Source organism: Amaranthus tricolor, chromosome 9 (genome assembly GCF_026212465.1).
Source record: "Amaranthus tricolor cultivar Red isolate AtriRed21 chromosome 9, ASM2621246v1, whole genome shotgun sequence".
Taxonomy (NCBI): Eukaryota; Viridiplantae; Streptophyta; class Magnoliopsida; order Caryophyllales; family Amaranthaceae; genus Amaranthus; species Amaranthus tricolor.
The window spans coordinates 2,469,706-2,523,407 of record NC_080055.1 but is presented as its reverse complement, the minus strand read 5'-3'; the positions used below and the strand labels follow the sequence as shown (position 1 = coordinate 2,523,407).

The 53,702-nt window shown below is 30.7% G+C and overlaps 1 protein-coding gene across 1 annotated transcript; it reads left to right on the top strand.

Annotated features, from left to right (window-relative positions):
* The first annotated feature begins 43,094 nt into the window (after positions 1-43,094).
* LOC130824007 (probable WRKY transcription factor 15) lies at positions 43,095-50,339 on the top strand. Its single transcript, XM_057688870.1, has 3 exons — positions 43,095-44,060; positions 44,735-44,860; positions 49,987-50,339. The coding sequence occupies exons 1-3, from the start codon at positions 43,312-43,314 to the stop codon at positions 50,144-50,146; spliced, it is 1,035 nt and encodes a 344-aa protein (XP_057544853.1). The 5' UTR covers positions 43,095-43,311; the 3' UTR covers positions 50,147-50,339.
* The last annotated feature ends 3,363 nt before the right edge of the window (positions 50,340-53,702 follow it).

The following is a 53,702-nucleotide window of genomic DNA, read 5'->3' as shown; positions in this document are numbered from 1 at the left end:
TTACAAAACAATCTACAATGGAATATATAACTAATGGGACAGTCTGTTGTTGCCTTCAAAACGTGGTTCTACTCCGTTGATCACTCGAGCCATTTGCTGATTTTCCTTTCTGGAGCTTTGTGGTGCAGTGCTAGGTATCGTGCTCTAAAATCTACCCTTACATTGGCGAGTAGCTGATGATGAGGTCTAACAAAGTTATTCCACACTGCGTCATTCTTATGTTGCCATATGTAGTATACAGTGGATGTAAAATTTGCTCGAGCTAGTTGTGGTTGTGGCCTAGTTAGCTTTTGTTTCATAAGTCCATTTGTGAGATGGGCTTGAGCTTTAATCTCGTCTAGTTTTTGATTTCAGGAACACATTGCATGCTAAAGGGGCAATTGAAGAACAGGTGGCTGGTTGTTTCTGGTTGTGATCCATAGAGGGGGCACAGGTCACTGTCTACTATTCCTCTTCTCCTCAAGTATTCCTTTGTTTTGAGACTGTGCTTTGCAACTAGGCAACTGATAAACCTAACCATGGGGATTGACATTCTGTTCCACACTAGGTTCCTCCACGTTACCTTGTTTTGACCTTCGAATTCCTCCATGTATTTCTCCTTGATTGAGTATTTGTCCTTAGTTATCCAATGTCTCATAGTATCCTTCACCGCACATATCCTTCACCAGCCGAGATAGGGGTATTAAAGATCTCCCAATTCCCTCCTTTAGCATAAACTCCATGAACCCATTTTACCCACAAAAATTCTCTCATGTGGTGAATGTGCCAGACGTTTTTCCCAATTGTGGCCATGTTCTAACTATGAAGATTCCGAACTCCTAAGCCCTCCACTTTCTTGGGCTTACAGACCTCTTCCCAATAAACATTACGAGGTTTTTGGGACTCTGCAACCTACCATAACAATGCTCGACATATGGAATTCACGATATTGATAAGTCTCTTTAGGATAATGAAAATTTGGCGCCAATAGGAGGAAATACCCATTAGGACTGAATTGAAAATTTGTAGTCTAGCCGCATAGGTCATATGCTTAGCTTGCCAAGCTCTAATTAAAGTGGTCATCTTGTCGGCCAGTTGCTCACAGTCTCCTATACTTAGGCGTCTTGAAGATAGAAGAACACCCAAATAATTGAAAGGAAAGTTAGCATGGACAAATTGGGTAATATCCCTTATTTCCTCTCGAGTTGTAATGTCCATTTCAGCTGTTTAGATTGCTGACTTCTCTGTGTTTGCTTGCAGCCCCGATGTCTGAGAGGAGGCCTTAATACAATTGCACAAGACTTTAACTGAGGAGGTTTCCCCTTTACAAAAGAGCATCAGATCATCCGCACAGCATACATGAGTTAGCTTGATTTTTTTGCATCTAGGGTGGAAGTTGAATGAACCTTGAAGGGCTTTCACGGACCTAGAAAAGTACTCCATGCCAATGACAAAGAGCAGTGGGAAAAGAAGGTCACTTTGTTGAAGATCTCTTTTTGCTGATATCATATTGGTAGGGTCCCATTGATCATTATTATTATTATTATTATTATTATTATTATTATTATTATTATTATTATTATTATTATTATTAAGTGCTAATTATAGTCTTAATGTTTGATGATTTTGCGAATTATAGTCTTGATGTTTTTTTTTTTTTGCGAATTACACCCTTTAAAGTAGCCTTTTGACCAGTATTCAAGCCAAGTGACCGATTCCATACAATTTTACCGATTGAGCACGCTTTTTACCTTTGACTTTTTTAATTTTTTCTTTCCTGGTTTTAATTTTTTTCCTCATTCAATTCCTTTTTCACAATCTTCTTCAACCTATTGAACTAGATTCAAGCTCTTCAAATCCTGCATTAATACAGAAGGTAAACTTTTTTTTTTTTTTCCTCTATCTTGTTTATCCATCTTCATCAATTTGAGTTTTAACTTTTTTTTCCTCATACAATTTTTGTTTGATAAATTTCAATTTAAATGTTGTAACCCTTAATTCATGAAATCAATCACCATGACCCCTGTGTTGAAGTTAAGGCAACGAAAGCTCAATTCGAATTCCATTATCATATTCAAGACCCTTTTCCTTCATTAAACCTTCCCATGGTGGTTTCTCTCTAGTCCGTAAATTAAGGGGGTGTTTGGTATGTCAAAAATTAGGGTAGGAAATGGATTCAAAAAACATAATCTATTACATTGTGTTTGTTTACTCAAAAAGGTAACAATATCCGTTAAATAGAGGTAACCATTACCTTTACTTTTGTTACCAACCCTCTACCACCGGTAACGTTAAATAGAGGAAATTTTAGGAAAAAAATGAAAAAAAAAGCTAATTGAATTGATTTATGGTGAAGGATTGCAGTGGCTTATGTAGTTTAGGAATGGTGGAGGTTCAGGAAAATATGGTATTGAGAAAATGATAGGGATGATGCATTTCAGCATTTACCTTCCTTTTTATTTTTATTCCCTTACATCTCTTTGTACCAAACAAAAATTAACAATAACACTTAACAATACCTTACTCCTCGTAACACATTCCATTTCCATTACATTTCCACTTCTTATACCAAACACCACCTAAGAGTACTTTCTACCCAAATTGAGGGACAATAAAATTCAAAGTACTTGTAAAGTTGTAAGTCTTTTCACTTGGATATTTAAATCAAAAACACACTCCGTAAAACTCGCTAAGTTTGATAAATTTCTTGATCATTACTGCAAATCAGATGATTATTTCTCATCAATTCGTTTCATTTTACCTTCTTTGGATCGCGAACGAGGTTCATACAGTCATAAAGAATCAGTTCTTGCCATTTCTCTCCTTGACGCACTCGGAATATTTCGCGATTCTGAAGATGCAAAAAAAACTCATCAATTGGCCAAAAGGTGGTACAAAAATTGCGGATAATATTGTCGGAAAGTTCCGTCTTTGGTGACCTAAATATTCGTGAACCAATGAACTTCTTGACCGTCTGGCGAATGCCGAGAATCGCAACTCAAAGACAGAGATTTCAGGTGAAATTATACGAATGACGAATTAAAAAAATGAAAAATTAAAAGAACCCATTAAGAAAAAGTTTGATTCCAATTGAAGATTACCCATGGCTTCCCTAAACCACTCCAATGAAGTAATGAGATTGGTCCTGGATGTAAATCTCTGGAACTTCCTGTAACATTATCTCCTCCTAATCCATGTTGATTCCATTTATGTTCAATTGATGCGACATGGCCAGCAAATACTAGTAAAAATGGCGACAATGAACCCAATTTATAGATCCTTTCTTTTCTCTGTATTTCCATCCATCTTTCGATTCTTTTTGTGTATCCTCTTGCGCTCTCCATTTTCCTAGATCAATCACCATGACCCCTGTGTTGAATTAGCATGGTTTTCTGTTTCCAAATGTCCTGGAAAAACGCTTTTCTGGCCAGAATGTTAGGGTTTAGTATTTTGTGAAGGTTATTATTAAACTTTGTCGCCCTTTTTATTTTGTTGTCGCTCTTAAATTAATGAAATGACGAAAATATCTCTGGATTAAAAATTTATATAACACACTTTAATATCACTCAATAACACCTTATCACTCTAAAAGCACTAAAATAAAGCGTAAAAATTGTGTAGCTAAAGCTTAGGAAATGAAATCCCGAACAACAATTCGATATAATTTCATTTTATTGCCACTTCTTATATAATGAATTTGCATTGTTGCTCCTGCATAATGTACGAGCTAAAAAATTGTAACATCTCTCTAAAAACTCAGTAAAAACACTCTCTAAAATAACGGAAGCTAAAACTTTATATTGCTTCACAATGGCGAACCTTAATGAACATCAATATGATTCGGTAAGTAGTTCAATCGATTCGAATTTTTTTTAAAAAAAATGATGAACAACAATCCCGTGCGGCTGCTAATTATTTTATTTTATTTTTTTCCTTTTTTGTTTAAATTATTTTTTATTTTATTATTATTTAATATATGTTTTTGTCAATTATTTTATTTATAATTTATATTATTATTTTGTAAAATTATTTTATAATTTTTATGTAAATTATTGTAGTAACTTATAATTTATGTTGTACTAATTTATTTAATTTATGATTTAAGGTTTAGTAACTTATAATGTATGTTGTAGTAATTTATTTAATTTATAATGTATGTTGTACTTATTTATTTAAAATATTTTATATTTTATTATTATTTAAATTATTTTTTTATGTATATTTTAATTTAGTTCAAATTTTAAAGTGAATTATTGTTTATTTAATATTGAATTTTTTTATTATTAATGTTTATTCGTACAATATTTTATTAACCTAATCTTTGTTTTATTTAATGTTTTAAATAATATTTATCACTGATTAAAAAAAATTATTTTTCAATTTATACGTGCTTCTTATAAACAAAAACAAGGACGTTTTAGAGTTAGTTTGTATTTAAGAAGTCATTGATATGGTAATATTAGAGGTGTTGCATAACTTAGATAATGTTACCTGACTTGGTTCTAAAAGTAGAACATGTAAATGTAAATTTATGATTGTATGTAGTACACTATTGGAAAAAACGTTTTTTGCTGCGTATCATTTTCTGCGGTTTTTCTATATACGCAGCAATAAATAGGAAAAAGAATTAGAAAAAAAAAGTCTGCAAATGCTGCGGTTTCCCTGATGCCCACAGCAAATAATGCTTATTTGCTGCGGTTTTAGTATGCTCGCAACAAATAAGTGCATATTAAACGGAAATATATATATATATATATATATATATATATATATATATATATATACATATATATATATATATATATATATATATATATATATATATATATATATATATATATATATATACATATATATATGTATATATATATATATATGTATATATGTATATATATATATATATATATATATATATATATATATATATATATATATATATATATATATACATATATATATGTATATATATATATATATATATATATGTATATATATATATATGTATATATATATATATGTATATATATATATATATGTATATATATATATATATATGTATATATATATATATATATATATATATATATATATGTATATATATATATATATGTATATATATATATATGTATATATATATATATGTATATATATATATATATGTATATATATATATATGTATATATATATATATATGTATATATATATATATATATATATATATATATATATATATATATATATATATATATATATATATATATATATATATATATATATATATATATATATATATATATATATATATATATATATATAATAGCATTATTTGCTGCGGTTATTGAATGACCGTAGCAAATAGACAAAGGCGTTTCTCAATTGCTGCGGTTTTTAGCTGACCGCAGCAAATACTCCCTCTCAATTGCTGCGAATTTTGTGTGTGACCGCAGCAAATAACCTCTACACAATGATAAAATTAAAACCCGCCAATGCAATGTTTCATTTCCCATCTTCACAAATACGTAAACTGGTACTGTTGTATTCTCAAACCCACCATTTTCGCCATTCAACGTTTCATTCTTCATCTTCATCTTCTTCTAAAAACCATAAATTCTTCATCATCTGCAGCTTTCTTCGCAAACTAATTCTTAAACCCATTGAAAAGCATTCGAAAAACACTATTGTACGTAACTGTTTCTTCAACCTGTTCTTCATCTTCTTGGTTCATAAACCCACGAAATTTGGTCCTGTTCATCTTCAAACCCACGACATTAAGGTATTTTTTCTCTTTTTAATTTGTTAAGCATTTAAGTTTTGCAAGATATTCATGAAAACACTCAAAAATTACGGCAACAGGTTGTATACTAGTTTTATTTTACTGTTTTTCGTTGTATATATTAAACATCAAATGTAGTAGTATAATTTCAAAAGTAGTAGTATACTTATATTCTACTCAAAAATAAATTTCTCTGTTTATATACTTGAACTTTCTGATATTGAAATTTAGTTACAATTTAATAATTATCTTGAATCATGAAATTTATTTTTGAGAAGAAAAAAAATAAATTGGTTATTTAGACAAATTTACGTGTTAAGTTGCGATTTTAAGGGTTTTAAGCGTTTTTGGCACTTTTGCGCATGAAGTAGCTCAAACTTGGTTTGTTTTGCACGAAACTTGGCACACAACACTATTTGGTATATATTATTGTGTTGAAGTGGTCAGAATTGAAAATCATAGTCATATGCTAGAAATTACGTGTTAAGTTGCATTTTTAAGGGTTTTTAAGCGTTTTTGGCACATTTGCGCATAAACTAGCTTAAACTTGGTTTGTTTTGCACGAAACATGGCACACCACACCATTTGGTATATGTTATTGTGTTGAAGTGGTTAGAATTGAAAATCATAGTCATATGCTAGAAAATACGTGTTAAGTTGCGATTTTAAAGGTTTTTAAGCGTTTTTAGCACTTTTGCGCATAAAGTAGCTAAAACTTGGTTTGTTTTGCACGAAAATTGGCACACAACAATATTTGGTATATATTATTGTGCTGAAGTGGTTAAAATTGAAAATCATAGTCATATGCTAGAAATTACGTGTTAAGTTGCGATTTTAAGGGTTTTCAAGCGTTTTTGGCACTTTTGCGCATAAAGTAGCTCAAACTGTGTTTATTTTGCATGAAACTTGGAACACAATACTATTTTGGCATATATTATTGTGTTGAACTGGTTAGAATTGAAAATCATAGTCATATGCTAGAAATTACGTGTTAATTTGCGATTTTAAGGGTTTTTAAGCGTTTTTGGCAATTTTGCGCATAAAGTAGCTCAAACTTGGTTTGTTTTGCACTAAACATGGCGCACAACACTATTTGGTATATATTATTGTGTGGAAGTGGTTAGAATTGAAAATCATAGTCCTATGCTAGAAATTATGTATTAAGTTGCGATTTTAAGGGTTTTGAAGCGTTTTTGGCACTTTTGCGCATAAAGTAGCTCAAACTTGGTTTGTTTTGCACGAAACTTGGCACACAACAGTATTTGTTATATATTATTGTGTTGAAGTGGTTAGAATTGAAAATCATATTCATATGCTCGAAATTACGTGTTAAGTTTCGATTTTAAGGGTTTTTAAGCGTTTTTTGCACTTTTGCGCATAAAGTAGCTCAAACTTGGTTTGTTTTGCACGAAACTTGGCACACTACACTAATTGGTATATGTTATTGTGTTGAAGTGGTTAGAATTTAAAATCATAGTCATATGTGTTGAAATATGAAGAGATGGTTGAACGCTACAAGAGGGGGGGTGAATTGTTGTATTACAAGTTTAAGAATTTTGGACCTGCTTTTGCGGAATTTAACAAGAAAATAAAACTTAAACTTGAAATGAAAAAGATATAAGGAGACAACGATTTTACGTGGAAACCTTCTTGGCCTAATAAGAAGGAAAAACCACGACCCCCCGGGATTTCAATATTCTCCAATATGTTTTAGGCAATTCGTTATAATTACATGAAACAATTTGCTTCACTTGAAGCTTCTCTATTTTCTAGGTGCTTCACTCGAAGCTTTCTCTTTGCTTTACTCAAAGCTATTCTCTTCTCTAGCTTCACTAGAAGCTTCCTAATTCTCCTCTAGACTTTCCCAAGTCTAGTTACAACAATTCTCTCCATTACCTTTTCTTATTTTGATCTCACCTTAAGGACACTCTAAGATGGATATTCAGTTAAGCAAAGATCACTCTTATTTATATGGTAACAACCGTACCAAAAATAGGCAAAGTAACTTCTAATTTTCCTTGTTCCTAAAATAAAGGAGAAGTTATCGGAACCCTTGAATATGGAGCCATGGTACAGCACCCTAAAAGTAGATACCCGGTCTCCTTAAATTAAAAATAGTATAGGAGGTAATAGTGAGATCCTAATTTAGTGGAGACTTTTTCTAATCAAAGAATAAGTCTTACGTTATTTTTAGATGACTAAAAATAGCTTTGCCAACCAACTTATTAATTAATTAAGCAACTAATATAACTCTTAACTGTTACATCAACTTAAAAACAGAAAATAAATTATTTGCAGTTTTTCAGCCGATGTCTTCTCCAGACTTGCAACGTAGGAACAGTGTACTGTCTCCATCTACAACTTCCGTCAGATTGTCAACTTTGGGAACAGTAGACCGCCTGTCTACTTTTAACATCCTAAGCATTTATCTAACTTCTTGAATATTTAAGACACGTACAACTTCCACGAACCAATTCATAGGCTTCATCAACGATTTTAACAAAATCGGACATTTACCTACAAGAAAATCTCCAAAACATGTTTGTTTATTTAAAAGTGAAGTCATCATGAAAACCTAAGAGGCCAACAATATGCTAGAAATTACGTGTTAAGTTGCGATTTTAAGGGTTTTTAAACGTTTTTGGCACTTTTGCGCATAAAGTAGCTCAAACTTTGTTTGATTTGCACGAAACTTGGCACACAACATTATTTGGTATATATTATGTGTTGAAATGGTTAGAATTGAAAATCATTGTCATATGCTTGAAGTTACATGTTAAGTTGCGACTTTAAGGGTTTTTAAGCGTTTTTGGATACTTTTGAGCATAAAGTAGCTCAAACTTGGTTTGATTTGCACGAAACATGGCACACAACATTATTTGGTATATATTATTGTGTTGAAGTGGTTAGAATTTAAAATCATCGTCATATGCTAGAAATTACGTGTTAAGTTGCAATTTTATGGGTTTTTAAGCCTTTTTGGCACTTTTGTGCATAAAAAAGTAGCTCAAACTTGGTTTGATTCGCACGAAACCAGGGACACAACACTATTTGGTATATATTTTTGTGCTGAAGTGGATGGAATTGAAAATCATAGTCATATGCTAGACATTACATGTTAAATTGCGATTTTAAGGGTTTTTAAGCGTTTTTGGCACATTTGTGCATAAAGTAGCTCAAACATGGTTTGATTTGCACAAAACTTGGCACACAACATTATTTGGTATATATTATTGTGTTGAAGTGGTGAGAAATCAAAATCATTGTTTGATGCTAGAAATTACGTGTTAAGTTTCGATTTTAAGGGTTTTTAAGCGTTTTTGGCACTTTTGCGCATAAAGTAGCTCAAACTTGTTTTGATTTGCACGAAACTTGGCACACAACATTATTTGGTATATATTATTGTGTTGAAGTGGTTAGAATTGAAAATCATTGTCATATGCTAGAAATTACGTGTTAAGTTGCAATTTTATGGGTTTTTTAAGCATTTTTGGCACTTTTGCGCATAAAGTAGCTCAAACTTGGTTTGATTCGCACGAAACATGGCACACAACACTATTTGGTATATATTATTGTGTTGAAATGGTTAGAATTGAAAATCATTGTCATATGCTAGAAATTACGTGTTAAGAGTCGATTTTATGGGTTTTTATCGTTTTTGGCACTTTTGCGCATAAAGTAACTCAAACTTGGTTTGATTTGCACGAAACTTGGCAGACAACATTATTTGGTATATATTATTGTTTTGAAGTGGTTAGCATTGAAAATCATTGGCATATGCTAGAATTTACGTATTAAGTTGCGATTTTAAGGGTTTTTAAGCGTTTTTGTCACTTTTGCGGACAAAGTAGCTCAAACTTGGTTTGTTTTGCACGAAACGTGGCACACAACTCTATTCGGTATATATTATTGTGTTGAAGTGGTTAGAATTGAAAATCATAGTCATATGCTAGAAAATACGTGTTAAGTTGCGATTTTAAGGGTTTTTAAGCGTTTTTAGCACTTTTGCGCATAAAGTAGCTTGAACTTGGTTTATTTTGCACGAAACTTGGCACACAACACTATTTTGTATATATTATTCTGCTGAAGTGGTTAGAATTGAAAATTATAGTCATATGCTAGAAATTACGTGTTAAGTTGCGAATTTAAGGGTTTTTAAGCGTTTTTGGCACTTTTGCACATAAAGTAGCTCAAACTTGATTTATTTTGCCTGAAACTTGGCACACAATACGATTTTGGCATATATTATTGTGTTGAACTGGTTAGAATTGAAAATCATAGTGATATGCTAGAAATTACGTGTTAAGTTGCAATTTTATTGGTTTTTAAGCGTTTTTGGCACTTTTGCGCAGAAAGTAGCTCAAACTTGGTTTGGTTTGCACGAAACTTAGCTCACAACATTATTTGGTATATATTATTGTGTTGAAGTGGTTAGAATTGAAAATCATTTTCATATGCTAGAAATTACGTGTTAAGTTGCAATTTTATTGGTTTTTAAGCATTTTTGGCACTTTTGCGCATAAAGTAGCTCAAACTTGGTTTGATTCGCACGAAACTTGGCACACAACACTATTTGGTATATATTATTGTGTTGAAGTGGTTAGAATTGAAAATCATTGTCATATGCTAAAAATTACGTGTTAAGTTGCGATTTTAAGGGTTTTTATCGTTTTTGGCACTTTTGCGCATAAAGTAACTCAAATTTGGTTTGATTTGCACGAAACTTGGCAGACAACATTATTTGGTATATATTATTGTGTTTAAGTGGTTAGAATTTAAAATCATTGGCATATGCTAGAATTTACGTGTTAAGTTGCGATTTTAAGGGTTTTTAAGCGTTTTTGGCACTTTTGCGTATAAAGTAGCTCAAACTTGGTTTGTTTTGCACGAAACATGGCACACAACCCTATTTGGTATATATTATTGTGTTGAAGTGGCTAGAATTTTAAATCATAGTCATATGCAAGAAATTACGTGCTAAGTTGCAAATTTAAGGGTTTTTAAACGTTTTTCACACTTTTGCGCATAAAGTATCTCAAACTTGGTTTGTTTTGCAAGAAACTTGGCAAACAAAAATATTTGGTATATATTATTGTGTTGAAGTGGTTAGAATTGAAAATCATAGTCATATGCTAGAAATTACGTGTTAAGTTGTGATTTTAAGGGTTTTTAAGCGTTTTTAGCACTTTTGCGCATAAAGTAGCTCAAACTTGGTTTGTTTTACAACACTATTTTGTATATAATATTGTGTTGAAGTGGTTAGAATTGAAAATCATTGTCATATGCTAGAAATTACGTGTTAAGTTGCGATTTTAAGAGTTTTTTAACCGTTTTTGGTACTTTTGCTTATAAAGTGAGAATTCTTATTAATCACAAAACTGAATCCAAATACATGAGAGACAATCTCTATTTATAGGATTGCAGTTAGCTAACGGCTATAAACATCACGTGCTATTATGCCTCTTAAAAATAAAATTAAAAACCAGAACACTTGGGCACTAATCAACACTGATCAGTGACTGGCCCACCTTACGCTCGTATCCTAGTGAGCTTTGTGCACCACAATCATAGTTCTTGGGCTTTGATGGCTTGGTTCATGTATGGAGATCACGTTTCCATGTTTGTTTTGCTCCAGGTATCTTTGGTTAAGGCTCAAACCATGCGGCAAGGTAGGCTGGTCAGCAGGTAGGCTGCTGTCCTTAACTGCCCTCTTTGTTGTTTCTTGGTTTGGTATTGTTAGCTCAAACATGGTTTGTTTTGCACGAAACTTGGCACAAAACACTATTTGATATATATTAATGTGTTGAAGTGGTTAGAATTGAATATCATAATCAAATGCTAGAAATTACGTGTTAAGTAACGATTTTAAGAGTTTTTAAGCGTTTTTGGCACTTTTGCGCATAAAGAAGCTTAAACTTGCTTTATTTTGCACGAAACTTGGCACACAATACTATTTGGCATATATTAAAATGTTGAAGTCGTTAGAATCGAAAATCATAGTCATATGTTAGAAATTACATGTTAAGTAGCGATTTTAAGGGTTTTTAAGCATTTTTGGCACTTTTGCGCATAAAGTAGCTCAAACTTTGTTTGTTTTGCACGAAACTTGGCACACAACTCTATTTGGTATATATTATTGTGTGGAAGTGGTTAGAATTGAAAATCATAGTCATATGCTAGAAATTACGTGTTAAGTAGCGATTTTAAGGGTTTTTAAGCGTTTTTGGCACTTTTGCGTATAAAGTATCTCAAACTTGGTTTGTTTTGCAAGAAACTTGGCACACAACACTATTTGGTATATATTATTGTGTTGAAGTGGTTAGAATTGAAAATCATAGTCATATGCTAGAAATTACGTGTTAAGTTGTGATTTTAAGGGTTTTTAAGCGTTTTTAGTACTTTTGCGCATAAAGTAGCTCAAACTTGGTTTGTTTTGCACGAAACTAGGCACACAACACTATTTTGTATATATTATTGTGTTGAAGTGGTTACAATTGAAAATCAAAGTCATATGCTAGAAATTACGTGTTAAGTTGCGATTTTAAGAGTTTTTTAAAGCGTTTTTGGTACCTTTGCTTATAAAGTGAGAATTCTTATTAATCACAAAACTGAATCCAAATACATGAGAGACAACCTCTATTTATAGGATTGCAGTTAGCTAACGGCTATAAACATCACGTGCTATAAAATATGCCTCTTAAAATAAAATTAAAAACCAGAACACTTGGGCACTAATCAGCACTGATCAGTGACTAGCCCACCTTACGCTCGTATCCTAGTGAGCTTTGTGCACCACAATCATAGTTCTTGGTCTTTGATGGCTTGGTCCATGTATGGAGATCACGTTTCCATGTTTTTTTGGCTCCAGGTATCTTTGGTTAAGGCTCAAACCATGCGGCAAGGTAGGCTGGTCAGCGGGTAGGCTGCTGTCCTTAACTACCCTCTTTGTTGTTTCTTGGTTTGGTATTGTTAGCTCAAACATGGTTTGTTTTGCACGAAACTTGGCACAAAACACTATTTGATATATATTAATGTGTTGAAGTGGTTAGAATTGAATATCATAATCAAATGCTAGAAATTACGTGTTAAGTAACGATTTTAAGAGTTTTTAAGCGTTTTTGGCACTTTTGCGCATAAAGAAGCTTAAACTTGCTTTATTTTGCACGAAACTTGGCACACAATACTATTTGGCATATATTAAAATGTTGAAGTCGTTAGAATTGAAAATCATAGTCATATGCTAGAAATTACATGTTAAGTAGCGATTTTAAGGGTTATTAAGCATTTTTGGCACTTTTGCGCATAAAGTAGCTCAAACTTTGTTTGTTTTGCACGAAACTTGGCACACAACACTATTTGGTATATATTATTGTGTTGAAGTGGTTATAATTGAAAATCATAGTCATATACTAGAAGTTACGTGTTAAGTTGCGATTTTAAGGGTTTTAAAACGTTTTTGGCACTTTTGCGCATAAAGTATCTCAAACTTGGTTTGTTTTGCAAGAAAATTGGCACACAACACTATTTGGTATATATTATGGTGTTGAAGTGGTTAGAATTGAAAATCATAGTCATATGCTAGAAATTACGTGTTAAGTTGTGATTTTAAGGGTTTTTAAGCGTTTTTAACACTTTTGCGCATAAAGTCGCTCAAACTTGGTTTGATTTGCACGAAACTAGGCACACAACACTATTTTTTATATATTATTGTGTTGAAATAGTTAGAATTGAAAATCATTGACATATGCTAGAAATTACGTGTTAAGTTGCAATTCTATGGGTTTTTAAGCATTTTTAGCACTTTTGCGCATAAAGTAGCTCAAACTTGGTTTGTTTTGCACGAAACTTGGCACACAATACTATTTGGCATATATTTTTGTTTTGAAGTAGTTAGAATTGAAAATCATAGTCATATGCTAGAAAACACGTGTTAAGTTGCGATTTTATGGGTTTTTAAGCATTTTTGGCATTTTTGCGCATAAAGTAGCTCAAACTTTGTTTGATTTGCACGAAACTTGGCACACAACATTATTTGGTATATATTATTGTGTTGAAATGGTTAGAATGAAAAATCATTGTCATATGCTAGAAGTTACGTCTTATGTTGCGATTTAAAGTGTTTTTAAGCGTTTTTGGCACCTTTTGAGCATAAAGTAGCTCAAACTTGGTTTGATTTGCACGAAACATGGCACACAACATTATTTGGTATATATTATTGTGTTGAAGTGGTTAGAATTGAAAATCATTATCATATGCTAGAAATTACGTGTTAAGTTGCAATTTTATGGGTTTTTAAGACTTTTTGGCACTTTTGCGCATAAAGTAGCTCAAACTTGGTTTGTTTTGCACGAAACTAGGCACACAATACTATTTGGCATATATTTTTGTTTTGAAGTAGTTAGAATTGAATATCATAGTCATATGCTAGAAAACACGTGTTAAGTTGCGATTTTATGGGTTTTTAAGCATTTTTGGCATTTTTGCGCATAAAGTAGCTCAAACTTTGTTTGATTTGCACGAAACTTGGCACACAACATTATTTGGTATATATTATTGTGTTGAAATGGTTAGAATGAAAAATTATTGTCATATGCTAGAAGTTACGTCTTATGTTGCGATTTAAAGTGTTTTTAAGCGTTTTTGTCACCTTTTGAGCATAAAGTAGCTCAAACTTGGTTTGATTTGCACGAAACATGGCACACAACATTATTTGGTATATATTATTGTGTTCAAGTGGTTAGAATTTAAAATCATTTTCATATGCTAGAAATTACGTGTTAAGTTGCAATTTTATTGGTTTTTAAGCGTTTTTGGCACTTTTGTGCATAAAGTAGCTCAAACTTGGTTTGATTCGCGCAAAACTTGGGACACATCACTATTTGGTTTATATTATTGTGTTGAAGTAGATGGAATTTAAAATCATAGTCATATGCTAGAAATTACGTGTTAAGTTGCGATTTTAAGGGTTTTTAAGCGTTTTCGGCACTTTTGCGAATAAAGTAGCTTAAACATGGTTTAATTTGCACGAAACTTGGCACACAATATTATTTGGTATATATTATTGTGTTGAAGTGGTTAGAATTGAAAATCATAGTCATATGCTAGAAATTACGTGTTAAGTTGTGATTTTAAGGGTTTTTAAGCGTTTTTAGCACTTTGGCGCATAAAGTAGCTGAAACTTGGTTTGTTTTGCACGAAACTAGGCACATAACACTATTTTGTATATATTATTGTGTTAAAGTGGCTAGAATTGAAAATCATTGACATATGCTAGAAATTACGTGTTAAGTTGATATTCTATTGGTTTTTAAGCATTTTTGGCACTTTTGCGCATAAAGTAGCTCAAACTTGGTTTGATTCGCACGAAACTTGGCACACAACACTATTTGGTATATATTATTGTGTTGAAGTGGTTAGAATTGAAAATCATTATCATATGCTAGAAATTACGTGTTAAGTTGCAATTTTATGGGTTTTTAAGACTTTTTGGCACTTTTGCGCATAAAGTAGCTCAAACTTGGTTTGTTTTGCACGAAACTTGGCACAGAACATTATTTGGTATATCTTATTGGGTTGAAGTGGTTAGAATTGAAAATCATTGTCATATGCTAAAAATTAAGTGTTAAGTTGCGATTTTAAGGGTTTTTAAGCCTTTTTGGCACTTTTGCGCATAAAGTAGGCTCAAACTTGGTTTGTTTTGCACGAAACTTGGCACACAATACTATTTGGCATATATTAAAATGTTGAAGTCGTTAGAATTGAAAATCATAGTCATATGCTCGAAATTACGTGTTAAGTAGCGATTTTAAGGGTTTTTAAGCGTTTTTGGCATTTTGCGCATAAAGTTGCTCAAACTTGGTTTGTTTTGCACGAAACTTGGCATACAACACTATTTGGTATATATTATTGTGTTGAAGTGGTTAGAATTGAAAATCATAGTCATATGCTAGTTATTACGTGTTAATTTATTTCCGATTTTATGCGTTTTTAAGCTTTTTTGGCACTAACATCTATTTTCTCTTAGTGCTTTCAACAACCATCTAATTCCTTTGATTGCGACTACTACACGTTGAAATACATGGATGATATTATTAAATCACTGAAGGAGGTTGGAGTCGAAAATATAGATGCCGTAAGTATCTGTTATGCTCGTAAATTATATTATAATATATATATTTACTATAATATTAATTATTATTGGTAAAATCTAATGTTTATCAATCTTTTAATTTTATATTATATTATAGGCTTTATACGACATTCCGAGGGAAACGCGCCGCCCTCTGAGAAATGGAGAGATGCGCGAATTAAAAGACAAGATTGCCGCGTATTTTTCTAATTTTTTTCCCGCATAAATTGTAATTAGTATAGATTTTTTAGGACTTTAATGTATATTATATATATGTACATACATAATATTATATTATATATGATCGAGAGTTTATTATTACAAAGAGATTATGGGTGATTATTTGTGATTATCATTGGATTATTGGATTAATCATTGTTTATTACATTGTACATTGTTTATTACATTGTTTATTGGATTATCATTGGATTATTGGATTAATCTTACTTATTTGCTGCGGTTTTGAGGTTGACCGCAGCAAATACTCTCGCTTATTTGCTGCGATTAAGGGTTGATCGCAGCAAATAATGCCCTTTTTTGCTGCGGTTTTAAACCGCAGCATTTAAAATAGGCCATTTGCTGCTATCACTATTGCTTGGGGCCAAAACTGCAGCAAATGAGGTTTTTTCCATTAGTGGTAGTCGTAAGCCAGGGGAACCTTGGACGGTGAGGGTGTGTCCTGGTGAAAAAGGAAGACATAACCACCCGTTTTTAGTGTACAGAGATAGTCATGTAAGGGCAAATAGGTTGAATGTAAATATTTGGAAGCACATACGAGAGCTTAGTGCAACCGGCATGCAACTTGCGTTTATTATGATCTCAATTAGACAAAATTTCCCTAGTTTTTTTGCTAGTATAAATCAAATTTATAATGTTAGACAATCAATAAGGAGAGAAGAGATGTAGGGTAGGACTCCCCTTCAACACTGTCTTTATATGGCCACGAATCATAACTACGTGGTTTGGACAGACTTAGATAGTGAAGGGAAATTGAGTAGAATATTAATTGTAAATCCTACATCCATCCAAATGATACGTACGTGGCCCTATGTTGTATTAAAAGATACAACGTACAAAACAAACAAACAAAATTGGCCGCTATGTGAAATAATTGGAATGACGCCAACCAATCACAAGTTCTTGGCTGCGTTTTGTTTGATGCGAGATGAGACGGCTATGTCATATTCTTGGGTGTTGGAGAGACTAAGAGATATTTTTGGCAGCGCTCGGACTCCCAACGTAATCGTGACCGAACGAGACGAGGGTTTATTTGCAGCTATTCGTGATGTCTTCCCAGGTAAAAAGGTTATATTGATTAATTGTTGTCGTTCTATTTATTACATATATGTTACTTATATTTAATCTTCAATTTAATGTAGATGTGCGACATTTATTATGCATATGGCATATTGCCAAAGACGTAGAAAACATGGTGGAAAAATTTTGTGGCGGGAGAAGAAATAAACAAGGGTAAATATTAAGGAAAACTAGGTGGAACCCCTTGGTCAACAATTCTACGCTCGCCGAATTTGACAACAGATGGGAATCGATTGTGACTACTTGGTCGACTAGGAATACAAGGGTCATTCGATATTTGGCTGGAACGTGGATACCACACGAAGAGAAAATTTGTGCGTGCATAGACGAATGACTATTTACACATGGGTAAACAGGCTACCAGCAGAGTTGAAAGCCAACATTCGTCTTTTAAGTACTATCTTGGTAGCGGTAATAGCTCATTTGATACCCTGTTTAAAAGGGCACACGCACAAATTACAAATCAGCAATCAAGGATCCGATAAGCGCTACAGGAATCCATGAATTCTATTTCAAGGTCTTTGCGATATAATTTTTTGAGACCGTTATATCGTTATGTATTCATTTTTTCCTTAGAACAGTTGCTGATTGAGCACAACCGTATATTAGAGTTGGGTGATAATAAATTTGACAAATGTGGTTGTGCACTTCAAAGCACCCACGAATTGCCCTGTGCTTGTTACTTTTACTTGTCGATCAGGTCGCAAGGTTCGTTGTATTTGGATAACATACATCCATTCTTGAAAACGTTAACGTACACAGAGGCAGAAGCTGACACCAACAAAGAAGTATGACACACAAACGTCGATGATAAAGAGTACTTTCAATCGTTGGTTGATGACGTGTTAAAAGCCTATCCTGTAGTTATACGACGTATGTCTCAGGTACTTAAAGATGAATTACATCCTAATGGCACCAATATACCTGAGCCACATGCAAGTCCACCGAGAAAGGGAAGACCAACGACAAGCAAAACCCTTAGGCGAAACAGAAGCGCCTTTAAATACAACAGATCGTCCTCCAGGGGTCGCGAATCGAGATCTGCATCACGGGGGAGATCTAGTGGTAGATCTAGTGGTCGATCAACACAATCGTCAGTTGGATTTAATTTGAGTTTCAACTTATCTGGTAGCTGACTTTCCTTTCTCTTGTTCATATTAGTTTATTACAATTGAATGTTACTAACCTTTTTTCTAATTATAGATGGTTCAGCAGGTCGTGATTTTTCACTCTTTCCATGGCCCAATCACTTCCCGCATATTCTTCCTCCTTACCTGTTTGATCGGATAGATGTCATAGGTGATGGTAACTGTGGTTTTAGAGCTATTGCCATGACAAAGTTGGGAGGTGAGGAGGCATGGCCTATTTTACGACGTGCAATGCGTATGGAAATGCAAACCAATAGAGATCAATACCTACGTGTGTATCTATCAGCCGAGACGCTAGATAATGCTATATTCAGAATCGGTTCACATAGCAATGGACCTGCACCGTATATTCACTGACTGGAGGCACCGATGGGATTGTACTCTGTAGCAACGTTTCTTAACATTGCCATTGTGTATTATGGTTCTGCTGACGGTAATCCATACTACAACTGTTTAGTTCTTCCGTTGAGGAGAATGTCGGGTGTGCATGGTGTACATAAAGTCATACATATTTGTTGGGTGAATAGAAATCATTATGTTCAACTATTAATGAACTATGATTCATTTCTACTTCCCCTAATCCAGCAATCATGGAGAGAAGCAACTGACAATTCGAGTAGACATTTAGAATCACATTTTCGAACCAGAATTTCTCTCTGGAATAGACTAAACAGTATACAACCACCATAAGGCAATAACACCATTAAAATGCAATCAATTTAGATAGTCCGTAGTACAATGTTGTATATTCATTTACGATTTGTATTTGTTTATAAATAAATATATTAATGAAAATTGTCCATAAAAAATGTTTATAGGAAAATTGCAATCAATACTTTTATCTAGATAGCATTCAACATGTATAGATAAAAGTAGTAATGAAAAATGTAACGACCATTTTTGTAAATTTACAAAGACAATTCTAGTAGTTTATAAATACAACACAGCAAAAAAAAAAGTTTATAATTACAAAATCCAATGTGTATGAAGGGTCGAGCCCTCTAAAAGATTGTCATTCGGCAAATTAACAGAAACCATTTAAGTGATGGAAACACATAAAAGGAAACACATACATATAAAAACTAACGTATTGAACTCTGATATCAGCTACACTAAAAGCAGCACTAGGTCCTTCGCCGATGAGGAGAAATGGGTGGAAGGACACTCTGAACCAGTCAACGTAGTCAGGAACAGCCTTTAATGGAACAGATTCCCGACGAAGTTCCTGATCACCAACGAGGGCACAATAAGGGAACCTACTCCACGCCTCCGTGTAAATAGACAGAGAAACAAAGGTGAAGGAATAGGTATCCTATGTTGATCGCAGAGCCTAGGTAGGCCTCAAAAGAGGGGGAGAAATAGCTTGTAAACTCCAGTTGTCTGAATGTCCTCTCAGGCAAATACACCTCGACGATGTCAAAACATGTGATATCCCCGATAAAGGCGGTGCGTGAGTGCTCATTTAACAATGCCCTAGGAGAAGTAATATGTGGAGTCCATTCTACCTAATTACAACCAAAATTAGCATAAACAAAATACTATAAAAATAAAGTAAAATGTATAACAAAGTGTGATGTGATGTACAAAACCTGTGTCTTTGTCATGGAGTCCAATATACTCCTATAGTCTCTCAGCCTTTTGAGCCCCGATGTAACACCTCGGTCCCTCGGACCGTTGGTGACTACTCATGGAGGCTGTACACTAGCCCCACAAACCAACACAAGTCTTTCCAGCGCACTTTGGCCTCACTCGTGCGCGTCCGAGAAAACTTCCCAGGAGGTCACCAATCTTAGGATTGCTCCACACCAAGCACGCTTAACTGTGGAGTTATTAGCAAATGCCAAGCACGCTTAATTATGGAATTCTTAGCAAATGGGCTCCCATGAAAAGAAGATGCACCTTGTTGATATGAGTAGTCTATCAATCCTTTTTCATGCTAAATCTGGGGTATCAAACCCGAACTGGCTTCTCCGTGGACCACATCTCTGCCCTGGTCTTGTTAGGCACATCAGCTTGACGAGGATGGGGGCGGAAGGCCAGAAAGTACTCATAGATCCATGTCTGCAGCAATGTGAGACAACCAGCAATGGTGTTGCAACCAGCCCTAGACGCCATTCCCAGTTGCTGATACAAGTATGCCAGGGTCACTGCACCCGAAGCGATCTCATCCTGATCGGCATTGACACTTAGTATAGGGTGAGGTCGCATCCCAATTCTGGTCTTGTCCACCAGCAGTGTTGAGCCGACAATAGCCATGTAATAGGTTGTAGTCTGGGACCGATGGTACATCTGCATAACTTCACCAACGTTGATGCTACCACTAGTAAAGTACCCTTTCTTTCGTAGCTCCGACATGGGCTCCCCAAACAGACCAGCCAGCACGAGCTTCCACTCACCGTCAGCAGGTTCAGCCAGGAGTAGACCTTCAATACCAATGCCTAATATGTGCACGTCGTGCAACATAATCGTCATCTCCCCCCAAGGCATGTGGAAGGTGTTCGTATCCGGCTGCCACCTCTCCACAAAGGCCGATATTAAATCACTATCAATGTGCTGGTGCATAATATATGGTAGCCAACCAAGGGGAGTGGCCAGTAAAAGTTCGTAGAGCTCATCAGACATATCCTGCAGTCTGATGACCGCCTCTAGCGAGTTCTTTCTACTACGACACTCCAAAATAAGAGGCGTACGCTCAGAGCCTTCAAAAATTACTTTAGCTATGTGCCCCCATAGCTGGGTATCAAGCGGGAATTAGTGGGGCCCTCGGGCTGGGGTGATGTGATCAACCAGTCTATTCTAGCGGACTGTGGGCGCCTGCTCCCCCGTGGAACCGCATTGTCAACGTGGTTGTCTTCTGCATGATCAGAAGCGCCTGCGGCACTATAGCCTGCACGTGTAAATTTATCGGCATGCCCACGCACGATAGTCTAATCGATTAGGTGACCAACAGAGGCTTCGTACTCATTATCATCATCATCATCACTGGAACCCCCCCAACTACTCTGGAGGGTAGTTTGGTCATCAAAGCGAGTACGCACTTGGTGTAGCGTACTGAATGTTGGGCCTCACTGTGTCTGGCCACTTGTTCCTGCCTAGCCGCTTAGCAGAACCCGTAACCCCCCTCTCATGAGGGTCCACTCTAAGTAAGGTAGGCCTAGAACTATTCCTGCTCAACAAGGGTCTAAAAAAACCTTTCCTCTTCCTTAGTTACCAGTCATTTACTACAATTTTGATAATTTAATTAACTATTAATAATAAATTAAAATAATAAAACTTTACGTTAAGTTAACTACATGAACAAAATACAATAATTAATTAACATATTAATTCAAGATTGACAAACAATTAATTTAATAAACATTTAACAATATAAACTAATAAACATTTCAAAATCAATAACTATTAAATTAGTCAATATTTAATTAATATATTATATTACATAATAATTATTATTTTAATTTTCTTATTATTATCAATGTAATTTATTTTCATAAAAAACAGATTATAATAATAATTATTTATTAACAAACATAATTTGTTAACATAAACAACAATTATTATTAACAACAACAATATTAAACTAATCATTATCAACAAACATAATTTAATAACATAAATATTAATTATTATTAATTAATAACATAAAACAAAAATATTATAAATTAAAAAAAATTAGCAGTAATTATTAAATCTATATTATTATTATTATTATTATTATTATTATTATTATTATTATTATTATTATTATTATTATTATTATTATTATTATTATTATTAATTTTCTAAAATAATAATAATAATAATAATAATAATAATAATAATTATTATTATTATTATTATTATTATTATTATTATTATTATTATTATTATGAATTAAAAAAATAAAAAAGGAAGGAGTCCCGCGTTTTGTGCGACTCAGCCACAGCTAAGTCGCGCGTGACTCCTCCCTTTTTATTTTTTAATTTTTTTAAAAATAAATTCTTTTAAAAATTACCTCGAATTATTGCTTGCGTTTTGAATTCCTTAGCTTTAGCTTCTCAAATTTTATGTTTTAATTTAGTGTTTTTAGAGTGATAAAGGTGTTATTTAGTGAGATTGGAGCATATATAACAAATTTTAAGTCCAAGGGCAATTTCTTCAATTCATTAAAATAGGGGCGGCGATAAAATAAAAAGGGCGGCGAAGTTTAAGGATTGTTTTTGTGAAATTGGCATGGCAGTATGCTAGAGCTACGATTGTATTGGGTCCTAAACTTCAGCAGGTGGAAGGATTGAAGGGAAGGAGAAACAATAAAAATTACTAATGTGGTTCAAAAAAAATTAAATGAGAAGAAAGAAACTAAAACTAAAAAATATATTAAAAACAAAAAAGAAAGTCAAAGTAAAAAACGTAGAGGTGTTCATTCGGGTCATCGGGTCGGTTTCGGACGGGTGTAATTCGGCTCGGTTTGTTTTCGAATCGGTAAATTTTCGGTTGTATACAACAACGGGTCACACTCGGGTCAGATCGGTTAGTTACGGGTCGGTTTAACAACGGTTTTTCGCATTATCGGGTTCAAACCGGTTTCTTATCGGTTGAAATTCGAGTCGCATGTCAATCGAGCTCGGGTTGTCATCGGTCTTACATTAATTCGGTTTTTTCGGGCACAAATCGGGTTCGAGCTTTATTTTTCGAGTGACAACTATCGATCGGGTCAATATCGAAAAAAGTTAATAGTCGGGTTTTTAATTGATGTATGCTCATTTTATGACAGATCAATTTATTTCAGTTAGTTTATATATATATATATATATATATATATATATATATATATATATGTATATATATATATATATATGTATATATATATATATATGTATATATATATATATATGTATATATATATATATATGTATATATATATATATATATGTATATATATATATATATGTATATATATATATATATATATGTATATATATATATATATATATATATATATATATATATATATATATATATATATATATATATATATATATATATATATATATATATATATATATATATATTATATATATATATATATATATATAAATATATATATATATATATATATATATATATATATATATATATATATATATAAATATTTATATATATGACTATTATTTAATAATGCATCATGTTGCTACTTTTGATAATTGATTAAATATTAAAACTCGAGAATCGAAACTCGATTTGTTTGAATGAATAAGAATAATCTAAACTATCTCATAGGCTATCAGAATATACATTACTCTATTACACTAATAATCGATTGTATTTCTAAGTTTGATAATTGAAACTTACTATATATAATAAAGTGAATTAGATTAATCAAGTAATGATAACCATTTTATATGATATTATGTATTTATACTTATTAGTGACCTTGAATACTTTAAAATAATAAATCTATTACAGTAATAATTGATCGTATTTAATTTAAAACTTAATAATGTTCACAACTAGACCTATTGGAGTGAATGAAACTAATACAAACTATCTTATAGATTTATATTTACAGTTACAGATTATCATTTACAGTTAACTCAATGTTATTACTTATTAGTTATTACTGAATACTGATATTGAATACTCTAAAGTAATTTATAGGCTATTATTAATAATCGATCGTAATTCACTTATCGTAATTCGATCTATTAAAGACTTATATAGTAAATGAAACTAGTACTCCACCTTTTTTGTTACTTTGACTTAAATAGCCTATATTATGCAATTTTACCAAATTCAATAATAAAAATATTTAATATTTGATATAAAATATTTATATTACTCAAATAAATTATTTTATATTAAGATAACTAATTGTCCAATTTGATGAATATATTACTCAATTGATACATTACTTGCACAAAATGTTATTGGTTATTTGGATAGCACACGGATAAGGTGTTTTAGCCGTTGGATTATAATGCTAATATCAGATCAGCGGTCAACAACGTGCCACGTCACCGTCATTTGATAAAAAAGGATTTTGGTTCCTTTTTCTTTATCCTTTCCTTTATCAGCGACATTCACATTCCCAAATCCCGCCCAAATAAACCCTAACTCAACTCTCTCTTCTTCATCCTCTCACTGAAACCGGCGGCCCTCTTACAATACCATCTGTTCTTCTCCAATCCGGAAAGTAGAACACGTTCATCTCCGGCAGCCTGTAGTACCGTAGGTATGAAGTTCTTGTTTTTTTTCTTTTTCTCTGAATCGTAGCAATTGTATCTGTTAGTAACAATTTGGCATTCTTTATCTTTCAAAATGAGCTGGTAATTGGAATTAGGCACCAAGTTCTACTGTAAAACTCCTTCTTCCTTTTGATCTAACTTTGATTTGCATTTGAGTTCTAATTTTGTAATGGGCTGAATTTTATTTTATCATAGATTTTTTAGGGATGTGATTGAGAGGAATGATGAGTTTTCCTTTGAGTAAATTGCTTTGAATTTTGAGTTTTGCTTTGAGTAAATTGCTCTGAGTTTTGACGATAGCCTTTTCATAAAATTTGTACCAGGTACTTTCGGATAGGATTGATCTTCCATGTATGCTTGTGAAAGGGAGTCTATACATAGGCATTGATGAGGGGGCTGTGAACTTGATTAAATTTGGTGAAGGAAGGTAAGAGCTGATGCTGTTGTCTTTGAAAGTTATATTCATTGGGGTCAGTTTTTACTTTCTTGGCATGCTTGAAGTCTGTATTTATGAAGATTTAGTTCAATTCTCTTCTGTATGAATTGTGTTGCTAGTAATATTCATTGTGTTGCTAGTTCAATTCTCTTCTGTATGAAGGTTTAGTTCAATTTCTGTATGAACTGTAATGAACAAACATTGTTGTTGCTGCACAGACCTGCTAAGCTGCTGCTGACTCTTGCTCTTTCGAGGTTGTTCATTCAGCCCACATCTACTGATACTAGTTAATAGCTGCAACTTATAATCTGTATGTACTTGACTATGCTGATGAATTGAACAATCAAATTGAATAACCAATCTGGATTACATGCTGTTTGACTTCAGAATGCACCAATGCACAGATTGTGATCATATTTGGTTGCTCAACACAGGATTGATCTCAAGCATATTCATTCAAATCTGAACTAAGCATATTTGGTTCTGTTGGAAATTGATTTTTTGTAATTTTTGTTCATGTAATTTTGTCATGGAATTTTTTGTTCGTTCTTTGTGTAAATTGATTTTGAATATTTTTAATAAAATTTTTCATTGTCACTCATTTTTAATAGCTTATTATTTGGAGAAGTATAAGATAGTTTGTATTAGTAATCTTTAATATAGTTTGTCTTCATGGTTCTCATTGTTCATAACTTCAATTTTATCATCAGTGTTTATCATAGATTACATGAAATTGTAAGTTTGGGTTGAACTGTTCAACTGTCAATTCGATTCTTCAATAACTATTCAACTGTAAATCTCCAAATGTCGCTGTACTTTTGCATCTGTTTTCTTATTTGGGTTGAAATTGTAAGTTTTTGTATAGAAAAAGGCTGATATGAATGGTTAGCTTTATCAAATGGCCCCTTGTAAGTTGTTTATATGTTGTTCATATGTTGTTCCTATGTTGAAATGGTTGCAACTGTCAAGTTTTTGTAAGTTGTTCATATGTTGAACCCCTGTTCTAGTGTTTTTAGTTAGCTTTATCAAATGGACCAAAATCTTTTTTCATTAGCATCATTTTCTTTGTTATTGGTCATACCACTATGGTTGACGTTAGTTCTACAATTCACAATCATATATTGGATCTGAATATTCTAATGCAAATGTTTTTGCTTCTATCGGACACAATTTTCACAGTATCACGAAGAAGCAAATTTGTTGATGATGGATCAAGGAGAGCTGTAATCTGCTCATTGTAGTGAAAAAATATTCAAATTTTGTTGGTGTCATTCCTCTATGGGAACTACGCGTAAACTCATCGGACCATACCCAAGATTCGGAGGCTTACTTGCACTCTTAGTTGGTGTAGTCTGAGTTGAAGTACTCTCAGAATACCCGCTATAAGTCCTCCAAGCAGTTTTTCTTTGTCACTCATTTTTAATAGCAGCAGTACGTGAGAGATTTTGGTGCTCGTTGTCGACTTTTAATACTTTTTTTTTTGTGTTTTTGTTCAAGATTGAAATATGGTACCACAAGCAAAGCAGCAGTACGTGAGAGATTTTGGTGCTCGTTGTTGACTTTTATGTTTTGTTTCGGAGAAAGTATTTAATGGTGGACATACTCACGTACATTTGATGGATGATACTTTTATGGTGGATATATAATTATATATAGTCGCTGATTGAATGTTAATTTTTGGGGTTAAAAACTTGATATTTGTATATTTACATTAGGTGGATGTATAAGTGATGGATGTAAATTTTTTTGGGGTAAAAAACTTGATATTTGTATATGTTAATTTGGTGGATGTATAAGTGATGGACGTATATTTTTGGGGTTAAAAACTTAATATTTGTATATTTATATTTGGTGGATGTATAAGTGATGAATGTAAATTTTTGGGACTTAAAGCTTGAAGAATTGGTGAAATCTTATTGGTTTATAATTGATTTGCTAAAATATTTATATATAATCTTGTTTACAATCTTTCAATATTAGAAATTAGTTTTCAAATATTCAAAAAACCATAATTAGAAAACTGAAATTGGACCTAATTTGCTAAAATTAGGTGAAAAATTGATTCGGATTTGTAACAGTTCGATTAACAATCGGTTCGGGTTGGTATCAGTTCGGGTTAAAAACAGTTCGATTAATAATCGATTCGGGTTTGTATCAGTTCGGGTTAAAAACAGTTCGATCTTAATCGGTTTTAGTCAGGTTGCATTCGGTTACGTGCATAATTAGGGTCGGATTTGACTCGGGTCGATCACTGTTCAGTTCGGGTAACATCGGTTAAGGTTTATATGTCGGTTATAAAATTCGGTTGCAGTTCGTGTTCGATTTTGCCTTTTTCGGTTATCAAACGGTTCGAGTGAAGTATCGGTTCGGGTAATTGCGGTTCGGTAAACCTAAAAAACTTACATTTTTTCGGCTCGGATAATTTTCGATTCCGGGTCGGATTTTCGAGTCGGGATTGTTTTGAACAGCTCTAAAAAAACGTGGTCAACTGGTAAAATTGTACGGAATTGATCACTTGGCTTGAATATTGGTCAAAAAGTTACTTTAGAGGCTGTAATTCGCAAAAAAAAAAATGTGTGATTCGCAAAAGCATCAAATATTAGGGTTGCAATTCGCATTGCACGAGGTTTTATACCAGTATGTAATAAAAAAAATTATATTTACATATATATATTAATGCAAAGAATTTCGTGCATTGCACGAGGTTTTATACTAGTATATAATAAAAAAAAATATAGTCAATTGAAATCTTTTTGAGTCATTTAATCGCATGCTTTTATAAAATTAGTTTTATGTTATTTTATTTATGCATAATTCAATATATAAAAGAAAAATTACATGCAATATTCCAACGTTTTTCTCATTTCTCTACAATAATACTATCTAATAATTAAACATGAATAATCTGAATTGTAAGGGGTCTTTGCTCAGCGTGAACTGAGGTTACTAATTACCTGATAGTACAGGTCAATTTGCCCAAAATAGAAGATTTAAATATATTTCGAAAAAGTACAAAAATAAGAAAAATAAAAACAACACAACCACAACCACCAACCCTATCGCCCTCCCCCTTAAGCTAGGTTACGCGTGTGACTAATGAAGTCCAAATTTGGTTTGAAATTAAGGGAGGTGGGACTCACCAGTGGATGAGAAGGGAAGGCAATTCTTGTTAAGGAGGTTGGGTCTTCTGCCGGTGTAGGAGGAAGGGAGTTGATGGCAGGTGGGTGGGGGTGAAAAAGAAAAAATTACAAGAATAAACCAACACTTTTATGATTTTCCTACAATAATCCCACCTGTTGATTATCGATGAATAATCCCAACTTTAGGGGCATTTTGCTAGAATAAACTTGGATAACTCGATGACCTATTATAATAGGTAATTCACCAAAAAAATAAACCAAAATTAATGTAGAATTAGAGAAAAATTATAAAAATTTACATAAAAACTTTTAAGTAATTAAAAAAATAGAACTTTTTTCAACATTTTTTTAACATTTTTTCGATATTGTATTTTAATTTATCTTTTTTTTTAAGTAAAACTTACTATAGAAAGTCATTAGGTCACCGAGTTTACTGTAGGAAAATACCCTTCAAAGTTGGGATTATTCATGGTTAATCAATAGTGAGATTATTGTAGGAAAATTATAAGATTATTGGATTATTTTAGATAATATTTTCAGTGAAGAATGGGGTGGTGGACCTAACATAAGGGGTGGTTGTAGTGTGGAGAGGGGGTGGGGAAGGGAAAGGGTATCTTGATTTTTTATTTTTTTTTTACTGTTGACTCTTTTAGGTTTTGATGATGACTACACTTAATATAAACAACTGTATTTTAGAGATTGTGTGTAGGTTGATATCCAATCTTGATAAAAATCATTGATAGTACCTAGGACTTGGTTTATGAACTTTGTATGTGTCAAATATATCCAAGGAAGTTAGATAAGCAAGATCGTTGTAAGATGTCAAATGTAGACAGGAGGTCTACTGTTCCTAAGTTGATAATCTAACGATACTTGTTGATGAATGGAGACAGTGCCCTGTTCTCAAGACTCAAGTCTGGAAGATTCAACGTCAGCGGAATAATTCTGTAGAAAATATTTTCTGGTTTCTTTTAGTTAATGTATAGGTGAGATTAATTTGTTGCATATTTAAATTAATGAGTTAGTTGGCAAAGGAATTAACTACTTTTAATAATCGCCACATTTTCTAAAGAGGTGAAGAAAACTTCTCCTAATTTTTCTTCACATTAATAGGCTTGAACTATTGGGTTTTAATTAAGAAAAACTAACTTGCCTTATTTGGAAAATAAAATCGTAGCTTTATTTCTTGCAAAACAAATTCCACTTAAGGCATGCTTGGATTGGGTGTAAATATTTAAGGGGAAAAAAAAAGTCAAAGTAAGATAACAAAGTTGATAAATGAGAAATTAGTGAAATTTGATTGTTATAGAGGTGGAAGAACGGTTGCAAAGTAATGAAAAATAAAGGGAACTCTCAATTTTTTGAAGTAAATATTTATCCTAGAGGAGGGTGGGGGAATGTATTACTTCCTTAATATGAAAAATCATCGTTTTTTTCTTCTCTTGTTTCTTTATTAACTTTTTGTTTTCTTTTTTTGTAGTTCGTTCTACTTATTTATTTTATCTATATGCATTCATTTTATCTTTCCCGTGTAACTACGTCACCTTATCTCTCTCAAGCTAGGGGACTCTTTTGGCCACGCTCTATTTTATGGGTATGAGTTATCGTCGTCCTTCCCTCCCCAGACCCTGTCCATAGTTTTTCTATGAGCGGGATACACTAGGTAGGATGTTGAAGATGATGATCTTTTTTTTCTTCATTATTTTTATTTCATGCTCATTTTACGTTTTTGCAACTATCTCGACTATTTTAAATACATCTTTATTTGCTTTTATTTTCTTAGTTTGACTTTATTTTTCCCCTTAAATATTTACACTAAATCCAAACATGCCCTTACTTTTCCTTAATTTTAGGATTAAGGATGAAGTGTGTGGTTATTTTCTTTACTAAGCTATGTGACCTTCCATATAAAAGGAAGTCATTTTTTAACCGGTTATGCGTGAGTATAGAAAAAATAATAAGAAATATTCTTTGCTTAAAATTGCCAATTAACTTAAAAATATTTCTTATGCAACTCATTTATTTTATGCTTAGGTTTTTGGCCTTTGTAAAAGAGTTTTTGAAAGAATTGTTGTTACTAGACTTGGGGAATTTTAGGGGAGAAGAGAACTGCGTGTAAAGCAAGAGAAAGACAAAGAGAAAGAGAAGTTGGTCTAGTTTTGTTAGTTTTATGTAATTGTAACGAATTGCCTAAAACATAGTAGAGAATTTGAAATCCTGGGGAGTCGTGGTTTTCCCTTCTATTTAGGTCTATAAGGTTTCCACGTAAAAATTGTGTTGTCTCTATCTAAGTTTGCGCTTTAAGTTTAAGTTTTTTTAATTTCGTAGTCTAATTCCGCAAAAACAGAACAAAAACGCTTAAACTTATCAAACAACAATTTACCCTTCCTCTTATTATCTCTAATCGTTTATACATTTACTAATTTTATTATTTTTATTATTTAATTTTAGTTTTCCTTTTTGTGCTAATTTACCTAAAAAAGGTCATCATTTGCACAACACATTTTTGTGAAAGTGACCTAATAGTTTAGATTATTCATGCTTAATCAAATGTTGTTATTGTTGTAGGAAAATCAGTAAAATATTGGATTATTCAGGGTAATTTTTTTCATATATAAATAATCAATATAAAGTATTAAATTGCATAAAAAAAATAAAATGTAACAAATATAATGGAGCACTAAAAGTATTTTATAAAACTTTATAGTAACTTCCACCAAATGGAGTGGTTTGTTTTGAAGACATGGACATCTGTAGCATCCATAGAGACATGAGATTTGAGATTTTTTGTTAGCATGAATTTTCATATGAGATGGTCTCATGATATTGGGAGTGTTCTTTACCTTTATCTTTATGGTCTCATTATAAGACTATTTTTATTAGGTTGGTATAATGTATATTTATTATCTTAAAGTAATAACTTATAATCTTAAAGCGATCATTTATAATTTTAAAATGATCATTTTTATACCTAAAATAATCACTTATAGCTTTGAAGTGATCATTTACAATGTTAGAGTGATCACTTAGAGAAATATGCTAATTATATAGATTCGTCTAATAATGACACAGTCTGATACAGAATGAGCTATTTTTTAGTGTCAATTTTATGTCACTATATGGTCCATGGGCCTACTAGTTCAAAATGTTCATGAAATAATCTAGTCAGTGGTTTCTTTTTCTTTTTCTAGATATAAAGTTTTTGTTATCTAGACCCTAAAGTATAACAAATAATAGACTTAAGTAAAACAACAATATATTTGTAAATATGAAAGATCTTGTCTTTAAAACATAAATAATAACCATGAATAATGTCTTTCAATAACATAAATAATAACAAAGAATATATATATATATATATATATATATATATATATATATATATATATATATATATATATATATATATATATATATATATATATATATATATATATATATATATATCTTGGCAAGATCCCACAATATTACTTAAATGACTCGTTTAAATTGTTGAGCGTTTTACCTTCTATTATTAAGAAAACAAAGCAATATGTACCATAAAAACCATATATGAATACATAATAGTCTTGTTTCGATTGCAAAATACATTTGACGCAACATAGACTCTTTTGTGTCAGTAGTATGAGAATGGATGCAAAAAGTTTGAGACAAAAAAGGTATGTTGCATCGAGAAAAATGTTCTATGCCAATAGACAAAAAAAATATATGCAGACGGTTCTCACGTCAGTTCATGAATAATGTACGCAAGAACTCATGCTCAAAGCTACAATTTAGACAAGTTTTCTTGAATTGAATCAAAGTTGGTATATAAGTTGATTAATTTGCTAAGTATCATTTTTGGCTTAAATCAAATGTAAGCTTAGTGTTGATTGAATAGGTTTTGTAGTAAATGAATGTACACAAGTGGTTTGTCTAAATTGACTAAAACGTGTATGGAATTAGTATGCAGAACTTGTTTACAAAGTTTGTATAAGGATGGCAATTTTGTTATGAAATATATTTGGGAGTGGGTTGGAATGTGTAATTAGCATTTGATACGGTAATTGTAAAATGAAGATTAAAGAAAGGAGTATGAATTAGTTATTATAAACTTGAAATTTGAAATATGAATGTGAATTTAAATTGAAAATTGATATTGAGCTTGGGATTAAGTTTGGAATTAAGTTACGATTATAATAATCAGCTTGGGATTTTGGTAATTTGGATGATGAAGAATTTTGTTGGATTGGATTGTATGTTGATCTTGTTGGGTATGGAATATGAATTGTATTGGTTTGGGATAAGTGATAACACTATAAAAAAAACAGCTCAATTTCGACAGACCAAAACAGTCGAAATTTAGTTGGTATAGCCCTATATCGACTGAATTCCGACTGTTTTTGATCCTGTAGTTTCAGAATGGTCGAAAAACGGAGATAGTTAGAAAATTAGTCGAAATTCCGTCTAAAAAATGGATGGTAGGAACTTGGTCGGAATTACGACTAAAAGCACTGGTAGGCATTTGCACGAAAATTCCGACTGATCTTCTACTAGATTCTAGTCAAAATTTTCCGACAAACATGTAGTCGGAGATTAGTCGGAATATCAAAAAACCCAAATTCCCTTGATTTTTCAGAAAATAGGGTGTTCAAATATTAATTAAATCTTTTGACTATTTTCCGACTAATAAATAGAAGGAATTTCGTTAGAAAAGTCAAACTGCAAATTTTACTTGATTTTACCAGAAAAAGGCGGTTTATGATTCCGACCATTTATCGACTAAAAAATAATAGGAATTTAGTCGGAAAAGTCAAACATGACATTTAATTAAATTTTCCCAAGAAAAGGCAGTTAAATTTTTCGACTGAATTGCTACTACAATTTAGTCGGAATATTTTATAATTAAAATAATTAATTTGGTCAAATGTGGTCAATGATTTTGACCACATTTGACCAGATGTATTATTTTATCGATAAAATAAATTATCAATCAGACAAAGCAATATAACGATAAAAATCATATCAAATACGAACAAAACTAAATTCTTATACAAATTAACAAAAACATAAAAGTATTTGACAAATAAACTATGCAGAACCAAATTGTTCAGAACACTTTGGGTTGAAACCTTCTGTACACAACCCTAGTCTCACATTTCTTTGATGGGTCGCGTTGAATGTTAACCGAGCTTCACTGTCCGAGGGGTGACATATCTCTCCATCTTCTGAACGGTGCTCTGCATGCCACCTCATGTGACTGGCAGTAATCGCAAAAGCATACAATCGTTGTAGCCTAGGATCGAGGAGAGAATAGTGAAACTACTTTCTAGGCGTCTTATCTGTTATCTATCTAGAAACCCCACAATCATCACATTTTGTTATACTCACTGTGGGGCCCCAATAAATCATACACCTAAATGGTTGCACCTAAATGTTCATTTAATTTTTTTTTAAACATACATACAACGAACATATATCATAACATAATATATAATGCATATATAACATTAATGAAAATATAACTAAAATTTATGAAACAATAAATAATGTAATTAACGGATAAAAACATACCTTGATAGTGTTAAGAATACTTATTAATTTTGAGAGATAATGTAAATATGATAATTTTGTATGAAAGAAATTAAATTATTTAGGGGATTGAAAGTTTTATAGAGATTGAGATGTGAAATGAGTGAAGAAAATTGTTTCGTTGGTTGAGAGTATTTATAGAAGGAATACGAGCTTTCCTACTAATCACTGACCACCTTCCGACCAACTGCTACTCTCCAAAAATGCCAACTAACTTCCGGCCACTCGACAGTCTAAAAAATTACCGACTCCTATTTTAGTCGTTAATCAGTCGGAGGCTCCTACCAAGTAACTGTTAGTAGGAATCTAGTCGGTAATTTCGATTGTTTGGCTTTAGTCGATAATTTAGTCGGAAAATTCCAAGTGTTTCAGAGTAGTCAGAATATTTAGTCGGTAAGACGTGTTTTTTTTGGTAGTGTAATGAGTTAAGCTCTTTTAAATTTGGATGGTTAGTTGAATTGTTAATCAACTCATGAGTTGCATTTGTTAGTTGGGATTGTGATCGAGTTCATTGTATTAGTTTGGGACTGTGGGCCGAGTTTGTTAGTGAGAAATGTTGAATATAAATGTAAATTTATATTATAAATATAAATTATGAATTTATTATACGGATTTAGTTATACATTCAGAGCATGAAGTTGACTGTGATGAGCAGTACTTAGCGTTAGAGTTATTTAAGTGAATTTTAGTTACTAATTAAATAAATAAATCTATAATTACTTGTTAATGAGATTACGTAACTTTTGATATACTATTTATAAATTATGTTGAATTTAATAATATTAAATTGTTGACATGATTAGTAATGGATATCTAGTGACTAAATTAAATAAAGGTTATGCGCACATTGTTCATAAGTATTGTTCTGTTTACAAATATGTATATGCTATTATTGGTTGTATGTGTAATATACCACTGAATTAAGAAATAAGAACTATCAATACTTGAGATGAAAGGTATTGGATAAATAGAATGTGTGTGGAAATAAAGCAAATACTAAAGGCTTGATTATTAAAAGAATCTAGTCAAGTATGAGCCAATAAAATAATTGGATTCAAGCTCTGAATGAAAAACTGAAGAAAGCGAATGTTGTTCTTTGAGTTATGATAACAAGAGATAAACAAACATAGAGAATTACAACAAAGCGACAGATTTCCAAAAGACAATATGAAAAGTCCAAGGTCGGCGTAAGGGATGTACTAATTTTATTATGAATCATGGTTGTTCGGGCCTTCCAGGTGCGACTGAACGTGTCGGGTCCAACCTAAGTGGGGCGGAATCCATGGAATACCCAAACGAAAAGTTCTCATTCTAAAGCGATGGCATTCGTTATGACCCTGGGTGAGAGTGTGCATTCTAGTCATTTTCTCGAGGCAGCATGCAGATATGGTGAGACTATCTTGGCACGCTTGCAAGCTTTAAACTTTTGGGGTGACGACCTCAGACCTCTATAACCAACTATACGATTGTGAGAGGAATTAAAGTATTAACAAGACACTTTTTATTCTCTTAGGATTTATAATTAAAACTATGAAATCGAATCAATTAAATAATAACATATATGTAATCACTAAATTAAGCTATATAAATGTGTACTCAGCATAAGCTGACTATGTGGTTTTATTCTGTGAACCTGTCTTAATAGAGGATAGATTTTGAAATCGATGAAGTCAACACTAGCTGAAAGTACAAAGATCAGTAATCAACAAAATAATCTCATCTATAAGTAAATCAAATCCTTTATTTAGAAATATTTTTAGTACTTATTTTGCATTACTTGAGAAAAAAAATTCCACCACGAGGTGTTTTGATTCTAAATTGTTTGGCCCCTCTGCCACTAGATGGTTGTTGATTTAAAAAATTAGTTTTACACTTTTGGGTGACTTTTTAGTAGATATTTATTATATTTTAAATAATTTCAAATACTTTTTATAATGTAATTTTTGCATATTTTAATCGTTATAAACTGTGATATTTCAAATTTTGATATTTGTTTAATAGATAATATAGTCAATTGAATATTAATTATATTTTAGACGTAATAGCCCAATATAAGTATTAAGTTTTTGCATTAGTTATAATCTTGTTTAAACAGCTGGTTAGTTTTAGGCTGTTACACCCACTTTGTAAAATTTATCTTTTAGTCTTATTCCTAATTCATATGGTAAATAGAGTAATTAAAAAGATTTAGTATCTCTTACTTTTTTACGCAATCTAATAATGTGTTATTATGGAACTATGTACATCTAAAATTAAAAAAAAGTTAATAATATAAATGTATGCGATTAGACGGTCAAACAAGATTCTACTTGACTATATTTTTTCTTACATATTAGCATGTATTTCATAATAAAGGAAGTAATGAATCAGAATAAGTCATTAATTTTTTGCATGTTATTCGATGCAGTTATTCAATGGTTAATATTTCTTACTAAAGCATGAAGAAAAAATTATAAATACTACAGATATTAATAAATTTTGCATTCATGCAAATTCAACAAAATTCTAATTAAATACTCTCTCCGTTCTCTTTTATTTTTCCCATTTAATTTTTGCACATTTTTCAAATTCGCAATTTTCATGTTTCAATATCCATAATTAGAGGTGTCCAAAACACACCTGATGACCCGATTTTCACCCGACTTTTTAATAGAACTCGATTTTACCTGACTTAAAAATAGACTTATACCTTTATCAATGTGAAACACCTAACCCAAAATCAATCTGATGACCTAAATGAACACTTTTATCTATAATACACATCATAAAGAATTATAAAAAAGTATATATAAAGACCACTCTAGTAAGATCTCAAATTGATATATTTTATTTCCTAAATATTTCTCAACAAACTTAATTAAATTTCTCTCTTTAAAGTGAAACATTCTTAATTAGAAGAAGTGAAACATTTTTAATTAGAAAAAGCATTAGAGAACGCAAGAAATATATTTTATTCACAAATTGTTTTGGAGATGATATGTCCGTGAAACGCTCTTTATATATAACCTAAATAGCTCTACTAATACAATTATTAGCATATAAATTAGGGAAATTTCACATGGTAGCATCCAATTTTCATGAAACACCAGTGGTAGTACTTTTGTAAGATTTTTCCACGTGGTAGCATCCAATTTATGCACTATCTAACTGCTGTAGCATTTTTCGTTAAATTCTTGTCAATTTCCGTTTAATTCATCATTTTGTAAGATTTTTCCACATGGTAGCATGTAATTTTTTCTCTCAAATATTTAATTCACCATTTTAATTTACCATTTTAATGTTTAATTCACCGATTAATTTATCAACGCCCTTAAATGTTGTAACGATTACGTAGATATGTATTAGTGCTTGGAATGCATCTTTTGAACTTATGAAATGCACTTTTTGAGCTTATAAAATGCGTCTTTTGAATTATTTATTAGTGTTTATAGTGCACCTTTTAAACTTTATAATGCCAATAATTTGAATGAAAATAAAATTATTAATAAAATTATTACAACATTTAAGGGCATTGATAAATTAATTGGTGAATTAAACATTAAAATGGTAAATTAAACATTTGAGAGCAAAAATTGGATGCTACCATGTAGAAAAATCTTACAAAACAATAAATTAAACAGATATTAACAAGAATTTAACGGAAAATGCTACGGCAGTTAGATTGTGCATAAATTGGATGCTACCATGTGGAAAAATCTTACAAAAGTGCTACCACTGACGTTTCAAGAAAACTAGATACTACCATGTGGAATTTCCCTATAAATTACTTGTTTTGAAGTCATATCACTGAGAGATAATCCGTCACAAAAGTGGTTGAGCTATTGTAATAAAATTAATTACTCCCTCCTATGCAGCTTAGGAGTCCTATTTGACTTTTTACGGATTTTAAGGAGAGCCAAAATGGGACCTTAAAGATAGGAAAGAGAGTGGTATTATGGGTTTTTTAATGTAAGGATTAAGGAATTAATGATTTCCACCAATTTTAACCATTTTTCTAGCCCAATTTAAAAGTTGATATTTTGGCACCAAAAGTCTGAACTTTTTTTTACGATCATTGACTTCAGATTTTCCAAATTATCAAAAATGACGCATTAATATTTTCTTAAATAGCCACCAAATTGTAAACAACCAAATTTTCAAATTGAAAAAATTCATCACATTACCTATATTTCAAACCCCAAATTAAAATGTTCAAAAGTAAGGAAATCAAAAACTGCCGCCAATGCAAGAAAACCAAATTGATGTCTGGCGCCATTTATTCAACAAAAATATCAAATCACACAGCAAAATGAAAATGGGAGTGGCATAAATTTCCATAAATGGGTATTAGGCGCCAAAAATGAAACGTAAAACAACAAAAATACTCAATCATTACATGAAAAAACAGAAACAATAAATAGACCAAACAAAAGTCATTTATTACACATCTATCTAAAAAATGGCTCCTTCAAAAAACTTAAGTACTCAACAAAGAACACAAATAATGTTTAACCAGTGCTAGGCACAATCAATGCACTTGCGACTGAGTTTCAAGTGTGTAGGAAAACAATCACACGTTTGTGGAATGAAGTGAACAAGCAGATCACGAATAACAACATAATGTTTAACCTCAACAGCAAGAGAGTGGGCAGAGAAGCAGCAAACAAAATCAAATTCGATGAAGAAAAGTTTAAGGCCATTAAATATGAACTCAAGTGTACTCAGCATTCAGTAGCAAAGCAGATGGAGGTGTCACAAACAACGGTGTATAAGTGGAAGAAGAATAAAGTCATAAGAAAGCACTCAAACGTAATCAAACCGACTTTGAATTAAAACAACAAGCTACACAGGTTAAGCTTTGCATTATCTAAATGTGAATATGATGAACAAAATGATGCATTCAAGTTTAAGCCATATACTAACGTTGTTCACATAGATGAAAAACATTTCTATCTAACCCGAGAGACAAAAACTTATTACCTAACTCCGGGTGAAGTAGAACCACATAGAGAGTGTCAATCTAAGAGGTTCATTCCCAAAATCATATTCATGTGTGCTGTCGCAAAGCCAATATTTAAAATTAATGGCGATGTCTTTTTTGATGGTACGATAGGAATATGGTCATTTATTACAGAGGAGCCAGCAAAAAGAACCTCGAAGAACGGGAAGAGGGGAGAGTTGGAAACAAAGCCAATACAGTCAATAACGAAAGAGCACATTAGAGTAATGCTTATAACTAATGTGTTACCAACCATAAAAGCAAAATGGCCTCAAGGTTTGTCAAGGCACATTTATATTCAACAAGATAATGCGAAGCCACATATAGCACATAATGACAAGAATTTTTGGAGGAGGCTATGAAAGATGGATTTTATATACAATTAGTGGAACAACCTCCAAATTTCCCTGACATGAATGTACTAGATCTAGATTTTTTTAGATCAATTCAAGCTTTGCAATATCAAAAAGCTGCTTACAATGTAACACAATTAGTTAGGGCTGTGAATAATGCATTTTTGAATCTAAGTCCACAATGTTTAAGGTTTGTATTCATCACTTTACAAGCTTGTACGATACAGGTCATGAAAAGACAAGGGGGATTTGACTACTATCACATTCCTCACATGAACAAAACAAAGGCAGCAAGGGAAGGGGCTTTACCAGATTACCTAAGTATTGAAAAACAACTGGTTGTCGATTCACTTCAACATTTATTCACAAAGCTAAGTACAGATAAAATGAATCAGCTTGTGGAACTGATTGGCTATACAGGGGGGATTGATCAAGGGACTATGCAAGTCAATGGCAATGTTGATATTGGAATGTAGAATTATCAGAAAACAGTAACAACCAATTTCAACCATAACTTCATTATTTTTGGGAGCAACAAAGCAAATGAACAACAACACAACTTCATTATTTCAATAGGAGAAACAGAAACCAGCATATGAACAACAAAATTGCAACCAACACATATTTTTGGGACACACTATAAAGCAACAACAGCACAGAACAATAGCCAACACAACGTTAACCAACACAGCAACATGTTTCAAATGTAAATTCCTTTTGACTTTGGACATATTTTTGGGATCTTTAACATGGGATGTTTCAGATGCAAACAACAAAAATTTTATGATGTTTTCAAGGAAACATTCGTATTCAAATATTCATTAATGAAAAAACTGGTTGTTTTAGTACTCTCAGGTAAACTTATTTATTTATTTGAAATCATTGAGTGGAGAATCGAACATCTTTGTGCTTAAAACGTTGGAAAACAATTCAAATCCCGTTTGTTCGATTTATGGTGGCTAAAAATTACTCTCACTTACAGATCACAGAGCAATGAAATAAAATGCATACAAAACCATTTAAATTTAAAATCATCATCAGTCAAAATCAACATGCACCAACACGAACAAAAACTCACTTGAGAAAGGACCAAGCTTATCAAGCCAATCTTCTTCACAATCAGCATTCGAAAAAACAACATCAATGGAAGAATATTCACGATCAGGACACATATCAGGCTCAAGTGTGTAAATGGGTTCACCTTCAGAGTCAAGTTCTTTTCCCCACTTAGGATCAGTCTCAACAGAAGTTGAGTCATCATAGTAATCAAAAGACTCTTCCTCAAACGATTTCAGTCCAGTTATAGGGTTTCCATCATCGAACCCCTTAAACTCAATCTTAGAAGGCGATTTGTAAAGGGATTTGGGGATTTTCAGAAGTAAAGAAGTAGGCGAGTTAGGGTTTATCATGGGTGAGTTGATTGTCGAGTTAGGGTTCTTCAGGGGTGAGGTTAATGACAGTTGAGGGTTCTTCAGGGAGGATTTAAAAGGCGAGCTGGAGTTTGCAATGAGAAGAACACGAAAGAAATTAAAAAAGATGGTGAAGCATCAACCCAGATCTAGGGTTATTAGAGAAGAACACGAAAGAAATTAAAGAAAATGGTGAAGCATCAATCCATAATTAGGGTTCTTAAAGGGTAAAATACGAAAACATCAAGGGGAATGGGGATGGGTAGGGTTTTAGTGTTAAAAAGGGAGGGATTAATGGATAGGTATGTTAATTAGGTTTTAGATATGTTGATTAATTAAAAGGGAGGAAAATTAGTATGGGTAATAGAGGGTATAATTGAAAATAGGATAAAGCTACTAAGGGCATAAAAGTCAAAAACCCATACTAAAAATAAAAATGAAACAATTAACGTGACTTGACCATAAAAAAAAATAAGACACATAAGCTGAATAGGAGGGAATAATTTTTTTAAAAGACGTGACTAATTTTTAGTCAACATGCAGTCTCCGAACCCACAATGCTTTGTCGTTTGTCGCTTCTTTCTTAGATTTACAAATTTTCAATAGTAAATGGGTCCCAGCTGAAACAATAGTCAAAGGACCCGACAAATCTTGTCAGCATGTAGATTAACAACAAATCCATTAATTAATTGAATATTTTAAAAAGTAAACATCAGTAATTATCATCAGGCCACATAATCAGATTAAACTATGATTAATTTTGTTTGTGTATTAGCTTTACTTGCTAATGACTGTTTGTTGGAGTTATTTGTTGTTGAATAAGATTATAAGATAACATTTTTCTTAAAAATACTAATTTATTATTTTTACAATTTGAGTGAATTATGGCCTTTTATTTTCTTCAATTCGCAAGTCTTAATTGCATAAACCAAAATCGACAAAAGGAATTCAACTATCTATTCATTTTTATGTTATTTAAATAAAAATTATCTTATAAAATACCAAATTCTACAAAATTATACAATAATAATATCCAACTTAAAGATAATAACCTTGTGATATCCAACTTAAAGACAATCGGAAAATAACATTTAATTTAATACTGAGTAAATAATAATTTCCTTTTCAATGATTTTAGTATTGTTCATTCTCATAATTTCTTTTTCAGTTTTCTTTCACTTGCATTTAGCATTAATTTAAATGGATCTTCTGTATAATTTTTAAGTGGCCCTTTTTTTACTGCTATTGTAATTTTAAATTTGGATTCTGGGCGATGACCCTTCTCGCCCACACCTAATGTTGGACCTGACTAGCTTGTCTAGCTATAGATACCGGCTAAAAGCTAGTATATGTTTAATCTAATTGTTAAGCCAATTATTTTAGACATTTAGTAAAAATTAGTCTTTAATTATTGGCTATATATTAGAGAAAGAGTTGATAAAATGTCAAAAATAATAATTAAAATTATTTACCAAATACTTTTTAAAATTTTTAAATAATAAGAAATTAAAAGTCAAAAACTAATAAAAAGATTAAAAAAAAAAAGCTCTTAGTTAAACACCGCATATTCATATCTAATTTATTATGCATTCTAAAGAAGTTCCAATTTAATATTCGTTGCCCAGCCAAGATTATGCCTTCATAAATTAAACGAGACGTCCCTAGGAGAAATTTTGAAAATGGAAAAATTAATAGTGATTATCAAAATATGAATTTATTAATGTCTACAATTCCTACTAAGCTTTAGGTGATTGATGATTAATTAAAACATTAATATTAATAATAATAATAATAATAATAATAATAATAATAATAATAATAATAATGATGATGATGATGATGAACATGTGTATTATATAATCTTTAAAAAGTATTTTTTTTAAAATCTTACCTTGTCCGTGTTGACTTACCCCATAAATCAACAAAAAAAATTTGATGTATTTTCTCCTCTCTCATTCAGACTTTAAACTCTGGACAAGATTTTTCACATTAGACTTTTACAACTTAAATATAGTACTTAAAAACTAAGAAAACAATAATAATAAGAAGTTATTGTTAATTTTCTGCCTAACCTAGTTTGTCTCATTCTCATTTAAGTTCATTATAATTAATTCTCAAAAATTTTAATTTAAATACCACTCTATTATATCTACTATTTATATTCTTTCACACATTTTATATGAGTTTTTATCCTATTACAATTACTTTTTTAGTTCTATTAAAAAAACAAATAGGGCCAAATAACTTTTATGTACTATTATATTCATACTTATAGTAGAGGTATATAAAACATCTCAACGAATTAAAATTTTTATTATTTTGTAAACAAATGTAATTTGATCAAACTTCAAAACTAATTTATAATAAGTAAAATTTAACATGAATAAAACTCCAGATTATAAACTAATATAAAACATTTAATCTAAAATCTACTTATAATTTGAAAGAAAAACTCTACTTAATTTAGATGTGGATTTTAGTCTTACTTTATTCGCACCTAAGTTTGACAAAAGCCCAAATCAAATTTTGGTCTAGAAGTATGAAGTCAGTCATCCAACAGTAGACCCTACTCTTTTTTATTCTTTTAACATAGCCGATGGCATCTCATTTTGACCAATGTTTTTAATAAGATTTAAAAATTAAAATTTGCAAACACTTCCCAATTCCCATTTCCCAACTTGTATTTCTCCTTCTCCTTTTTTCTCCCAAAGAAACGTTACTTGTATTTCTCTTCTTTTTGTGATTAGTAGAGTACAACTATAAACATCAACAACAATTACTTTTTTTCTTTTTTTTTTCTTTTTTTTTATTTTTTTTATAAGAAGCTTTACTCTTTAATGGTGGTGCTTCAAAAATGGCAGTAGATCTAATGCATAATTCTTCTTCTTCTTCTCATAATAATCTTTCACTTTCTCTCTCTTCTTCTCATATGGAAGAAGCCATTGTTCACGAAACTTCTGCTGGTCTTCAAAGTGTTCATAATTTTCTCCAACTTCTCTCTCTAAAACAAGAACATCCTTCCACTACGTCGTCGCCTGCGGGTAATTTTAGCGATAATTATAAAAATAAAATGGAAATTGATTTGAACTGTCAAGCGGTTGCAGACGACGCCGTTTCGAGATTCAAGAAGGTGATATCGTTATTAGGTCGAGATAGGACGGGCCATGCGAGGTTTCGTCGTGGGCCGGCTGTTGAGCAGGTTAAGCAACAGTCAAACGGTGTCGTTTTATGTCCGAAACCTCTGCAACAAGTACCGACGATGAAAATGAACGGCTGTGATTTTAAATCAGTAACACCGACGGGTACGATTAATTTCTCGTACTCGTCTCCTATTATCTCGGCCGGTAATTCAGTGAAGTCAACGTTGACCGGCGATGTTGAAATGAAGCATGAGAGTCTAGGTGATAAAATAAATCTTCTAGATTCATCCCTGCTTACGGCTTCGACAACGACGTCGTTTCAGATGACGAATTACTCCGGTGCGGTATCGTCAGTAGGGCGACCACCTCTTTCTCATACGACGTCGTTTAAATTAAGGAAGTGTTATTCCGAGAATGGCAAGTGTGGTGGGCCCTCAGGTCGTTGTCACTGTTCTAAGAAGAGGTACTCATATAGAAATTATTTTATCTTTTTCTTTATTATTTTTGTGTATTTTTACTTCGATTACCGGCTGTTTGTTTACTTTATATACTTTATTCAAATGCATTAATATATGTATAATTAAAAATTATAAAAAATTAATATTAATAAATTTTATATTAAAACGAATTAAATAAGATTTCATATGATTATATTTTAATTTATAGATTAATAATAAAATACAATTTAAAAGTAATAGATAAATAGTGCCTTAAAAGTAAATGGGACACGTAAAGAGAATAAGACGAAGTATAAAATTTCATTTAAAATATTTTCCAAAACATTTTCACATTTATCAATCTGTAGAATTCAAAATAATTGCTTTTTTTGTCTGTCCATCTTAAATTTTTTCATTTTAAAAAAGAAATTTAAATTTGATATTTAAAATATATATATTGAAGATTAAGTATATTTATGTGTGATCTTATTAAATTTATGTTGATGTAAATTTTTTAATATATAATTTTTATATTTTTTATAATATATATTTAGGATTATTAAGACTTAAAATTTAATTTAAAATGGATTAGGTGTTTATGCTACAAAAATCGTTTATACTTTTCCTAACAATTCTAGAAATATGTGGAATTTAAGATTTTGTTTTGTAAATTGAATTTAATTTTGGGGTTTGATAATAGGAAAATGAGGCTAAAGAGGATAGTAAGAGTACCAGCAATAAGCTCAAAGATGGCAGATATACCACCAGATGATTATTCATGGAGAAAGTACGGTCAAAAACCCATTAAAGGTTCCCCTCACCCAAGGTACTATTTTACAACCACTACTATTTTACTTAGCTATAATAATTTTTTAATTAATTCGTATTTTTTATCAATTTTTATCATGCTTAGTAAATCTCGATTGACTACTTAATTTTATAAGAAAGCGAGTCAACATTGGTAGATGAATCGGGTTTCCGGTCTATTTTACAAATAATACTGCAAGTAAAAGTTGTAACGGAAGTAAGTCGTATATTCTAGATTATTAGACAACAAATTAAAAAAAAACTTTATTCCATTAGGAAAATATTTACTTCAAGAGCTAGCTACTCACCTCAAAGACAATCTCTCACAAATATAACATCAATATAAATTGATTATATGTTAATAATTGTATTCGTTGTGTTTATTAAACTAATGTATAAAAAATATCTCATAGTGGAACCGTCTCACGCGCAAATTTGCATTTACTTTAGAGTTGAAAATTAAAATATTTGATGAATTTGTTTTAAATCTCTAAAATGTTTTTTATGTTGTACATCAAAGAAGTTTTTGCATTATTCTATCAAGAAATAGTTAATCCTCTATTCCACTTAATTTTTCCAATTTTTTAATTTTAGTTTATACTAATGAATTGATTTTATTTTTTATTTTTTTTATGACCTAACCATATTATTATTTATATTCTCTCTAAAGTTTAAATATTCAAATACTTTAACTTATTAATTAATACTACCTCCTATTCAACCTAAATGTCCCATTTGATTTTTGGTACTATTCACTTTATCACTGTTAATTTGTATTTTACTCTTAATCTATACGTTAAAACATAGTCATGTGGGATCTTGTTTGATTCGTGTCAATACAAGGATTATTAATATCAACTTTTTATAATTTTTAATTAAGAATAATTTAAGATATTAAGGGTTAAAATGTTGCCTCAGTAAGTATGAAAAGTCAAATGAGACATTTAGGCTGAATAGAAGGGAGTACTATATACCTGTATATTATACTTCCTCCGTTCTGAAATACTCGCTACATTTCGATAATGTGCACTATTTATTGTTCAAACTTATTTTATATATTGCCATTAATGTGTAAATAATAATATAGTCATGTAGGATTTTGTTTGAATCGTCTAATCGCATATTTTCATGATATTGACTTGTTATAATTTTTAAATTTGTATAATTCAAAATATAAATAAACAAAATAACACATTAAAATGCTATAAAAAATGAAATATAACAAGTATAATGAAAAAAAAAAAAATACTTTTGACTTTGCGTTAAAAGTAAATGGGGGCACTATGCCTATATGTAACGGGCGATACCTGCGTAAGAGTAACATCTATGCACAAAGGATTGTCCTGCAAGAGTACTATCTATGCACAAACTTGAAGCTAGTGGTAGTGGAGTATTTGTCAATTTATAGCAACTAATTTGCAATTCTATATAACCGATGTATTTCATTTGAATTTTTACCATTTTTTAGGTAGTTAAATGAGACACATATATAAAAAAAGTGTGATGTTTTTAAATTTTAATAGGGATAAAATAGTATTAGTAGGTGTAAAGGTGTGAAAAAGTTAAGTTTACTAAAGATAATTTGATAAAAGTTAACATGCTCAAAATAAAAATGAGACATTTAGGGTGATTTGACCAAATAAGGAAATGAGACACTTAAGATGGATAGATAGTACTCTTGCAGGACAATATTTTTGATTGAATTAGACAATATTTTGACCCGGCTATTAATGGATTATTTTTGGATATTTTGACCCATAATACAAAAATAATACGACTCAAAATGTTGGTAAAACTAGTTCAAATCTAACCGAGTATCTGAACATTTTGACCATTTCAGTTTCACGTTATGATTTTTAGTATAAATTTACTATATTTCCAGTTAATTTTTCATATACATATTTATGAGTTGCAATTATTTTACTATAGCTTTAAAATAGCTATATTGGTTTTAATAGGAAAATATTTTCTTTGAAAATAAAAAATTATTTTATACTACATATTTTATAAAGGCATTTTTTTTCAAAAGTTGAGTCAATCTCTAAACGTTCATATTCCAATAATAATAGTTGGATGATACTAATAACTTGTTACTTGTGTGATTGGCATCCAATGTAACTTTACCTAAAAAGGTGCACTTGTACACTACAATGGACAATCATTCCCAACCCAAATCTACTGCCATATCAAACATGGAAGACATTTAGAGGACATATAACTTTTGGCTCATTTTAATACAAATATCTTACTAAATTGCACTTAACATTTGTTGTAAGTTTGTTAGTAATGAAAAAATTTAAAAGAATAGATAAGTCTATTTGTGGTACAAAACACTCTCTTTGTCCTTTTTCCTTTGTCTTTATTTTCGGCAATGAAAATTTTCCTTAATTATTATTTAAATATTTAACGTTTTTTTCGATCTAACCACACATTTCTATTAACTTTTAATAAAAAAATAATCTTTCTTTTAACTCTTGATGAGCTGAAAATTGTATTTGTCCCATGTTTTATGGGACAAAGAAATATTATATACACTCTCAATTTCTCTCAATTCCTCACCAATTGCACAATCTTTTATTTTAATTTGTTACATTGATTTTATGCCATTATCTTTTTAGTAATGGTCTATTACATTTTTTTTTTTTTTAAATTTTATCCTCAAACTTTCTTTTTTCATTTTAGCCACTTAATTCTATTATTTATTTGTGCTTTTGTTTAATTTTCCAACTCAATCTCTATTTTTATTGCTTAGGTGTACTTTTTTAATCATACATTAGTGTTTTTTCGTAGTTAGTTGATGAAGGTAATGCTTTGTTTTGTGACAATATGCCAAATCAGATTATTAGTGGAAAACTCTTTCACACCAGCAGCAAATTTAATTCTATTTCCAAAAATAGTCTATTTTCGTGTATTGATAGTTTTGCTGATTATTTTGAGAAAATACTTATCTTCTAAAGAGGAAATTATCAGAATAATAAATACTCATATATACCAAGACATTTAAGTTTCTCCCTCATTAACTAATTTATAAAAGTATTTTTTTTAGGTAGTTTTGAAAGCGTATTTAAAATTTTAATATCTTTAAAAAAATTTTATAAAAATTATAATAAGTATAAAATTTTTGTGTGCTTTACTATTATCATAAAATTATCTTTAAAAATAACAGAATTTGATTATAAGAGTAGTAAAAGTGAAAGTGATGTAGATATATAAATTTTCAACTCTAGTATTCGCCAAGGCAATTGTCATTTTTGAAATTAGATTGTATTTTTTAAATAAAATTTTAAATTTAATTTTCCTCTAACTCATTATTTATCAAATTATTTGAATAATAAAAAAATCATTTGAGATATTCGCCCCTCCCGGCCCGGCCCACCCTACCCCGCCCCCCTTTGTTGTTCTGATGAAAGTCCAAATTGGCGGCAAACGTGATCCTTGGATTACACATTAAAGTCTGACCTAATACGCACAATATTCCTATCTGTAAAATGACGGGTTTGACCCATAATTTGTTGGATTGAATTTTTAACGTTGCTAAATTGACTTGCTCACCATGCATTATTCTACATTCTTTCTTATCTTCTACTCTACCTTGCTTATAATTTACCTATTTCATAATATTACATTCATTTCTTCTTACCACTTGTCAACTAGAAGGGCTTGGATAGACCCTACCCATTACATACCTTCTTAAATACGAACTTCTCTTTAGTTACGTTGACCTTCTTATGTTTCCTAATTTTAGAAATATATTTATGTTTGATTAAAATAATATGCTCACATAAATAAATTTCAAATTAAATTTCATGAAACATAAATTTGGGACAAATGTAATATTAAAGATGTTTTAAACTCTTGTTCAATTGAGTTTCTATATTGATTAAGAAAAGAACATCTTACATATTTTGGTCATGGTTAACAGAGAACGTTACTTGATAAGAGAAAGTATTTCTTATGAAATTTGATGATAAAATTTTAAATTGAAAATCGGCTTTTATTTCAATCAAGTATTGTCTTTTTTAGACAACGTTTTGAAATTGAATTTCAACTAATTCATCTTTGAAGTCGATTATCAATAACGGTTTCAATTTGTTATTCATGTGAATGAAAATGAATTACAACAAATATTGCTATGTTCTTCACTATTATAGGTATGAGTTGTCGTCTTTCTTCTCTCCTTAGATCCTGATCATAGTTTTCTATGAACGAGATACATTAGACATGATTATGATTATGATGATTGCTATGTCCTTCTCTAGTAGTACTTAATACCAGGAATGTTCATAAAAACCCGATCCGAAATATTCAATCCGGATTATCCGGTATCTGGTTTTCAAAAAATCGGATAATTTACCCGATTTTCACAAATCGGATAAACCTGATTGGGTACCCGGTTTTAAAATTGAATACCGGATCCGGGTCACATATTTTTGGAAACCGGATATCCGGTATCCAATTTATTTATTTATATAATATCTCTTAAGCTAACCTTGGGTTGAATATTTTTAGATAGTTAGTATTTAAATTTTATGATTGTTCTTACTTAAACCAATGAACAATAATATTATTATTTAGTTTTCTTAATTAATCTTTTATGACTAATTAAGTTAAATATTTTTAGAGAATTCGCATTTGAATTTTATATAAAAAACTATTTTAAGTAAAAATAGAGATAAACAAACGTATGGTTGAACGACAAAAAGACAAAAAATTAAAAAAAAAAATTCTAAAAAAACTGGGTATTTGGATCCGACCCGGATTAAACCGGGTATCCGAATTCTGGACATCCGTTTAATCCGGGTCGGAATCGGATCGCATTTTTAGGTATCAGAAAAATTAAATACTCGAATTTTTGAATCCGGTATCCGATTTTGAACAGCCCTACTTAATACCCTAGCCATAACAAAAATATTTGGATTCAATACACCTTTCTTCCGTGTGAGTATACGATTGGCGGAAAGCTGGGTCATTTGATTAAATATTATCAAATATTTTTTAATAATGAGTTTTGTAACATGTCATATAGAGATAAGTGTTCGCCTATTCTAACAATGTTTTACACTAACTTGTGATATAAAAATAAACGGGCTACTTAATTAATGAAGCAATAATGTATCTAAATATAATTTTTTTTTAAATAAACAGGGGATACTACAAGTGCAGTACAGTAAGAGGATGCCCAGCTAGAAAACATGTAGAGAGGGCTTTGGATGATCCAAACATGCTGATAGTGACCTATGAAGGAGAACACAACCACTCCCTCTCCGTCGCCGAAACTTCCAGCTTAATCCTAGAGTCATCTTAATCATTTTATTACAACTTAATTAGCATACTTGATTATGTAGTAATCATCAATTTAAAAATCATAATATACATTTGGCACAGCTGAAGAACTCCTGCTAAACATGATCTCGAAGGAGATTTTAGTGGGTTAGGTTAATACAAGTATTAAGGATGTAACACTCTCTTTCAATTGATTGATTACCTTTTTCTTTGTACACATTTGCATGAATTAAGAACTTTTAAGTATAGAAAAGTAAGATGGTGGATTTGGTAGGTAATTAAGGTAAACAAATACTGGTCGTTTATCTTAATTATTCTTTTAACAGGTATTATATATAATGATTTTTTAACCTATGCATCAGGTCTATAGAATAGATAAATTTTCTTAATTCTAATTGTAATTTTCTCTTAAGATTTATCACTTTTATAATCTTTTATATACCTTAAACAATAAACAATATATATATATATATATATATATATATATATATATATATATATATATATATATATATATTTATATATACACATATATATATATATATATATATATATATATATATATATATATATATATATACACATATATATATATATATATATATATATATATATATATATATATATATATATATATATATATATATATATATATATATATATATATATGAGAAGAGGTCTCAAAATGAGACGGGTAAGAACGAATTTTAGCCGTCCAAATGAAAGATCAATTGTCAGAATGATTTTAATACTTGCATGCGGTTTAGGATGGATTTTTCCTGATTTTTCCTGATTTTTGCTTTTTCATTGTCAAACCGGTTCACAATGGGTTTCTTTTGTTAGTGATATACCCATTGATTTTCTCTCTCATGCGATGTCTTTTCTTTCTTTCTCTCATGTGATTTCATTCATCTTCACCATAGTTCATCAGAAATTTTTTATTTTCCACTTTGATTTCCTCTGTATTTACCCATTGATTTACTCTACTCCTTGATCTTCTGCACAACTTCAAAGTTTCTCTGGCATTTTATTCTTCGAAGGTTTTACGGTCGTGCATTATTGATCTAGTATGTGATTACCCACTGATTATTGCGTTTTTTTTTTTTTTTTTTGAGTTTTTAGGTTTTTTTAAGCTTTTTTTTTCGATTCTTTTGTGTTTTTAGGGTTTATTCTGCGATTTTTAGTGTTTACTTGTTTGTCATTGATTTTTTAGTTTTCAATTTCATGGTTATTCAATTTTTTTTTTCTTGGAAGCTTTTAGGTTCTTTGAAGCTTCGTTCTTTGATTTTTTAGGGTCCTACATTATTTCTTTCTTTTTGTACCTTTTTCTCATATTATTCACATTGTTTGCCATAGTTACTTTCTTTTCCAACATAGTAACTATCCTTTATCGTTATTTTCTTTTTTGATTTTGATTCTTTATTTCAATGAATCTATTTTTTTTTTGCATTCCCTTATAGTGATCTTTTTATGACTCATTAAGCTTATTAGCTCAATTGGTAGAGTACTATGTTTTTCTTTATATGGAGGATGTAGGTTCAAATCCTACATATGCTATCATTTGTATTTTGTAGGAGGAGACAGTAACTTATATAATCATAGTATCATTTACTAAGAACATAGTAACTTTTAATAAGTAAATAGTCTGCACAACAGTATAAAAACTTTACAAAAACATACTAACATTTTACTAAGAATATAATAAACATCTTTATCTTAACCATCTTTGTTAAGCATAAGTATATTATAGTTTAAAATTTTGTTAAACATAAGCAAGTAAACAATCATGGTATGTGCAATAATTTATAATCTTATATAACATAGTATCATTTTCTTAGAATATAGTATATCATTAACTCAGCATAGTTTTTTCACAATTACAAAAGAGAAGACAACAACTATACATAATCTTATTCACTTCTTAACCATCTCTTAGTTATTCATAAGCAAATTATACTTTTGAATTGGTTTTTTCACAATATTCTCGAGTAGACAGATTTAGCCTAACAACTAGGAGCCTATGTAAGATTTGAACCCACATTCTCTGTGCAATGTAAGCACAAAAACACAGTGCTCGACCAAATTGAGCTAATAGGCTTAAAATTAAAATACATAGTAACCTTTTTCAAGGACACAATAACCTTCTTTAAGTACATTATAATCTTTCTTTAATTTTTTTCATAATCATATTCACTGGAACAAATTCATAATCAAATTGAACAAAAATATAAAACTACAACACAGTAACTAAACATATTCATAGTATCCTTTATTAAGGACATAGTAACTTTTAATGTGATTAAAGTTCTTTAATTTTTTTTCACAGTTATTCATAAGCTTATAGTAACCTTGTTCAAAGATATAGTAACCTAACATGTGAAAGACGCAACAAATAACCATAATGAGTAAAATAACTCAAAAATGCTAGATTAAAAATGAAACTATGAAGCTTTGTCTACTCAAGATATTGATGGAAGAAAAGAAAGTAAAATAGATGTCTATTGTCAGAGACAAATATGGAAAGCCTAACTCCAAACAAATGCAACACAATATAACACAAACATGAAATTTAATTTCTACAGATTAAAGTGAGATTAGAGATGAAATTTTCCCCAGTTAGAAAACCCTAGATTAATTACTAATTTAAAATGATTTGAAAAACATTAAAATTTGTAAAAAGCTTACATGATTTGTCTATGACAACAATGAAGAGAAGAGAACTGCAAGAAATTTTTGGTTTTCACGAATTGAAGATCGAAGAGAAGATGGAGCAGCGTTTTGATTTTCAAGGAAGAGAAGATGAGCAACGATTTTGGTTTTCACAGGAGATAGAAACCTATTTTTGGATTGTTTTCTTTATTTTCTTTATTTTCACGGTTCAACCCCTTATATTTTTACCCGTTAAATCTTCATAAGATATATGGCTATAATTCCTTCTCATCCTACTCATTTTGAGTCCCCTTCTCAATGGATCCCTCATATATATATATATATATATATATATATATATATATGTATATATATATATATATATGTATATATATATATATATATATATATATATATATATATATATATATATATATATATATTTGTATATATATATATATATATATATATATATATATATATATATATATATATATATATATATATATATAGATATACATATTATTTATATATATATATATATATATATATATATATATATATATATATATATATATATATATATATATACAAATATATATATATATATACAAATATATATATATATATACAAATATATATATATATATATATATATATATATATATATATATATATATATATATATACATATGTATACATATACATATATATATATATACATATATATATATATATATATATATATATATATATGTATATATATATATATGTATATATATATATATATATATATGTATATATATATATATGTATATGTATATATATATATATATATATATATATATATATATATATATATATATATATATATATATATATATATATATATATATATATATATATATATATATATATATATGTATATG

What these genes read in the sequence shown, in the direction of transcription:
- LOC130824007 (XM_057688870.1), top strand. Translation starts at nt 43,312, where the DNA reads ATGGCAGTAGATCTAATGCATAATTCTTCTTCTTCTTCTCATAATAAT. An exon ending in TGTCACTGTTCTAAGAAGAG is followed by an intron (nt 44,061 to 44,734) that starts GTACTCATATAG and finishes GTTTGATAATAG; the next exon opens with GAAAATGAGGCTAAAGAGGA. An exon ending in AAAGGTTCCCCTCACCCAAG is followed by an intron (nt 44,861 to 49,986) that starts GTACTATTTTAC and finishes TTAAATAAACAG; the next exon opens with GGGATACTACAAGTGCAGTA.